At 36.3% G+C, this 57,355-nt stretch overlaps 1 protein-coding gene across 5 annotated transcripts; it reads left to right on the top strand.

Moving 5' to 3' along the window:
* Positions 1-7,417: 7,417 nt before the first annotated feature.
* On the top strand, positions 7,418-56,963 carry LOC127985774 (protein Shroom3). Of its 5 annotated transcripts, XM_052587921.1 has the most exons (11): positions 7,418-8,236; positions 17,991-18,145; positions 33,695-33,775; positions 40,617-40,751; positions 43,461-46,461; positions 48,237-48,298; positions 49,448-50,113; positions 51,037-51,312; positions 53,151-53,244; positions 54,030-54,299; positions 55,583-56,963. In XM_052587921.1, exons 1-11 carry the CDS (start codon positions 8,090-8,092, stop codon positions 55,928-55,930), a joined length of 5,235 nt encoding a protein of 1,744 aa, XP_052443881.1. In that variant the 5' UTR covers positions 7,418-8,089; the 3' UTR covers positions 55,931-56,963. The 5 variants fall into 5 exon arrangements, with proteins under 5 accessions (XP_052443881.1, XP_052443882.1, XP_052443884.1 ...); XM_052587922.1 differs by lacking the exon at positions 33,695-33,775 and having other exon boundaries at positions 7,460-8,236; XM_052587924.1 differs by lacking the exons at positions 7,418-8,236; positions 17,991-18,145 and adding an exon at positions 21,868-22,660.
* The last annotated feature ends 392 nt before the right edge of the window (positions 56,964-57,355 follow it).

Genomic DNA, 57,355 nt, shown 5'->3' with positions numbered 1-57,355 from the left:
AGACGTCAGCTTCTTATTCTCTATCACAATTATTAAGTAACATTTTATCTGTCGTCTCGTTTCGTGAGTTTAGCTCCACGTTGCATATCATCAAAATATAATAATGATTTTTGTTTGGGGGCTTTTATAAAAATAGAGAGTCTGCGCTGAGGATCATTTAAAAAAGATAACCGCTTTAACATCAGCATTGAACACTTTTTTTAAATAAGTCGAGCAAAACTCTCTTTCAGTCAGCAGTGAGTGTTTGAAATAACTTGATCCAATGTGGATTATAATCACTAAACAAGGCAGAAATATTTATAAGTGATGAAAAAGATATGCACGCTAAACACATTACCATAGTAAACATGGTAAAATAAGACCGCTTGAAGAAATCAGACATCAGCTCCTTATTCTCTATCACAATCGTGTATTTATTAAGTAACTTATATTATCTGTCACAAGCCTCGTCTCGAAAGTTTATATCACGTTGACTATCTAAAAGAATATAGCCTAATAATGTTTTTTGTTCGGGAGCTTACAAAAATAGAGATATTATCATTCATTCTAAATGTGACGGCTACTGTGGCTAATAAACAGAAACAGACTCGACTGAATAAGCAGGCTATTTTCATGAGCGTTAAAAATAAATAAATAAAATAGAAATAAGTGTATTTATGTGAATTATTTTGAGTCCTGATAAATTAAAACAATATGATCAATGTATCACTTATTCTATAGTTAAAACATCAATGCTTTTGAATTTGAATATATAACAAAGCATGCAAACAAACTGCCGCTTTTATCATCTTCGTTTTGTGATCGCGCATGTTCCAGTGACTTATTTCTTAGTTTTCTGATAACTTCTCTTTGATGGTAAAATAATGAGGTTGCATGACGTTGTTCTGAGAGGCGTGTAAAGGGCGTGTTTTAGTGACGTGCAGCGGTGCTTCAAGCTCCACTGTGGAAACCCTGCGCTATTCTGGCCTCGTGCTACTGGCCCGGGGCTATGAGCCCCACCCGACCCGCTTTAAGCCCTGGCTCGCACTGGCCCGACAGTGGAAATGCTTGGCCCAGTTTGTTCCTTCAAAAGAAAAGGTTTAAAACAGCCTGAAGTGACCTTAGGTAGCAGCCAAGTTTGTTTGCACTGCTCTGGTCTGCTTTGCAGTGTAAGACACGTGAAATAAAACATCTACCAAATGCCTGAACGTAAATACACAAAACAGCAAGAGCTATGATGCAAATTGTTATTTCCACAGCATGTCTTCATTTTTTCAGGGAGTACAATATGAATACTGATGTATTTCGCAAACATTAATTAAAATTAATTTAAAAAAAAAATGTAGTCTGCATTGACCTTTTTACAAAAACTGATACCATGGAACGGTTTGATTGCCATAGTGGAGGCAATTTAAGGTCTTACCTTTATGGAAGCATCCTAAGAAACCCCTTTTGTTCTGAACTCTGTTGTTCTGAAGGCAGTTCAGATGCTCCAGCTTGTGTTTATTTTAAAGGTGTTAAAGTGTATGTGTCAAGCAGAAAGATTTCTCTTTTACTCATTTACACGCTGCAGGCTTCACTTTATCCTGTGAGTTTCTATGACCGAAAAAATTTACAACCAACTGACACCAGAGAGGGACTCTGACATACAGCAGAGGTGGAGTTTATGTATCCTGTGACAAAGTATTACATTTTAGATATATCCAAAGGTTGCAGGGTTTGTAATGCAGTGTTTGACCTCTGACCTCTTTATCCATCTCTCATGTAGAAGTCTGAACAAGCTCATCAAGGCTGCATTTGTTTGATCAAAAATCATTAAAATTATAAAAAGTATTACAAATTCAAATAATTGTTTTCTATTTTAATATATTTTGAAATGTAATTTATTCCTGTGATGTGCAGCTGTATTTTCAGCATCATTCCTCCAGTCTTCAGTGTCACATGATCTTCAGAAATCATTCTAATATGCCGATTTGCTGCTCAAGAAACATTTCTTATTATCATTATCAATGTTGAAAATAGTTTTTGCTTTCTCATATCTGTGTGGGAACTCATTTCATGTGCATTTTTTCAGGATCCTTTGGTTTGTGTTTCAAGTCTTTTGTAACATAAATCTTTTTGGTCACTTTTGATTGATTTAATACATCCTTGCAGAATCATACTGAATTTTTTTGAATATAGTTGGATCTATCATATCATTAGCCTGGAGGTATATCAGGGGTTAAAATGTTCTCCTTGCATCCCAAAGGTCCTTATTTCTAACCCTGCTAAAGGATGATTCATGAACTGAAATGTTGCTCAGTTACCTAATCACCACTGTGTCCTTGAGCTCCAGGGAAACTGTCCCTGGCCTGCAGTAAGTGTACTAGGTGTCAATGCAATGCTAAAATTGCTTAAAGGATTAGTTCCTTTCAAAAATAATCTTCTAACATTATTTAGTGCACCACATATTGATCTAAACCAGTGTATTTCATAATTCCTCTTCTTCTCCATTCTAGCTCTCACATTTATATTTCAAGACATCCATCAACCTCATGCTCTTCCCCAATTATGAACACATGCTCTCTAAAATTTATGTGCCTCCGTATAGACCCTCAAACACTCCTGCATTACTGCTTTAATGGAAATTCGCTGCACTTGAGACTATTAATAAAACATATCTCTCTCTCATACTGCTATAGCCACATGACTGCTGTTGCCCTTCAACAAACTGTGCTATAAAAGGATTGTGTGTATGAAAGGCCAGAAAACAGAAATAGACTCCTTGGATAACAGAGCAAACCAACGGCGCCGAAGGCCTGTAGTGTCACACCTGCAAAACCTCTGTATTTATCTTTCATCCTGTCATCTTTCACCTTTTCAGACTTTGCAGTGCAGAACTTCAATGCAAAATTAAGTTTTGATAGCTTCTTTAAATATTGATGCACTAGAAGCTGGTGCAATTTCAGCGCAAAAAAGGAAGTGCAGTGATTTCATCATTTCTCTTTACACATTCATTGGGATTTTGTTGAGCGACTCATTGAACTGTCTGAGCACACTGTGATCAAGTGAACGGCGAGAACTAGGTCTTAAACAAGTGGTCAACTGACAGGGGTTTATTATTGAGTGTGTTTACAACAACTAAACACTCAGTTTATTTAATAAACCCGAAAACAGAAAACTATTAGATGTGGATTGGTCTTATTTTCTCTTGTTTTGATGTCAAAAGATAAACACAATGCACACAATGCATGCACACATTGAATAAACCAGTTACGTTGTTTACATGCAGAGTGGAATTGGGGTAAAGGCCACAAATCCACATGTGCTGATTGTTTTTCACAGATTTTATACTACCAGTCTGTTTGTAATAATTGCATTAACTTGATTAAAAAAATGCATTAAAAAATGAAATATTGTGAAATAGTATTGAAAATAAAATAAAATTTACATATTTATTTGTATATATAGTTATTAATAATGTTTATTATTATCAATATTGAAAACATTTGTGTTGCTTAATATTTGTTGGAAACCATGCTACATTTTTTTTTCCAAGATGATTTTTTCTTTTAATGAATAGAAAGTACAGAAAAAAAACTAGAAATCTAGAAAATAGAAATCTTATGATCACTTAATTTTTTTTTTTTATCCCTTACCCTGAACTTTTGAATGGTAGTTCATTATGGTTGCATCAAAAACAGTTATTTTAAATAGTAATAATATTTCACAATATTACTTTTTTGTACTGTATTTTTTGTTAAATAAATGTACACATAAGATATATTTATGATGATTAAGTGTGTGTATTTGTTTGTTACACTGTTTATTGTGGCACTGAAATGCGGCACTGTCAGAAGCTTTGAACACTGATGCTATTTTATCAGCAAACTCTCAGCACCTCTCAGCATGTGTTACATTAATACAGGAAAACAAACTGTCTTCTGTAAGCCACTGTTTATTATCTACACTCACGAACATTTTAATCGAATTAAACACCAAAACTGAATTTAATTATGCACTTCAAACATTTAGAAAAAGTGTTTCTATTAAAATTAGACAGTGTAAAGAGACCACCCAGACATTTATAGGTCAGTCCAGATTCTAAAAATTAAAGCCTGTGTTTGTAGTTTGAAAATAAGGTTTTGAAATGATAGTTTATAGCTACAAATTACATGATGTTTTCAAACTGGAGTGAATTGGCGTCCTAAATGTGTGTTTAGCGCCCTCTGTCGTTTGTTTGTAGTAATTCAAACCTCACTGTCCTCCAGATGAGACCAAGGTCTTAATGAACAGTCTAATGTTTGTGTGTCAGCTTTTAGAAAACATTTTATTCGAGTAGAGAACACTTTGGGCTCTTGTATGAATTCTTGTAAATATTCTTTTTAAAGGAATAGTTCACCCAACTGGAACATTTATTGAACTCACCCTCAGGGCATCCAAGATGTAAATTAATTTGTTTCTTCCTCAGATTTTGAGAAGTGTAGCATTTCATAACTTGCTCTCCAATCGATCGTCTGCAGTGAATGGGTGCCGTCAGAATGAGAGTCCAAACAGCTGATAAAAACATCACATTAATCCACAGCACTCCAGTCCATCAGTTAACGTCTTGAGCAGTGAAAACCTGCATGTTTGTAAGAAACGAATCCATCAACAAAGCATTTCTACTCTAAACTGTTACTTCTGCACTTCGTCCAGTGAAAATGATGTGCCCTTTGACATCACAATTCACTGACATGTTTGTTTAAAGCTTTTTTTGGACCGTTTTTCACTTGTAAACAGTGCTTGATCTGTGCATATTGCTCTCCTGCTTCAAATGAAACTACTTTTTCACTGGGTAAAGCAATATTATGCACAAAGAACTTGTATTTCAGCAGGAACCAACAGTTTGGCATTAAAAAGGACTTGATGATGAATTAGTTGCTTACAACTAAGCAGCAATTTCGGTTCACAAAATGTTAATTAATAGACTGGAGTGGTGTGGATTACTTGTGGATTACTGTAATGTTTTTATCAGCTGTTTGGACTCTCATTCTGACGGCACCCATTCACCGCAAAGAATCCATTGCCAAGTAATTAATGTAATGCTACATTTCTTTAAATCTGTTCTCATGAAAAAAAAAAATCTGGGTAAAGATTTTTTTCTCTTGCATTATGTATTCATTAGTTTCTAAAGAAAAGAAACAAAATAGAAATCTTCATTTAGGAATTAATTAAGCATTTGCTTTACATAAACTCTCACAAAATGCAATTATGTGAAAATTTAACATGCCTTTAGGTTTTACAGGCTGTCAAAACACTTTCATTGCTCCTGAAGCTCTATGGCTGATAACAAAGGGAAAAAAAGCTGTAGATGATGTTTCTTTAAGAAGATGGTCCCTGAAATGGCCAACAACTTGAATGTATAACAGAATATTTATCTAAAAACATACTGCAAAAATCTCAAATGAGCATTTCATCCATGTATGTGAAAGTGGTATGTGTGCCGCTGCTGAAGAACATCATCTACCAAGGAGTTCTTGTAAGATGTTTTTCTTTTTTTTCTGTTAATTGTTCGTTTCTGCAAGTTAGATCAGGAAATGTCCTCATATAGGTATGATGTCATTGGTAAACATGTTCAGATGTGTCTTGAGGCTGCTGAGTGCAGTGGCCACACCTGTTACACTACGCCACAGGTGTGCTATTGTGACGATGAAAGCTACCTCTGGAGCTTTCAGTGACCATAAAAGAGTAGCAGGAAAATGGTTTACCAAGAAACCAACAGAAACAGGTTCTTTCTCACTTCAAAATGAATCTTTTAGGAAGAAAAAAAATGTTTTTTTTTTTTTTTTCACAATGAGTTTCACTAATTAACTGTTCTTGATCTGGTCTTGCATTTACAGAAAGTAAAATATTTTTAAAATCGAGGATTGTGCGGCCAATAAAGGGAGTCAGACCCTGCAGCGCCCCAAAAACAAAACTGAACATGCTTTTTTCTATGATGAATACCTGGAGTAATCAAATATCTGTAATACTGTAAGGAGGCCAAAATAAAGTATGGGTAAAGCTTGCCCTGCGGGAGTGTTATTTCATTTACAGCAGAGGTCGGGTCATGCAGCAGCTGCTGGTAGACACAAGTGGAAACAGGTTAAGGTGATGATTAACAGGTCAGGGTTGGCCAGAATTAATATAAATGACATATTTACCGTGGTTCTCCAGCTGTTTCTACTTTACAGGGTCAACATCATTTTGAACAAAATTGTCAGTATATCAATTCGAAAATCTGAATCCCTTTTAATAATGATGAATTAAATAAAACTTCAACTTTTAAACTATACATTCTTACATTTCCAGATGCTTTTGCTCTAACACCCCAAAATGTGGGCAAAAGTTAGACATCTGTTTTATATTTGAAGCAAACTGATTCACTGGATCATCAGTCAACTTTAAACAACTGAAGAGCATGAACACATAACCTCACCGTGATAGGTGCAGACCCTTTCCATTGTGCAAAGTTTTATTTATATACATTTTAAATGTGCAGCAAATGATTCCAGACATTTTTGCTAAAGTCTGCCAGAACCGATGAACAGTACCCAAAAATGTCTGAGCCAAAATGTAATGAGTTTTTAGAATAACAATTTAATGTATGATTCACAAATATAACAAAACACAGTCATATTTGAGGTATTGTGCAGAGTGGTTATAGAACTAAACACAGTCTTTTGACTAATGTTAAACACAAGACTTGTTTTAAGAATTAAGGGGAAACTGCTATTCTAAAAAGGTATTGAAAAATTCCCATTGGACGCCTACAAAATGACGCCACAATTAAACAACTCCAATCCGTGCAGCCACAAGCTCTTTCTTCAAAAAAGCCTCATGTCCGCAAACCTGAACGCGCAAAATGATTGACAGGTAGAGGGCGTTCGTGATTGGGTGAAAAGGGTGTGTGTGTGTGTGTGTGTGTGTGTGTGTGTGTGTGTGTGTGTGTGTGTGTGTGTGTGTGTGTGTGTGAGAGACTCAAGTAGTTTGCAGTCTACAAAGTTTCCGACTCTCAAAGTAGCACAGCCATTTATTTGTCAGATAACAGAGAAGATTTATGATTGGTAGCTTATTTCAATACAAATCCCTTAGGCCTACAGAACATTTAAGGTCAGTTCTGGGATAGGAGAAATGTTTAACCTAAAAAAAAGCAAGAAAACCTACTATCCACTCCCTTAAGCAGTTAAGCTGCGGTTAAGAAATCAATCAAACTTATTAGTGAGTGTTACTGTATTATTTGCTACACTAAGCTTGCAAAATAAGCTTCTTCGAAATATGGATTGGATGACTTGACCAGACTTGTTATAAGAGTCGGTTTGTATGTTGTATGCATGATGTGGATGGACAAGGCGGTGATTTGACTACATCATGTCACTTTCGGTCAGAGGCACCATAGTACGTGATTTTGGGAGCTGTCGTATTATTTTACTGTGGTAGAGCGGTTTGCACGGTTCGCGCATGCGCGTCACCATTCCGATGAACTGTGGAGTTAGGTGGGTTGGTGGGGGGGTCGACAGCAGACTCTCTCATCCATGGCTGCGTAGAGTTTCAGCGCATGAGCGAGAAAAGAAAACTTGAAAACTATTTATTGTAAAAGTTGAAACGCGGGTTCGCACCGATTCGATGATTTTGGAAGCTCGCGCTGGAACTTTTCCCTTCCAGACAGGAATCTGCGCGCGCGCCCGCCGCTCGGTCTTTCTGCGGACGCAGTGAAATGAATCAAATGCTATTGTGATGTAAAAATGAAGTCGGAAGCGAGCAAGGGCTGACAAACGGAGTTTAAAAGTGAGACCACTGCCCGGAAAAGTGGTACACGATATCAGATTTGACTGCTTATTTGCAAATGTAAATTTTTGAAAGGTTGGAAAAGTTGTGGTGTCGTCCCTTCAATCTGACTGGCAGGTAGGGATGTAAGGTAGGAGCTAGAAACAAGAATCGGGATCGTTATATTACGCTGCGATTCCGAATGAAGTAAATCGAAGACATGACCCATCATATCATTAAAGTTTTGGCTGAGAAGAAACATCCTTGGACTGAGTTTATTGGCTGACTGAATAACTAACGTTAAGGGACGACCTCGTCCATTCTTTCCCCCAACATTCCAGCGATGGATAATAGTTTTCCAGGCAGCAACAGTGCCGTGATCCAAAAGGGAAAGTTGGTGTTCGTCGAGGCTCAGTTGCAGGGTGGAGCGCCCTGGGGTTTCACGCTCAAAGGTGGGCTTGAACACGACGAGCCCTTAATCATATCGAAGGTAAAGTCTCTCCTTTCTCACCTGTCTTTCAGATGATAAATGTCTGTGTGTCTGTCACCTGAAGCCCTCAGAGGGTCAGAATGTGTCCGTCAGCATGTTATCCTATATGCCTGAGAGAAATATAATGAAAGATCCATGCTTTGTGGCTGGAAGTGAAATTGAAATAGTGAACTTAAGATGCCAAAGAGTGTGTTACATGTATTTAAACACTCAAGTCGCACTTAAAATGTTGGAAATGTCATTGCATTACATAACAAAACGTCAAATTAAGTGGCAACTTATCACACAAGCACACTTTTCAAGCAAAACATTTTACATAAAGAACTTTTATACACCATTACGCTTTTTAAAATGAAGACAATCAGTATTTCAGCACTTTATGTTAGTGGGATGTGTCTATAGATGTGGTTAATGTGATGACTACATTGGTGACTAAGATTATTTTGATGTGGACACTTGTGATCTTATTGGTTGCTGGTCTTTGGATCAACATCAGTTTTATCAAACAATCATAGTCCTAAACTCTGGCCCTTTCCCAATCATTCTGATTGATTGATGTTAATCCACGGTTATGTTCCAATTAATGTTCCATTTTTGTGTCAGTTAGATTAAAACTTATTGTAAAAATGGTTCTGAAAAGTGACTTTAGTTAGTTCTGAGAAAATATATCCTGTTTGCAGATGCTGCCTAGTTTTATACTGCATTTCAAATGCAATGACATTCTGATATTTCAAATGTCAAATATGGTTTGGGATAAATCTGGTTTATTAAAGTGTAAAAGTCATATTATATAATCAAATAATGCATTCATTGAAATATATCTCATATTATGCATTCCACATATGAAGGTCACTTTAGGTGCAGTGCAGACCCTAGAGTCCGAATGTCACACACACTTCTTAATGAGAGGGAGCGTCCTTCAGGCATCTAGACTGTAATTGCTGAGTACAGGGTCAGATTCTTGGTGTGACACCAAGACCAGCGTGAGTAACAGATTTTGACCTGCTACATTCATAAAACAGTTTCACATGCTCCTGTTGAATTCTCCCACACGGCTGGAGCCCAAGCATTAAAAATAATAGGCATCAGAATTCTAGATTCTATTGTAGTTCTGTAAAGCTCAGCTTTGGTGTCCATTTGGGTAAACTTGAGTTAAACTGAATCGATTCTTGAAGGGGAATTTATTCTTTCTTGGTATATTTGGAATAATTATTTTTCTGTATAAACGTAAATGTAATTTATGCTTTTAGATTTATTTTTTTATTTTTTTGCCAATGTAGAAGTTGGTGGGGATCAATGCATCAATGTTGTTACATTTCTCAGGTTGGTTTTATAGGTGTTGCTTGGATTTTCTGGGTGGTTGCTAGGTTCTAGGTAAACTTGTGGTCACACAATTTTTCACTGGCAAAATCCAGTCATTTTAATAGGAATCCACACAATCACAAATAATGTGAGGGCAAAAGATTTCTCCACAGGTTCAGATTGGTCATGGGCATATGTCACATTGACAAATAGAGATCTGCTTAGTTTGAAAGTGATTTCTTAAATCTTGAATCTTTATGTGGGTTGCCCTTACATCAGTCACTGTTGACAATAGACAATGGGCTTTTTTGACAAAATTTTGGTAATGTGACCTAGATATTCTCTCTGATATTCTCATCGCTAGATAGCTTGGGTCCCTATTGAAATATGAGTTTATGAGACAGTTATCACCTGTTACATTGATCAAGATTTAAAGTATCATTCAAGTTTGTATCAAAAGTGGGGTGGCTACTTGTATACTTCAGTTCATTAACCATAATTATTAGCAGTAGTTATGGGGATGATTTTCTTGCTAGTGGATCATTAGGCCATTTGTATGGAGAATTAATTGGAGATTCCAGACCCATGTACTTTTTTGTCTTAGAAACATAACCAATTTCCTTCACAGCAAGGAAAAGTAAGCAATTGCAATGAAGCTTGTAATAAAGTTAGCAAGTTTCTAATGAAAAGAGGCATTCTAATGTTCTCTGGTTCTCTAATTTCTAATGAAATCTGGTGTTTTCTAATGGTGCTTGCTTGGTGACAAATTTGGAACTTCTGTCATATTTATCAGAATGGATTCATCTATTCAGGTCTGAAGTGTCGGTCCAGACTCTAGACTGGTGGTTAATCCCTGATCTTGTGACCAGAATGAGCTCTTTTGCACTGTAGTGGATCAGTACTGATCAGTCATGTCATCTAATCAGTGCACTGCAGTCAGGGAAACACATGGGAATGAATGAAAACATCCCAGAGAGTGATTAGGCCTCACAGAAGAATTCCTGTTTTATTCTCTTTTATTTAATTTCTGACTTAAATGTCAAGGAATTCTGTCATAGTTGACCCAGAGGAGGTAGGGCTATATCTTTAAAGAATAATGTAGACTGATTGTTGGCATCACAGGGGTTAAACTCATTTCCCTTGAGATTGATAAGAGTTTAATCACTCTTCAAACTTGTGTATGAGTGTGTATGTGTGAGTTTTAGCTGTACAAGAGATTACGAACCCTTGAATCATACCAGAGTCAGCATGCAGCAGGATGTCTGTGGTAGACGGCCAGTGATCATTGACGGGGAACTACATTGGTTTTCTGGGAAGGGAAAAAAAGAACATAATTAGACTTGACATGACCTTCAGCAGGTGAAGTTTCACTCCTGAAACTGAACAAAAATCTCTAAACTGGTTTTGTGACTATTCCTGGAAGATCTCATGTAGGAATATTAATTTCCCCAGGCTTAACTTTCCTGGGATTTTAAATGTGTAATTTATCTGATTTCTAGAGTCATGAGCTTTAGTGTGGTTTTCAATGGACTCCAGAACTATTGTTTTTGGCAAAAACCCAACACTTAGGCTCTGTAGTCTTCTTAAGTTGCTACCTCGTTCTTTGGGAATTGATATTTAACTTCTTCAGATCAGTGTTTTGGTTTCCAGATTGTCTGAAGCATTGATACATACATGAAACTAGAGAATTAGAGAATCTGTGGTGCTTAAAAGTTCCCCCAAATCAGTGTACAACCATTTATACCTATTTATTGGTTATGTGAACATTGTCCAAATTTGTATATAAAAATCTTGATATAAAAAGTTTATTTGATTAACATGCATTACTGAATTTGTTTAGTGGTGTTTTTTTAAACCGTGAGAAATTTCCATTGATTTTAATAACAAAATGTATCCCATTTGTACAGTGATGAGATTAAGTGTGGTTTGCATGGACTCAATAATGAATGTATTAAAAAAAATAAAAAAATAAAAATTCATTTTATACAGTGTGGTCTTCTTAATTCTTTGGAGACTGATATTAAAGTTTTTTTTTAAGATAATTGTTTTGGTTTTTAGGTTTTTGGAGCATATGCATAGGCTACATGAACTAGAAAATTCAGAATAAAAATCTTTGTGGAGATCAAAGTACTACTAAAAAATAACGTAAACCACTTTTTAAGATACCGGTGTTTTATTGGTTAAGTGAACCTTGTTCCAAATTTTCGGTTTACAGCTTGATATGAAAGGTTAATGTGATTAAAACACATGGCTCTGTTTGTTTGGAAGTGTTTTTTTTTTTTCTTAAAGAGGGAGTGATTCTTGGATGGAAACAGGCAAAAGCAGAGGAGATCCCTGTTCTGCCTTATTTGGTGCTCTGGATTTCTGATCTTGAGTAATGTCCTCTACTGCCTGACTCCAATCTCTCTAGCCTCTCAGAAAAACAACACAAATATCCAGATAGTTTGTGGATTTGCTGCTGCCATGACAGGGATCCCATAGATTGTGCTCTCCTGCGTTTGTGTATACAGTACCTGTTGTGTTCAACTGCATAAACAGGAATTGATTACAATGATGTTTTCTGCTTGCAAATAGATGTTTCCAAAGCATGAGGATCTGTGCACCGTACACCCACCATCCGACCCTAAAAGTGTAACTTGGAACCGTATACCACAGCAAATTTAGACTATCTTGAATTCAAAGATTACATCCAGATTGAATAAACCCTTTGGCTGCACCAAAGTTTACATTGTATTTGTCCTAAATAGCATGCAAGATTAAGGTTAAGTAGTCCCAAGTCAAAATACTTTGAAGACAGTACGTCAAAGGTACTGCATACTGTTTCTGTTGCATTTTGAAGTATGCATTTGTGTGAATATTTAGCCAGAGACTGAAATAGTGGCTGAGATTTGTCTGCTTTGAGATTATTGAAATGTTTATTTAAATAAGACTGATTTAGAGAGAAGTAATAATGAATTGTATCTTGATGCAAATGCAAAAAGTACAAACTATATTGTAAATAAACAATATTTTTTCAGTACCAGTACCAATCAAAAGATATGGACTGCTAATAATTTTTTAAGTCTCTTCTACTCACCAATGTGGCATTATTTTTTATTTTTTATATAAAATAAAATATTATTTATTTTATGTGATCAAAGCTGTAATTTGAGCATCATTACTCTAGTCTTCATTGTCACATGATTCTTCAGAAATTATTCTAATATGTCAATGTGATTCGCAAGAAACATTTCTTATTATAATAGCGTTGCTGCTTCATATTTTTGCGAAAATCATGATACATTTTTATTTTCAGGATTCTTTGATGAATAGAAAGATCAGAAGAGGTCCATTCATTTAATGCATCCTTGCTGAATAAAAGTATTATTTATTAACCCACAACTTTTTAACAGTATTGTCCTTTAACATCACCTACAAAGAACATACTTACTTATTATACATAGAATTAGTATTTGATTTGGAATGCAGTGGTATATTTAAGCTTCAGCCAGAATGAAGCAATCTGTACTTGTCTCCACAGGAGACGTACTTCATCTTCCTGTAGTTTGTCCCGTGAGCGTGAGCTAACAAACTGCTGTGGTTTTGGTCTGATGCAGTTCTTTTGTGCAGTAATGTGTGTTGCGCTGAATAGCGTGCTTTCTGTTGCGTGCTGTAGAGCAGTGTCTTGTTTTCAATGGTGAGTAGTGTGTTGTGTGTCATAGTGAGCTGTGAAGTGTGTTGTGCTGAATAGTGAGCAGGACACAAACAACAGCCACGGCCATTCACTCCCCCTTTAAGAGCTTGTCACCATTACCACGGCAACAATACGGCCCTGGAGCGCGGTTAAGACGCCCGGACGAAACCGGAGATAAGGAGGAAGGATGAAGAGGAGCACTAGGCCTTGAGAGCTTCTCTTATCTGGGGAGCGAGACAGAGAGACAGTGACGGACGAAAAGGGTGAGAGGGAGAGATAGAGTGAAGTCTCGAGGCTTACGGGTGGTGTAAATGTCACCGATGGGTTTCTTTCAGCACTTCACACACAGATCAGCTCTTGAGAGAGATGGGAGTGTGTGTGTGTGTGTGTCAGTGTCAACACCAGTAACTGTTGGTGGATGGATCTGCCTGGCTGTATCCCAGTTCGCATGCTATCTGTCCTAAATAGTATGCAAGATTAAAATTGTAAGTGCATTGATTGTTTCATGCTTTTTTTTAAATATGGAAGACATTTGTGATACTCTTTCAATTTTATTTGTATTTTTACTTGTAGATAATGGGGTTCTGTAGGTTCAGAGTATGAACTTTAAAGTTAATAATGGATTTTAAGCTAATGCATGCATATATATATATATATATATATATATATGTGTGTGTGTGTGTGTGTGTGTGTGTGTGTGTGTGTGCTCTAATATACATTCAAATGCAAACAATATGTATAGTAACAGTACAAGGGGTCAGAGATATCATGATGCAATTGTATCGACAACGTTTCTTGAAAAAAGTCACTGTATTTATTTAATAAAAGGCTGTATTTATTGAATAAAAAATACAGTAATATTTTTTAAATATTATTACCTTTTAAAATAACTTTTCTGTGTGAATATATTTTAAAATGTCATTTATTCCAGTGATCAGTGCTGTATTATCAGTATCATCAATATCATTAATATCCTTATGAGTCATTTTTAATATGCTGATTTCTTAGTATCACCAGTGTAGAAAATGGTTGATATTTGCTTAATGCTTAATTTTTTTTGTGAAAAAAGTGATGCATTTCTTTAGAAAGTTCAAAAGAACAGCATTCCTTTGAATGCCTTTACTGACACCTTTGAGCAACTTGACGATTGCTTGCTTAATGAAAATATTTGGTTCTTTAGAAAGAGCTGTAAAGTTTACCTGAAAAGGACATACTTGCAATACATAGTAATAATTAGTATGTGATTTAGTATTCAGCTTTAATTTTGTCTAAAAACTTAAGCTTTTTTTTTTTTTATAACTGTTTTTAAGATAGTTCACCCAAAAACGCAAATGACCCCATGACTTAATCACCCTCAAGTCATCCTAGATGTATGACTTTTTTTCTTTCAGAAGAATACAAGTGGAGTTATATAAAAAAATGTCCTGGTTCTTCAGTTTTATAATGCCAGTGGTTGAGATTTTAAAGCCCAAAAAAGTGCATTCATCCATCTTAAAAAGTACTCTGTGGGATGAATTAATGCCTTCTGAAGTGAATCAATGCATTTGTGTAAGAAGAATATGCATATGTTAAACTTTATAAACCGTAGTCTCTAGCTCTAGTCGTGTTCCAGCGGATGATGTAGGACACAGGCGTAAAATCCGGTGAGAAATGAAGGCAGAAACGCAGAGGAGAGAGCAAAACAAAACACTGTCACGAATTAGAAGTACAAACCGAAAAATGCCGTAGGATTTTGATACAAGCCAAGAGGAGACTTCTTTGCCTTTGATGTAAACAAAACTTGGTTCTCACGAGACTAACATACTCTCACCAGAGCTTATGCTAGACCTATGTCCTACTTCATCCACTGGAACGCCACTTTCTCGTGTACGTGCGAACGGCAATTAACTAGAGATTATGGCTTATAACGTTTTAAATATTAATATTTTTCATACACAAACATACTGCTTCACTTCAGAAGAATAACTTCTTCATTAACTCCCAGGAGCCATGGGGAGTACTTTTCATGATGGATGGATGCACTTTATTGTACATCAAAATCTTGCCCACGATTCTTTGCTATTAATAAAGGAAATTTATTTTTAAGAAAACTCCGATTGTATACGTCTGAAAGAAGAGAGTCATATACACCTACGATGGCTTGAGGGTGAGTAAGTCATGGGTTAATTAAAATTTCTAGGTGAACTGTGCCTTTCGATAAACAGAAAGTTCAAAACAACAGCATTTGTTTGAATTAAAAATCTTTTGTATGAATTTGGTGAATGCCTTCACCATCATCACCTTTGATCAATTTAATGCATTCTTGCTGAATAAATGTACTTCTTATGAACTAGCATAAGATAATATATTTTATGTATTAAATTTTTTTTTACTGTAGTTGAACTACAAATGCTGCTTCCCAAACCCTGATACTCATACTGCAATAAAACAACAACAAAAATCTGTTGCCACTCTGAATAATATACAGTGGTTTTATCTTCTTCCAAACATCTCTTTTCTCTCTGACCCCCCACACTGTCCGTACCCCTTCATCTTCTCCTTGAGAGCAGGCAAATACAGAGCAGGATAAAGCCCAGGCCTCTGGCAAAGACCCAACAGAGCGAGCGGAATGTCAGCAGCGGAATTCTCAAGAGCCTGGACAACAACAAAAGAAGAGAGATGATCAAAAAAAGCCCTACATAGCAATTCCAACCGTCCTGAATACTGATTCAGCCTCTTCTGTGGAGCTGCTCTTTTATTCGTCCGTTTCAGAATGCGCCGTTTTGTTTACAGTGTGGCGGCGAAAGAAGACGAGCTAAGAGTGACCTGAACCCCAGGAAGTCGGGGGTTAAAATAAGGTTAAGAGAATTAGACGCTTTGTTCAGTTACATATTAATGGATTCGTTGTCACTGGCTTGGCAGCACATCCACAATTTAACACTCCTATTGACGGCCCCGGGGCCGAGTGTTAAGTAAATCTCCACTAGCCGTCTTTTCTTTGAGACACCGGGCTTTATGCTCTATAACCAGTGAAAGGGAAGACAAGCTTGCTCGTACGATTATTCTGAATATGGCATGATCTGAATGCTGTGAGGAAGCGGCTCATGGTGGGCTTTTGAGAGCGAGTGTCGTCAGGAAAGAGCCAGACGAAAGACGGGTTTTAACAGGAAACGACAGACAATTGGGGATCATTTCCAAATGCGCGTCTTTAGAAGGAGAATGAAATGCTGGTTTGTTCTGCATGTTATCTTGAAAGGGCTTCCTGAAGGACTTATTTTGTTTGGCACTGATTGGTCTGCTGTTAGGGAATGTTAACAATAAACCAGAGGTCGAAGCTTATTCTTTGGTGGAAATCACTTGGGTGTCCACCTGTATGTTATGTTTTGTGGGTTGTTAATCATTCAGCAGGCACTTTTTGGCTAAAGGTTGTTTGGGAAGCTGAAATATAATAAGGCGATATCCAGCAGGTCATGTGTCTGGGCTAAGTTTGCATGGTCAGTCCCAAAAGTTCAGTTTTACTTTAGTATAATTTGTGTATCATTATATTATTTTATTTGGAATTAGCATTTATTTTTAGATTTTTAATTTGAATTTTGTTACATGCTTTTGTTTTTATTTAAATTTTTTTATATTTCTGTTTAGCTTTATTTTAATTCTAGCAATTTTAGTACTTCAACTAAAACAAATTTTAAACTTTTTTTTCATTTTATTAATTTTTAAACTTTATTTTTATCTTAAATTTAGTTTGTGCTTTTTTAATTGTTGTTTTTTTATTTGCTTTTTTTATTGTATAAATAATAATTTTTTTGTATTTTTTTATATTCATTATTATTATTATTATTATTTAAACTTTAATTTAAGTTATTTTAGTACTACAATATAACTTGCCAGGGAAATATTTCAAATTTCCTTTTTTTTAAGTTTAGGTTTTTTATCTAATATATTTATTTTGTTGTTTTTTCAGATTTATTTCAATTACTGAAAACAAGTAATTAATTTGTTGTTCCAGAACCATAATTTTTTTTATTTTTTTTTATCACATTCTCCAAAAAATGTCCCATTGAGATATTTAAAGCTAAGGTAAAAAATGTATCATTAAATGTATCTTAATATAGTTGCAAAGAAACTCTATTTAAACTTCTTTGACGCAATCACAAGATCACACAAATGCAGACCAATCCTCTGAACTGTTATTGTACACATATACATAAACACATAGGTTTCCACGGGGAATATTTTACTGTCACACCACAGGACTTTTCTTTAGCGTATTGGAGATCCATCATCAAAACAATTACTCCTGAATCACTCAGTACCTGCTTTCAAGAGTTCAAGAAAAGAGTCTATTAACCGATCTTATCGAACCGTTTCAGTCTTTCTTTGTACAGAGTGAGATGCTATTAGGGATTTACAGAGGTTTCTTTGTGCTTACAATATCTAAACATTACATTTCCTGCGCGTGAATGCCCTGTGCTCAGTGTATTATTTAGGAAAGTGCTCTCAGGTTCACAATGACATTATATTGTCTGGATGCTGTTGAGCTTTCTGTAACGTGGGACTCCATCCTCTGTCCGACCCGGACAAGAGATTGTGTGACCAAAATATTAGTGTCTAGAGACTCTGCGAGTGTGTAGGCGTAAAGGTCCAAAGAAAACATTCTCTGAATTCTGGGCGGTTTTCACTGGGGGCTCGGAGCGTCCATGTGGTTTTAATTTAGTTCGTGGAGCCCTCGTAACCTCTATCTGTTACCACACAGAGCGCTCACGGTCTGTTTGTGTGTGTTTTCTTAACGTCCCGCAGGTAGAGGAGGGCGGGAAGGCGTCTCAGTTACAGCACCCCCTGCAGGCCGGAGACAAGGTGCTCGTCATTAATGAGGTGGAGTTGAGCGGATGGAGGCAGGAGGCAATTTCTCTTGTTAAAGGATCGTACAAAACGCTGCGGCTCACTGTGCGAAGGTAAGACCAAAAACAGTTCACTTCAGTCCCATAATGCTCTTTGGCTGTTATTTATTTATTTTTAATTGAATGCACTTTTTTTAATTTTGGCTCTTCTGACTCTTCTGCTCACCAAGGCTGCATTTTATTGACCAAAGATACTGTAAAAATTGTGAAATATTATTACAGTTTAAAATAAGTATTTTTTATTTGAATATATTGTGAAATGCAATTAATTTTTTTTGTGATCAAAGCTGAATTTTTTTAGCATCATTTGCTGCTTAGGAAACATTTCTTGATAATGTTGAGAACGGTTGTGCTGTTCCATATTTTTGTGGAAACCAATACTTTTAGGATTTATATATACATCAAAAGAGCAGCATTTATCTGAAATGTCTTTTACTGTAAGTTGAATGTGTCCTTGATGAATAAAAAGTATTAATTTCTTTACAAAATCGTTTTGAGCTCTATAACTATTCAATGGTAGTGTATGAAAAGATCGTTTCTTGTCTGTGTAGGTTATTTATTTATTAATATTTTACTGACAGCATATCAGAGCTGTAGATCCTGAAATACCTTTTTTGGTTGATCATTTCCAAATGAGTCTTTCCTCATTCTTCTCACTCACGCTGGTGGAGCAGTAGTGTATTAAATATGTCATGCTCAACAATCAGATTGGTTGATGTTTGAACAGAACATTTAGAAGAACATCAGCTGAATTCAGTATTAATGTGGCACTACTAACCATAAAGTGAACTAGATTTCAGCATTTTCTAATGGCACTTACCAATGCAAAGTCCTGTGCAACAATGCAGTACAGTTGTACAGCGGTTTTTAAAAACACTCCTGTGGATTTTACCGGGTTTTGTGGCATTGCTAAGTGTTTTTCAACTATTTATAGAATATTTCTGTTGCAATATAAAATACAGCTTTGATCACAGATATTAATTAGATTTCATAATATAAATAAAAAAAAAAGTTCTTTAAAATTTTAATATTTCTTAATATTACTGATTTTACTGTATTATGATCAAATGAAAGCAAGCCTTGTTGAGCAGAAGAGACTCTTTCAGAAACACTACAAATCTAAATTATTCAAAACTTTTGACTGGTAGTGTATAAATGTCTATACACTATATATAATTTCTTTTCTTACTGTTTTTTGGTGCTGATGCTTAGTCATGATCATGACGAAGTGATTTAGGAATTGCAATCATAGGGCTGTTATGTAATTGTCACTTTATCTCAGCTTTATCAATCCGTCCTTTTCGCTTGGTTTGTTTAGTTTGCATGTGGTCATGCTTTACTGTGCTGGTCCTGCACAAACTAGCCAGGCTCTGCCGTTATCAGCATGACTGCAGCAGTGTGGATGTGTTTAACACCACTAAAAATAGAAAACGCTTCCCTTCTGATAAAGTCACACATACGGGTCTGATGCTGTCTTTCTGTGTGCTGCCATTAGATCCCTGGCCTGTTAACCCGTTGAAAGCATGAGTTTTGTTTTGAGAGCACACGTGAGGGACGCTGGACACATGATACGGGCCTGAGATACAGGTGAAACTGGCAGGTGTGGAGCATTGCCATGGTGGCAGGTGGATGTGTGAGGCGAGGCCTCTAGGGGGCGGGGCTGAGCAGAGTCAGTCTCCAGAGAGAAACACACACACGCACACACACACACAGTCACACACTCAGATATACGCACCGCTGAGGACACAAAGACGCCTGTGTTTTCTCACGGGAGTGAGCAATGCTGTGTGGTTGAGAGCATCACATGTGACACAATGATCTGTAGTAGTTCAGAGCTGCAGTTCTGAAGAACTCTTCAGCCGGATGATTCACATATGATTGTGAAAGATTTCCAGGGATTCTTCAAGTATGTACAGAAGGGTTAACTGATTACATTTTGATATATTTTGTTTAATTTTGGGAACAATGTTGAAGACTGTCTATACAATTAACTTTGTTCTTATATATATCTTATAAGAATATATTCTTTGTTTCACAGCAAAAAGAAAGCCATATAGTTGTGAAAGACATGAGGATGAGTAAATAATGACAGGAATTTCAATATCGAATATCCTTAAAAAGTTCTTTAATGCATTTGACTTAAAAAAAATGATATTCTGTTAAATAGTTTTTTTTTAAACAAGTAAAAAATGACAAAGAATTTAATTAAAAACTGACCTTTATTTATTTGTATTTGAGACGTGCACCACTATTTCTCTATATATTCTTCAGAAAATGTCTTAATTTTTGTGTTTTAATTGTTTTGGAATAACTGGTTATTTAAATTAAAATGTATTTATTCTGTTTTTTTTTTATTAATTTGTTTATTTACATGCTGTTAGTTCTTAAAGTACAATTAATTTAATTCAATTACAATTAATTCAATTACAATTATTTCTAGATCTCTGTACTATGCAGTTGCAATTGTTTTAAGAATTAACAGCATATAAATATTTATTTATTTATTTATTTACATTCTTTTAATTTATGCTTAATTCTTTTAATCATCCTTAAAATACAGTAAATGCAACTACATAGTAAAAAATCTGGAAAATGAAAAATGTGCAGTTACAAGTACGCTATTTTAAGGATTAACAACATGTAAATATTTATTTATTCATTTATTTTTATTCATTTATTTACATTTGTTTCTTAAAATAATTGCATCTGCATAGTAAAATAGAAAAATAGGAGAAATTTGAAATTTCATTTAATTTTAAAAACTAAGGGCATGTAAATGAATAAATAAAATTAACTGAATAAAGAAATATTTATTTGTATTTATTCTTTATTTTAATTTAAAAAGAGACAATGCACATTAATTAATATTTTTTTAATTAATATCTGGAAAAAAATAGTTCTTAAAATTCATAAATAAATAAATAAATAGGCTATGTTTCCAAAGTACAGTATTCTCCTCCTTATTTCAAGAGCGAGTGTGAGTCTTTGGCATGGGGCAACAATGACATCAGACACTGTAATTTACACAGTTAGGTGCGCGCACACACACACACACACACATACAAGGCCCCTCTCAGCCTGGATAATGTTGTAATAATGGGAGGCATTGTGTCTCACCTGGTTGTGTGAGGACGGTGTTGGTGTCACGTTCACCCAGACTGACTCCAGATCAGAGGTGAAAGAGCACACAGCCAATCCCAGGTACTGAGACGGAAAGAAGGAAACAAGATGTTGGGAGGAGATATTGAGGGCAAACTCAAAATGAAGCTACAATCTGATTGGCTGTCTTTATGGTGTTGTTCAGCATGGCGGGAAATGGCATTGCTTTCAGGGTCATTCCAGGCTTCAGCTGAAAAATGTCACATTTCTGATGTGGTTTCAAGCTTGTATGACTTTATTTCTTCTGTGGAGGATGAAAGAAGATATTTTAGATATTTTTTTCAATATTCTTGAAAATATCTTCTTTTGTGTTAAGCAGAAGAAAGAAAGTCCTACAGTTTTGGAAGGTTTTATGGCTGCTTCTGAGAAAAAACTAGTTGATGGATTCAAAAGAAATATGGTAAAAACAGTAATATTGTGAAATATTATTACCATTTCAAAGAACTGTTTTCTATTTGAATATATTTAAAATTTTAATTTATTCCTTTGATCAAACCTGTATTTTCAGCATCATTACTCCAGACTTCACATGATCCTTCAGAAATCATTCTAATATACTGATTATACTGATGTTGAAAACAGCCGTTGCGCTTAATATTTTTCTGGAAATCATGATGCATTTTTTCTTTTCAGGATAATTTGATGAATAGAAAGCTCAAAGATCGGCATTTATTGGAAATAGAACTCTTTTGTTGCAATTTCTTCCGACCAATTGAATGCATCCTTGCTGAATAGAACTACTAATATCTTAAAAAAGAAAACTTCATACAGATTACAAGAGTGCTGTCATAAAATCTTAGCAGTGAAACACTGTCTGGTGAAGGAGGATGTGGATTTAAATACAAGTCCGGAGGTCAATCATTGGTGGGAAGGAGGGAAAAGAGCACAAAAGAAAGCTACACGCACTCTTGATGACTCCAGGTTTCCCTCAGATCCCTTTCCTCGGGTCGTTTTCTGTGTTGACTCTGTTAAGCCTCGTGTGATCTCTCTTGCCTGACAGAGTCAAGTCTCAAAGACTTATCTAACACGCCCGACTTTAGTCTGAGCAACAGCTCTGAGGGACCCGGCAACGGTCGCCGTGTGGCCTATGACATCATCGCCTCACCATTCGGGAAGCGTTATTCAAGAGAAAGGACTTGGGACTGTGTGTCAAAGGCGGAAGCTGTCGGAGAAAGTCAGTTGCCGCGCATGTTAAAGTGATGTGCAATTGACACGGCACTTCATGAGCCACCCGGAGTCCAAAAAAACGTGGAGATCTTTAGTCACGTCCAGCGGAAACAAACCTAAAGCCTCTTACAGCTGATTAACAACTTTTAAGAGCGCTGATTCAAGCTCACGTGAAAGCTTGGAGGGATCAGGTCTCAGTCCAGATTAGATGAAGGATTCAGAGGCGTTTGCTGAATCAGACAGGTATGTAAAACATGAGTGACTCACAATGGCTTGTGTTCAGGTTTTGCATGCAAATATATTAGTTTTTTTAGGTATAGTCCTGTCCTAAAGGATGTTGTTGCCCAGATTTTGCTCTATCATTAAAATGAAGCATGTATTTTCAGCACCACTAGTGGCAACAATCAGAATTGACAGAATAATGACTGTTTTCGAACAGGTTTACCAGACTCACCCCTTATCTTCTATTGGTTGTACCTGAAACCCACACTATTTGTTAAACTAATGATCCTATTTATAAAAATGATGCAGGGTTTACATATTTTGGTGAGCCAACCTGCAGGTTAGTTACCTCAAACAAACAAAAAAAACGTAAAAAAAAAATAAAATAAAACATAAAAAAACCATTTGCATTTTCCTTTTGATTTATTGTGGAAAATAAGCTCTGTGACCAACAAAAGTTTACTATTCTTATACATTTTGTGATCATCCTAACTTTTTTGTAATATATTTTTCAATCCTTATTTAAATAGTTAAGAATAGATTAAGAATAATAAGAATAGTTTAGAATAGTTTGCAAGAGTGTGAATATAAAAACAGCAAGTTCATAAAAGCGGAGATGAGTTATTCTGTTCTGATGTATTTTATGTCGTAGAAAAAAACATGAAAATCTCTTGAGCTTGTGTTCACCATTACTGTGGATATCATAGAAACGTATTGCATTAATTCTGACATCTCTTCAGTTTCTGGTTCTGTCTCTTGTAGACCTCTCTTCTCCTTCGTAACCTGTTTTATGAGGACGAGAGAGAGAGAGAGAGAGACATTCTTACTGTTAAAACAGAGAGCCTGTCTCAACGTGACACTTAGGAACGCTGTAAATATTTAACATTGTATTGTTAAATGATGCTTATGTGCCAAGAGCTTAACTTCTCGCTCTTTCTCTCTCTCTATCTACTTTATTCTTTCTCATCTCATTGGAAGACTTATTACAGGCATCAGAAACACAAGATATATCAGGAATGGATACCATCTTAATTTACTGAATAGTGCACTGTATATTCTGCCAGCTAAATTTTAAAATAGCATGTGAAAGATAATGCAGTATGCGACAATAAATGCTAGTTTGCGTTCATATCAATTCAAGATCAAGTCCAATGTATTTGTTTAGTGCTTATTACAATACAGGAATTCAAGCTTTTGAGATATGCTGTATAGTATATAACTATATGATTTTTATTACGTCTTAAATGCTTTAACTCCTGGCATTCTGATCAAATCATAATGTTAAAAATCATAAATGGAAGGCAGGTCCAGTGCATTAATTACATTGTGGGAAATGTGTTGTTTTGATGGTTGCAGAGTTGTTACTATATTAGCACGCTCACAGAATGCTAAAATCCTTTTCAAGCTGTTGCATCTTTAAATTTATTCAAAGTTTTTAAAAAAAGTGTAAAACTTGAAGCCTGTATGTATAATGCATTATTTAAGTATTCATAATGTACACTGCAATGCATTATATCTTTTCAAAATTGCATGCATTTTAATATTGTTACATCTGAAATTGGTTATCATGTGTTTTAATGCATTGCATGATATTATGAATAATTGTAACTTATTCATGACATCATGCAATGCATTAAAAAAAGTGTATTACAAGGCATTATTAATGATTTAAGTAATGTGTTAACAACATATCTAGATAAACCTACTGCTAATCCTCTCTAATTGAAAATCAATAGTTGGTTGGCTATTGCAAACACAGTTACAGTATGAAAAAAATGCTACCTGACTGGTCCAGAAACTCAGCCTTCAGGTGTGTGTGTGTGTGTGTGTGTGTATAAAGGGCGGGTTGTGGTTTAATTAGACATGATGCAGTAGGTGAGGCTCTGCCTGACCACACACACACCCACACACACACACACACACACACACACACGCACACACGTGTATCTGGACATCTAAACCTTTGCACACACCTGAACCTGATCACATGCACATCTCTTTTTCACATGCACATACTGTATGGACCTGGACCTGTTTTTATTATGGGCTGGCTGGTGCATTAGATAATAGCAGATACCTTTGGTTTGTGTATATGCACACAGGGAAATGGAATCAGTATTATGATGGCGGTTATACTGCTTGTGATGTTGCATAACGCGTTTCGGTGCACTTTGCCAGACCAATACACAAATGAGACTGAGAGAGAGAGAGATTGTGCATTAAACAAACCGTGTTTGCTGTGTGGCCTCTCATTTGTCCTGTTGATGAGGTTGTCAGAAACACTGAGAAACAGAAAGAGAGATGGAGGAAAACTCTAATTGCTTTGCACAAAGCTTTAGATGTTTGTTTGTTTGTTTATGGGTTGTTTGTTGTGTGATAACTACATGAAGCTAAAGCAGAACTATGTGAAGTGCAGTTAGTGAGTCCAGACTATTGTTCTGTCTTTCTCTGCATAAATATGACTTTTATACAGTTTACTCTATAAACTGTACAGTTCGATAAAAAATGGCAAACTTTACATTTATGGCATTATTTACATTTATTTTATTGTTTATTAATCCATTCATTTATTAATTTATGCATTAATACAGTCATTTATTCATTTATTAGCTTATTAATTTATTTAATTTTTATATATGTATTCATTCATTTAAACATACCATAATTTTCATTATTTATTTAGTAATTAATTAATGTATTACCTTATTAATGTATTCATTGGTTTATTCACTGTGATTAATGTATCCTTTGTAGTCTTTTATGAGCTTATTCATTTATTTCTTAATTTGTTATTCATTCATTAATCATGTAATTAATTATTTACTAATGAATTAATTCACTATTTATTTATTTATTTAAAATGTATGTTTTCTTTTATGCTATACACTGCATAAATTAATTTTCATTTTGTTTGGTTTGCAAATAAAAATGTCTAAACAAACAAAGTATGAATGAATACTTTTTTATATACTTTTTTAATTAATAAATCTTGATTTTATTTTTTGTAGTATTTTAGCAAACAGATTTTGGATTCTTGATTTAAGAATGAAAAAAATTAAATAAGCTTTTTTATGTTATTTAGTAAATTCAGCAAGGATGTTTACACATGTTTGCTGTAAAATATATATATATATATATATATATATATATATATATATATATATATATATATATATATAATTTTTTTTTTTTTTTTTTTTTACAGTGCATGTGTCAGATATGTTCTTATTAGCTGTTGATTGACAAAGCATTTTGCTAACAAATACGTGACACTGGAAAATGTAGTTGGGACATCCAGTCAGAGTCACATTACTGCTCTTTAGTTTTAGCCCAGATGCTGTCATTACTGTACGTCTCACTCCTCACACACTAACACTGTCACAATCTGAAGCAGATTCCTCCACGATCGTCTGGACCAAATGTTTTGTGCTGGTCAAAGTTTGTATGTTTCTATGGTGACGGGTGGCTCTCACACAGATGGAGGGGTCAGGATTCAAAGCAGGTGTGGAATGGGACAGGTTTGCCTCATTCCCACCTGTTAGAGCAATCCAAGAGCCCTATACAACACCGTCCTGCTGAACGAAACCCAATACTTCTCTTTAAACTCATTTTATGCTGATGATTCCAAAAATACTGGCCGTTTTGCTCAAGCACGTCACACTTTGGCAAGAAATATGATGCATTTTGTTGCATTTTTGCTTCCGACAACCATTTTCAAGGTGATTTGAGTCTTGTTTTATCCCTTAATCAGCAAAAACTGACACAGAGACATGATTCCTGATGTTAGATTATAACTAACTGTTCAGTTGTCAGTCGATTTCCACGTGTACTGTATAAATGATTCTGTATAGATGACTTATTTCATGCCTAATCCTGATTTCCACTTTTTTTCAATCTTTTGCAGATTCTAAGTCAAATACATATTTGTTTTCATATTTATTTTTGTTTTGTCGTTAAAACCAAAATCTTTGAGATTTGACTACTTTTGATAGTTTAAATAGCATTACAGTTGAAAAATATTGAAGCCAGTTTCCAAATAAAAAAAATTAATAAATAAAAAGGCAATGTGACTTTTAATCTCACATATCCAACTTTTTTCCTTCGCAGTTCTGAGTTCTGATTATTTTTTCTCCTAATTTTGAGAAAAAAAGAATTTTGATTTATAAACTCAAAATTGAGATTCTGATAAATTCAATTAGATTCAATTCTGAGAAGAAAAGAAAAGTCAGAAACGAGAGATGTTAACTCGCAATTACCTTTAAATTTTTTATTCTTTGGCAGAAATTAAAGAGTCAGAATGGAGACATTTAAACTTAGAAGTGTGAGATGTGAATCGGAATTGCACGAAAAAGTTAGAATTCAGAATTTCTATCTCACTGTTCTTAAAATTCTGAAACTTTATCATTGAATTTAAATGTTATATCTCGTATTCATGTACTAAAAGTCACCGTTTGCTCTTTTTTTTTTAATTCAGTGGTAGATACGGGCTTAAAAATATATTTTATTTAGTTTTATTCGATTTTATTGATATTTTTGAACTCAGTGTCATCAATTGTGTAATATTAGGCTTGAAGTTGTGAAACTGGCCGAGTCACAGCAGGTAAAAATATTTAAATGTCCATTAGCATGAGACTGAATGAGGAAATGTGAGGGACTAGAAAAATGAGAAAAAACAAAGAGAGAGAGAGAGTTAGCCTGAAGCCAGGACGAGAGGAACCTGCTCGGTGACATCACTGCTGCCCTGAGGCTCTTCTGATTGGCTGAGAGATGTTGAGAGGTGATGTGTCACCAGTGTTTAAGAGAGAGAGAGAGAGAGAGAGATGTTGTTCTTCCCCTGTCAGTGTGGAGTCAGTCTGCAGTATGTTGCTCTTTTAAAACCGAATGAGTGAAGTTGGGATGTATTTCTTGTAGCTCTGGACGCTTGACTGCAGGTTTCTTTAGTTCAGTCTGAGACCTTTGCATTCAGAAGAGCAGGCACGTTGATACTCCATCGCACAGGTACAGTGATCCCATTCATCCCTGTATTTAATCCGGTTGTCATGTACTGTTCTGTTTATACAATCTTACTGCTGTTTAGTGAACAATGGGGCTTTGTTTGGGATAAAGTGCACTAGATTTTTTATTTTTTTATCATTAAATAAATGAGCACTTGGCAAGTCACAGCAGTGACTTAAATGTCAAATATTTAAAAACATTTTTCTAATTCCGTTCTAATTACTGTGTATGCAGTTTTATGAGCTTATTAATTGTGAGATTGCATGGAATATTTGTGCAGTTGCCAATTCGTTAGTAGTCACACCTCATATGACTTTTTAATTGAATTGCAAATGATAAAAAGGTAATTTAAAAAGAACTAATGACCAGTTACGACAGCTTCTAAAATATACATTTGACCTTTATAAATTGAATGTAAAATTTTGATGTTTGTATTTTGTATATGTCAACTACATGACAATTTGCTGGAATAGAGTGTAGCTTGCAGGTGCATTTGGTTGAATATTTCGAGAATATTTCTAGATGAGATCATAGTGTCTGAGATTGGTTACTTACAGATTGTTTTGCATAGAATTGCATATGACCTCCTTGTTTCCATATGCAAATGAAAGGCTCGTCTGTGTTGAGTTTTCAGCTCAGTTTGAGATTCACCTATCTATCCATCTATATATTAAATGCTGCTTTTTATTGCTGTGTTTTCAACACAGTCGTAAGAATTATTGGTTGTATTTGGTTTACATATTTATTTATTTGTATAGCACTGTATACAATACTGATCTTTTCAAAGCAGCGTCACATTAATAAATAAGAAAATAACAGTGTTAAAGTTGTAAACTTAATCATTTATGAAGCAAATTCTATTTCAGCTCTAAAGTTGTTCTGATAATAGTGTCATTTAGCTCAGCTTTGTTCAATAACACTGTCAAAGTTCATAAATTCAACTTTAATGTTGTCAGTAATTGGTCACTTTTTCAGAAACACTCCCTTATTTTGTTTTTAATAAGTACTGTTCATTAAATATGTAATATTATATATGTAAAAATTCCTAAACAAGAAAAAAGCACAGACAAAACTATAATAATATCTTCTGATCTTGTATAAAAAAAAGAACAAAAGTAATACTTATCTACCTTTATGTATATGTTTTCAGATTTCTAGCTTGCTAGCTAGTTTAAACTACTGTACATTATGAGTAGCTTGGGAAGCTAGATATTGCCTATTATCTTGTCTAATGAATTTATTTCACCTATTTAACATATGACGTGTTTTGGGGAAGTGTGTCCGCTCGAGTTATCGATGTGTAGGTTCGTTTGAGTCGCCCGAGTCGAGAGGATGGAGGTATTTTGCACCTGAATCTCCATCTAAAACTCATTAGATTCACTGTCTGCAAACTAGAGACCGCAAAACATATCATATTTATTGTGTTTATGATTGTGTTGTTTTAAGCATCTATGGTGTCACACGAGCTGGAGTCACTGTAAAGACAGAAAGACAGAGCCAATGCAGGATAAAGGAAGAGCTCATGTCTTCATCCAGAAAGCAGTGAAGTCAGGACACTGTGTTTGTTTTTAGGAGGCGTCACTAAAGGTCAGCGTGTTTGCTTGACACTTAATTTATTAGCGAGCTTTGTTGAAGTTCTTGTGTGGTGTTAAAGCACAAAGAACACTTAATCTCCGAAGTGAATATTCCATTGAAAGCAGCGTTTCTGCTGGTGTTTTTATCATTTTTCATCTGTATCCCTCTGCCAGAGAATTTAGTCTCTTCCTGTTCTCCTGTGATATCGGGTTCCTGGTTTTTTCTTTCATTCGGGGCCTGTGTTCAGTGACCGAGGGCAGGCATGCAGAGGAGATCAACCGAAACGCTGTCCTCCAGCGGCCCAGAAGATGCAAACAAGAGATTTTCTGATGAAAAATGGGTCTAAAAACCCGTTTTCATGCATAAGATAAATGAATTTACACTTCAGTTTGGGATTACAGAAATGATTACAGAATCACTCTGTGGAGATCAAAATGAGAAAACAATCTATATAATAGTTATAGCTATAATAATATTATTAATAATTATTAGTGCTGTCAAATGATTAAATGCATCTAAATACAAACACATGCATGTATATATTTAATTAAAATGCTGTTTATATATTAAATATATTAATAAATAATATCTAATAATATAAATGTGTATGCAAATATTATTAGTATAGTAGTACAGTACATTTAGTATAGTAAATATTTTGTTTTTATATATACATAATAAATATACACAGTACACACTCATATATTATGTAAACAAAAACTTTTATTTTGGATGCGATTAATCATGATAAATCATCTGACAGCACTAACAATTATATTAAAAACAGCTTATCGTTTTATTTATTATTGTTGTTTGTTGTTGGAAATGAATCCAAATTATATTACATTTCCAGAAACTGAATTACAAAGTGACTCTACACTACAGTAATTTTGTGATTATTATATTTTATTAATAATAATAATACATTTTATTCAAAAAAGTAAATAACTAAGTGACTCTGCAGTAATTCTGGGATGGTTTATATCAGTCTTAATTGTGCCTTCATAAATGCTTTCATGCGTAACTTCAGATGTGTTTTGCACATCCATCGCAGATTTTGAACACTTTTTACACAATTATTAGTGAATGCAACCCAATCTGAGTGTGTTCATGCTGTTTACTAGTCGCCACCAATACAAGTTTGTGTTATTAGCACATTTTTATGCATTTGCTTTTTACTTTTTACCTCTTTTTACCTCTTGAATTATTTACCTTTGTTTTTCTACAATAGCAAATAAAATCTGTTCTGCACTAATGTCAGATTCCTAGCTGCACATGTAAATACCAGCCCTATTAAGGTCAACAGAAGGCTTATTAAACACCTAATACTCTTTCCTGTCATTCTTTCTTCTTCACGTGATGAAATGCTGTCAAAATGAATTCTTTCTCTTTGTTCCTTTTCGCTCTCTCCAGCATTCGTTCTCTTGGCTGTTAATAGCATTCCTGCAGCGGGTCAAGCTGGTTTAGCTTTAAACACTTTCACAAAATCTCTAAATGCAGGTGAAGGGTGTGTCCAAGGAGAACGGCATGTTTTTAAGTAGAAATATGCATTTTAATTGCTAAAACCTTCAGCTTTGGATAAAAGCGTTGTATTTTGTCTCCATTTACCATGTTTAAATCTGTTCTGCAAAATTCCATGGGTTTCTCACCAACAAACAATAGATACAATTTGTGAAAAGTTGCCTGAGGTTTCATCCGAGCATTCATTTATTATTGCATGGCTGATTGATGTTACGCTTGGCTGCGTTTCACTTGAGATGCATGTAAACAAGAGAAGAGGTCAGATCAGTGAGGAAAGGGTCAAGCGTGTGGGTGGCGTGACATATTCACACACACACACACACACACACAGGATGACGATAACAACAACAGCAAACCAGAGTTTGAGTTTATAATAATTATTAAACTTTTGTAGGTGCAATACTTCTAAAAAGCAATTTGACCCTATAATTTATAAATACATTTTGCCATTTAAAGAGGTATGAGGTACTTGCAAAATACACTGCCACAGATCTAGGGAGATGCTATGCAGTTGTGGCTAAGATGCATTGTTTTTAACACAATGCAATGCAGTGCGTTCTGGAGGTTGACAAAAAAGGCACATAAGCTGTCACTAATGTGATATTGACCTATACCCTATTAATCCCTGCATTTTAGTACCTTAAAAGTATTGCATATTAGTAGTTAAAGTGTATATATTAGTACCTAAATGGTACTAATGGTAAATGGTACCAAATTTTTGAATGCTAGTGTATCTGTTGGGGGTTTGTGGTTTACAGGAAGTTGCATGCTGCTCACATCTCTATGGTGACCACCGAGGTCAGGTATGCCAGGAATGCTAGGGGCATTTGAACAGAAGAGTTCAGAGATGCACACGCTGGCTTTAAAATCATGGATTATTAATGCGCTGATCCAAGATGGTTTATCAAGCCTCCCTGCTCTAACAAACGTCCATGCATTTCACAGGCCAGTTAAAGTGATTCATAGAGATGTGATTAGAAGGTCTCATCTGAGGCAGTCGGTGCACACCTACAGCGGCGGGGCCGATCACACCCTTCTGAAGAAAGAGTGATAAATCAAGCTTTAAAAGAGAAAGAGAGGTATGCAGCATGCTGTTCACTTTTAAAGGGATAGTACTTAAAAAAATATTCTCGCGCTCATGTTAATCTGCAAATTTTCAAGCTGCTCTTTTTTACACAGTATGATATCATTTAAAGGGATAGTCCACACAGAAAAAGTGTCACTATCGACCCTGATGTTGTTCTAAACCTGTATGCATTTTTTTTCTTCCGAACACAAAATAATATATTTTGAAGAATGTTTATAATCAAATAGTTTCAGTTTCTATTGACCTTCATTGTATTTTTGTCCATACTATGGAAGCCAATGGAAAACCAAAATTGTTTTGTTACCAACATTCTTCTAAATATTTTCTTCTGTGCTCCACAGAATAAAGAAATGCATACTGGTTTAGAACTTTTAAGGGTGAGAAAACTGATTTTTAATATTTGGTTGCACCGTCCCTTTAACTAAAAGTTTGTTCGGAACGCCTTTGTGTTGTCTTTTATTAGTGGTGTATTAAAGCTTTTGAAACCCTTTAAAAAGAGTTTGATGACACCTTCTCTAATTACAGGAGTGCTGTGTCAACATTACAGGCTTTTTTAAGTGAGACTTCAGGGCTGCTGTTTTGTTGTCTAAGGTCTTGTAATTGCCGTTTGTGCAGTAGATGCTCCTCGTACACAAACAAACACACAACTCAAAACTATATGGTTTCCAAACACTTGTCACCACAAATGCTTCTATAAGAAATAAGCATTCAGTTTATGAAATAAGGGGTGAGGTTTGTGTTGTTGTTGTTGTTTTTGAAATAATTTATTTATTTTATTCAGCAGGGATGCATTAAAAGTGACATATCATGAAAATCTAACTTTTTCTGTGTTTAAGTACTATAATCGGGAACTCGGTGCATCTACCGACCCAGAAAATGTTTTTTTTTTGGTAAGCCTTTCTGTGCAAGCTTGTGAAAAAACAAGCCAATCAGATTTTGCTTCCCACTGTAACATAGAAAAGGGATCTCATTATAATATTACCGCCACTTGATCTGTATGTTTCCACTCACTGAAGTAGTGGATTTGTTGATTAATTTACTGTATATTGCTGCTGTCACACAGATCTAGTATAAACCTCCGATTTCTTTCCAAGCGGTTTTCCTTCACAGACCTTTCTTTACCTTTACCTTTGTAACCCATGTGTGTTTTTAACATAAATGTGTATTTGACAGTTTAAGCGCATTAAGACATGAAAGAGAACTTGGCTTTATTGTATCCAGTCCTTCAGGTTAAATATTCTCTTGTGTACAACATCCATATGACCATGTGGTGAATGGACTGGACGGTGCCTCCTTAGTCAAATATGGCCACAACAACAACATTTGAACTGAGTCAAACCCAAGAGTCCATATAATACAGTCATGTGAACGTGTAAAAAGAGACAGAGACTCGTCCTCTCTCTGACAAACACAGATTCTGCAAAAATACATGATCTAAAGACAAACAGACGCGTGTCATTTACACAGTAACCGATGCTCTCATACCGTCTAGACTAGGGATGTGCGAAATTACATATTTTTGCGATCGCCTCGTCAGGCCCTGTTGAATTAGGCCGCTTTAGTCATGTCCGTCAGATGCATTTCTTAGAAGGCGTTCACCTATGACTCAGATTTGTTGTTGACCTGTTTTTATCTTGATGAGATCATGGTTGTGATGTCATAACCAAGACAATCTCTGAACAAGTGCTTAAAGTTTCAGTTAAATAGTCTGAGAGAACACAACAGGACGTTTAGATTAGTTACCGACATTTGATCATGCATCATACTGGTTTTATAAAAAAAACTAAAAGCTTTTGTTTTCCAAGATACGAGTGCTTTAACTGCTTTGTGATTTCTAAAGAATGCATGTCTAATCTTAATGTTGTTTGTGTTTGTAGAGAGTTCTGTTCTGACCCGCGTCCTCTCAGTCCTTCCAGAGACTGCAGATGCAGTGGAGTCAAACTACGCATCAAAAACAGGTGTGCATGTGTGAACCCGCTGCCGATCTTTGTGTTTGCTTTAGTATTATTGAGATACTTTTATAGTTTTTATTAAAGGGATAGTTCACCCAAAAAGAAGATATTTTGACGATTCCTGGTAATCAAACAGATGGTGGTTCCCATTGACTTCCATAGTATTTTTTTTCCTACTATGGAAGTCAATGGGAACTGTTTTATTACCAGCAATCTTCAAAATATCTTCTATTATGTTCAGCATAAGAAAGCAATTCATACAGGTTTGGAACGACATGAGGGTGAGTTAATGATGACACGTTTGGGTCAACTATACCTTTAATAGTTTGAATTCATTTTTTAATTTAATACATTTTTATTTCATTTATTTATTGTCATAGTGCATCACATTAAACTAAATGAAAATTAGAAATGTTAACTTGGCAACTGGCTGAAATTAAGAAATGAATAAATACATTTTAAAGCAATACAAATGCTTTTTAGATTTAGTTGACTATAATATCCCTGATCTGCACACAAGGTCTTTCCTCTGAGCCATTTCCAAGGAAACAGAATCTTGGCTTTTATTTTTGAAACAGGAAATGAATGTGTCTCTCACAGGAAGAGGAAGTATTGAAGTGGATTTGGGTTTATGGTTCCCAGGCGGTCACATCTGTACATCCTGTCTCAGTTTACTCTAAATCCACTAGTATTGGGTTGTTTATGGGGTTTTCAGGGGGATTTTTGGAGAACTACAAGATTTTGCTGTTGAAATGAAGTTTTCCCTTTTTCTCTCTGTGTACTGTGTACAGAAACTATAAATAACGATATGGCCCGATCCTTAATCCCACTTTTATCCGAATAAGGTTTTAATGGAAAGGTCAAAGAGTTGAATTTGGACATGATGGCAGGCTAAAAGATGCACTTTCATTAAAACAGGGACCCAGTTGGCATCAAGTACCAATTTGGTACCAATTTTGTACAAGAATCAGTTCAGTACAAAAGTTCAGGGTCTGTAAGATTTTTTTTTTAAAGGAATGAATACTTTTATAGGGCAATGATGCATTAAATTGGTCAGAAGTGAAAGTCAATTTATGTTAAAGAAGAGTTCTATTTCAACTAAATGCTGTTCTTTGTAACTTTCTATACACCAAAGAATTCTGAAAATAATGTTTCCACAGAAAATATTAAGCAGCACAACAGTTTTCGACATTGATAATAATAAATGAAATGTTTCTTGAGCAGTAAATAAGAATATTAGAATGTTTTCTGAAGGATCATGTGACACTGAAGACTGGAGTAATGATGCTGAAAAATTCAGCATTGCATGACAGAAATAAAACACATTTGAAAATATATACAAATAGAAAACTGTTATTTGAATTTGTAATAATATTTCACAATTTTGCCGTAGTTTAGTAGTAGCTTATAAGTGGTGAGTTTTATGTGCATATGACAGGAATTTTCAGAAATATGTATACAAGACATAGTCAACCAGACAATGAAACTAATAACAGCAATTATAATGTGATTGCATAGTAAATATGATCTGGCAATTTAATCATAATATACAATATACTGTAATTTCAAATACATAAATATATGAGAAAGGAAATTTATTTTGCATTGGTCCGTCAGATGGCGCGCTGATCGTCCCAAACACCCAGCGCCAGATAGCGTGCACAATATTCCCGCCCTTCTCATCTAAACACAGATACTGAACATGACTTAGTCTGTGTTTAGTTGCCATCCTCAAACCCGCCAGATTTGTGAGATTACCTAGTTTGAGTGCTTGCTTTGGATGCTCCACTCACGTCTGTGCTCTGAACATGCATTCATGGATGTCGTAACGCTACACATACGTTTAGGCGATCTGTTACTGCAGCTATTGTGTTTTGATTAGACTTTTATAGAGTGATTTGACCATTTTTAGATGTTTGGTGTGTAAAAAAAATAAAATAAAACATGAATGGCATTGGAACTAAGACAGCTGTGTTCCAGGCCCACGCAACAGTTTAGAGCAGTTATTTACATGCATGTACGCATTACTGTACACATACATTAGGTATGCAGATAACGATTACAGGAAGTGAGTCTAAAGTGCCTTGGGATGAAGATTCAAAACTCTGGCATCTTAAATTCTCTTTCATCTTTCTCTTTCACTTGGTTTTCTCTGTAACACTGTAGTCAGTTCTTAGAAGAAGCTTCTTTTAGGATGTTAATAACGTCTAGGTCACCCGCAGTTCATCCGTCATATGTGTTTTGCTCCGTGTTCCTGGATTGTGAACATTCCAATGTTATTCGCACACTCCGAAGTAGGATTTCCCATAATCCCAAAGTGACATGCATTAATAACACAACCTGTCTCCCCCTGGATAGCTTCAGTCTGATGAACCATGTCAGCTTAAAGATCCCATCCAGATGTAAGGTTGCATTGCATTTAACATTGAAAACGCTGAACACATTTTTACTGGGGGAAAATAAAGAAATTAAAATAAATGCTGTTCTTTTGAACTTTCTATCCACGAAAATGAAGCAGTACAACAACCAGTATATTAAAATGATTTCTGAGGTATCATGTGACATAAAAAAATTCAGCTTTGCCATCAAAATCAAATTTGAAAGAATATCAACATGAAATTGTAATTGTAAGTTGTCTTATTTCACAGTATTAGTGTATTTTTGCTCAAATAAATACAGTTTAGGGCTGCACGATTAATCATGATTTATCGCCTTTGCAATTTAATCTTGATTAATCATGCAGCCCTAAAACAGTTATTGTGAGCATAGGAAACTTCTTTAGAAAAAACAACAATAAAAATGAACGGTGTTGTGTATATATACCTGTATACATAATGAAATTACATGCTGTTCCATCACCATCGAGGTATGTTTAGTGCATGGAAGTATGCAAATTGTGATCTCCTCCATCACCACTATATCTAACAGACACCTCTCTAGACAGACAGTATTTAGCAAGCATCTCCATCTCCTCTCGAAGCCCACCATTCCCGCCTAATCCAGTTCTCCAATTTCAGCTTCCTCTCAGATCAGACAGATTAGTGCAGTTGACGAGCCGCGTTCCCAGGGATCAGATAAGGTTTCTTCAGCAGGACACACCCTCTGCAGTCTGGCCCAGCCGGGGAGGCGACGAGAAGGCCCGAGAGAGACGGTTTTGGGATTTTTGTGTGGGTAAGACCCTTTGGATTCCCTAGGAGTCAGGTTACCATGAGAGCGCAATGTGAAGCGTCTCTCCTGGGAATGATGGGATGCCATGGAAATCAGCAGGTATTGTACTCGGGTGATGGAAAACCACAGGTTCTTCTGAGGGTGAACGGAGTCAATATGTCACCACGTCGCTCGCGTCCAGTGGCCTTGTTCTGCAGACAGGTGAAGACACCTGTGCTATTACACCTGCCCATATTCCCTGCAGGCCCGGAGACGGCTGTCAGCGACACATGAAAGCAACCCTGCAACCCACCCCAACTATGGCCTTCCTGTTCCCATAATGCCTTCTGGGCACGGATAGGCTTGTTGACTTGTCTGGGATCACGTGGATGATCACAATGATGAAGAGGGAGAAAAGAAAGGAAGAGAGGAAGATGCACACAGAGGCCAGTCTTTGTTTGATGTTATGAACGCATGCTATCATGTGTGCACATTTGCTTCTGGATGTCTCTGCGGTGCGTTATTTTACTACTTATCCCAGTGTCTTTTATATCCAACACTTTTTACACTTTCAGTCCAACAAAGGAAGCTTTTACCTCCATATCTTAGTTTTTGAAATATGTTTGTCCAGCGCTGGCGAGGACAGGATGTTTGTTCTAGTTCTTATCGTGACTTTTTAATGACGCTTAATTGCGTGTTTTAAACGTTCTTTGCGTTGAACAAACTGCGCCTTGCCATCCTTGCAGCTGCTTTGCATTTTACTCTCAGTTTATCAGAAGACAGCTAAAGACGGCATGGAGCTGTTCGGGGCATTTTACCGCAAAAAGCTGCGGAGGAAGCAGAAAACGAACCTCGGAAGATCAGACGGGGCGCTTTGCAAGGTGCCGCCGGAGACCAGCGTCAACGGTCTGGCCACGGGGTTGATCTCTAAAGTGCTGAGACTGACTGGAAGGTAACTGCTGAGCGCTGGGTAAGGGAGGATAGCGAGGGAATGATGGGTTGCAGGTCAGGTAATGCTTTAAACAAAATGCTACTGGGTTTGAGGAAAGGCATTGACTACTTGCTTTATAAACCTGTCAAGTTAAAGGAAATTTAAATTCTGTCATGATTAAGTCGCCCCAAACCCATAGAGCTGTCTTTCTTGTGTGGATCATAACCCTGCTGACATTCATTGAATGGGATTTAATTTTTAACTGTAATTCCATTTCTAATTCTAATACTAGTAGCAGTATTTACAGTCACTTTAAAAGTTTTTTGGTCACAGTTTATTTTAAGGACTCAATAAATCCTAATCATCACTTTGTAGTTCTTAAACTTAGGTAGTGGGTAGGATTAGGGATGTAGAATATGATCATGCAGAATATGTGCTTTATAAACACTAATAAATAACCAATATGCATTCTAATAAGCAACTAGTTAATAATGAAAATTGGTTCCTGTACTTAAGTGTTACCTAACTTTTTTTTATTATGTTTATTTACTTTATGATTATACAGTTATAATATTGCTTCATATTTTTATTTTATTTTTACATTTTAATTTCCAATTTTAGTTCAATTTATAGTAATTTTGTCATGTGTATTAGTGTTTTTTATTTTATATATTGCCGTATAAGTGTAATTTATTTTTAGTGCCATTTTAGTTTTTATTTATTTGTAGCTCCATTGTAAACATTTCTGTTCAATAAGTTATTCTAATATTTGTATTTTATTATTTTACTTAATTTCTTTGTATTATTTTTTATTATCTCAATTTACAAAAAAGTTATACTTCTAGTTAGCGATAATCACCCTGTCTTCAAATATTTAATATTATGACATCTAAATAACCTCTTGTTGATCAGGTCATCCAGAGCATGAATCCACAATCTGACTATGATATGATTAATCATTAAAGCAACTATTTAAAAAATGCAACATAATTATGCTCCATAGATAAAGTATCTGCGATACTGTAAATCTACTTCACAGATCAACATTTCCTGTTTACAAGAGAATTTCTGATCTAACTCCAGTGATGTGCAAAAGTGATTTCTGTTCTTTGCTCAACATTGATTGCAAATGTTGTGCTTATAGGAGTCATTATGACAGATCTTGTCCAAATCTAGCCTGGTCAGAAGGATCAGCCCTTTGGAAAAGGGTGTGTTAAAGCAGCAAGAAAGTCCCTTCCATAGCAACATGTCATAAAACCAGATGTTTTGCAGATGTAGTGTCAGATCTGTCTCCATAGAGCGAGGTCATAGTTCAAGGGAGTGGGTTGTTAAGGAAACAATCTGTGTGGAGGCTAAGACACTTCATTGTCCTGAGAAATGTGATCAGTCTGAATCATGTAGGTGCAGCTTTGTGAAGGACATTGCAGCTCCTCAAACAAAGACTTTTTATCTTTTTTTTTTTATTAGTGGTTTATTATATTAGTACCGTTTCTTATTTTGTATAATATTTTGGTTTATTATTGTCAAAATATATGTATTTCAGAAAAAAAATAACTGAAAAAGAAAATTAAAAAATGTGTGTGTGTGTGTGTGTGTATATACAAGTTATTGAAAAAATACTCATATTATCGGTGAAATGTCGCAGAATACTCATATTATCGGTGAAATGTCGCAGAATATATCGCAAAATACTCATATTATCGGTGAAATGTCACAGAATACTCATATTATCGGTGAAATGTCGCAGAATATATCGCAGAATACTCATATTATCGGTGAAATGTCGCAGAATACTCATATTATCGGTAAAATGTTGCAGAATACTCTACTCATATTATCGGTGAAATGTCATAAAGGAAAGGTTTCAAGATCTCTATTCTTTCATTTCGGACCATCTCCAAAAAAACATTTTAAAAAACTAAACAAATGATTTACAAGTTTAACATGCGTTTATCAACCTAGGAAATATAATAAGTGCTCTTGAAATACGAAATGGGGGCAGGTCCAGATTTAATTCCCCCAGAGTCCGGATTTTGAAAAGCAGTTCTCTAAAACTTTAACGCTCCATTCAAGCCCAGAGTTACAGAATGGCACAATTCTAGAAGAGCACCAACAGAGGTATGTGCTACATTTGCCCAGTCAGCTGACTGAACATGATCTTTAGTCTCATACTGGCTTTGTCTTTCTGGCTACTGATCTCACACCATCATTAAAGACCTTAGTAGGTCACTTCAGTCAGCAGACCGGTTGGGCACAAACTGGCATTGTGTGTGTGTTTGAATGTCTGGAGCAGCAGTAGGTACAGACAGTCTGCTGATCGTTATATGAAAAACATTCATTATGTTCCACGCTGTTTGAAACCAAAAATGTTTTTGTTTTAGACAATGCTGGCATTCTTGCCATGTTTCGAAAACACTTCAGCATTCTGTGCCAAAATAAAATACTTTCAACTACCCAGAATTTTATTTCCTATTCTTATCAATTAATTTATAAATAATCAATCTGTCAGTGACTAGATTAGGAAGTATCTATTTACTCATGTTTACACAGAAAGATTCTGGTAATAAGGCAGTGCCCCATTCTTCAGGGATGTTTTGATCCTCAGTTGCCTTATCTACACAAGACACTGCATGCTGTACTGTTTACATTCTCACCAAACTATGTTTTTGTATTTTAGTTTAGTTTTTTTGTGTTTAAATTTATGCATTTGAGTTGCGTTCTGCAAAAGAAGTGGATAGACTTTTATGTTTTTAAATCTCTCTTTCCCAGACGGAGTGAGCCTGGATCTCGACCTCATTCTTGGCATTCTACAAAGCTTGGCGATAGCCCTCAGGACTCAGAAAGCATGATGCAAGTCACCCAGGGTGGTGTGGGAGCCCCCTGGCACCAAAGCTACCACTCCAGGTCAGTGCAACTCGAACACAAACACACCTGAAGTCTGATGCCACTGTTTAAGAGCAAACAAAGTCTGCCTTTCTTCTATATTTCTCAATGATAGCATGTTAGATTTGAGATATAACAATGAAGATGGCTTTTTTTTTTACAGTTCCCAGCAATGCAACTGAAGTCAGCTTAGCAACAATCCACTAACAGTGAAGACATTTACTCAGAGAGAGATAATATTGTGTGCCTTTATTGCCTGATTTGACTTCATGAGGTGTTTCCTATAAATTGCAACCTCTTGGGCAATTTTACAATTTTTTTTGAATAATTTGAAATGTAATATTTTCCGCAGTTATATTTTTTTTAAATAGAGGAATCACGGTTTTGAATATAAATATCAATATATTTCCAAATGTTAGAATTAGACGAAATGCGAATGATAACGGGGTAGAGAAAAGAATGATCCAACCACAGGTTGCTGCTCATGATAAACCGCTCACGTGTGACAGGCTCTGTGAAGGACAGTAAGTAGGATATATAGTCAGGTGCTTTTGTGTTGACAAAGATGCGACACAGGCAGTGGAATAGGAAAAAATGCAAGAATACAGGAGTTGAACTTCTTTCAACTTATGCCACATTTTTAGAATGCCATTTCATGCATGAGATGAGAGTGCAACAGTCAATTATGTTTACTTAAAAAAAACAATGGAAAAGCAGACCGGTGGAATAAAAAACCCTGTAATGACCTATTACTGTATATCTGATATTTCATGTTTGCATCATGGTGACAAGGCTGAAAGCTGCTGTTCTTTGTTTTTATAGAACATTTCTTGTTAATAATAGTCTACTGGTGTTATACCTTGAGTCATTTGAGAATTTTTTAAAGCATTTTACTTGTATTATTTTTGTACATCAATATTCAATATATGACAAGTTTGTACAGGATGTAGTTGTAGTCCCCAAGTGATTTGTTTAACATATTTAAATCACGTTGACAACTTCATGTGTGGTGCACTTGGAATAATAAATATTCCAATTGGAATAACTTGGGTTAATAATTATTTTTTTTTATTTGAAACCTGTTGTAGTTACATTTTCAAGTTGACAAGTTAAAAATCGAGAATAGGTCAATCGTTCTATAAAAAATTCACTTTTTTTTGTCATATCACCCAGCCCTACTCTTAAATCATGAATTTAATCGAGCATACAACATGCATAAACTTAAATATTTAAAATATGCTCTTGACTGTTTAACTATTACTTGAAAAGTCCATGAACATTAATGTTTCTGGTAGGTCTGAAAAAAAACATCATTTTCGATTATTCCCTTGAAATTTTAATTGCGATCATTTATACCACTGTTTGATGCAACTGCATGCCGTATTTGTACATGAAAATAAACAAGCTGAAAACACTGTAACTGAGAAACTTTAAGTGATTTCCTATAGTATTAAGCCTCAAATATCAATATATGTACACCGGATTGGTCTCTTCTTTAAATTATTAAAAAGTAAAAATATGAATGCTATTATAATGTTATACTAAAACTATCATTAAAATAATGGGAAAAAGCCTTACGATAGCATATATAAATAAATAAAAATATCTTAAGCTCACAGAATAACATAAGTGGACTATGAACGATTAATTGCCGCTTTGAACTATTACTTAATTGTGGCATCCATAATTGTAATCGCAATTAGAAATTCAATTAATTGTGCAGCCCTAGTTTCTAAAAATGAATGTTATCTCAGTCCGAAGTGGCTCTACTGTCTTTCTGTTGATAGTTTTCCTGTTGTGTAGGATCATGGACATAGTTAATTTAGTTCCCCCAAACATTCAAAAACCTTGTGCGCTTGTTATCTTGGTCATTATCTTGTATTTAATCCAGAATGTTCAAGGGCCATCAATGATGACACAAAAAAAAAAATCTGGAGTGTTTGAAGGGGACCGAGCATTGACGCACGGTCTAATGAAAAAAAAAACATTCTTTGGGATGACACTCCCTCAACAACCCCTTTGAAGGTTCCTATGGCAATGGTCACCAATAGCGTTCCACTTTTTGAGACCTGGTGGTCATTTTTTGATGGACTGACTTCTGATTGGCTGATCTAGTTCTTAGAGGGGTAACTGCAGAGCTGTTGACAATGGGTCAGTGACATCATGTTAATTATGCGAGCAGAAATACCAGCAGCCTGATGCCAGCTTTCAGAGTTCGCAATCACATACCCATGAAAGGGCAGTTGCCTCAGCAGACCCAGTGCATCATTGCCATGATTCCAACCTTTACGTAGCCGATTCCCACAGTCAGTGAGCTTGGTAACAGATCTAACGGTGTAGATTTGTCACATTATCATTAGTCCAAGGAAGAGAGAAGAGGAAGTACGAAGAATATGAAGAAGAATACACCAGATATGTTATAACCAGTCCAGACATCAATAACATCAATTGCATTGTAACAGTTATTCTTATCAGGTGTAATCTAATCTTTCTTCTTTATAGTGAATAACTGAGTTGCGAGGATAGCAAACTCAAATTGTGGCTATGAATTCAAAGTAGTAAATCAATGTCTTTGTTGTCTGTCCGAGTCTGTAACAGCTACTAATTTAGCTCGGACTGACCTAAGTTATTTTGGGTCATTGATGTTATCTATTCAATCTAATGCCCCAAAATTACTTGAAAATACAGTTAATACTAAATTACTCATGTTTTTTGTTTTTTTTTCTGCAGTGCCTCAACCACAGACCTATCGGGATTTGAGACAGGATTCCTTAGGAAGAGCCCAGATCAGTACAGTTCCCGGGGCAGCATGGAGAGCCTAGACCACACTCACCCAGCGTACAGCTCCTGCTATCAACTATCAGCATCCAAATCCTCCAGTAGCATTGATCATCTGCACAGCAAGCGGGATTCTGCATACAGTTCCTTCTCGACCAGCTCCAGCATCCCAGAGTATCTTACGGCGGCACCGTCGTTTAACAAGGAGAGGTCTTATTCCATGGAGAACGTTCCACAGAGGGAGGGGATGCAGCAAGCTGATATACGCTACATACGCACTGTGTACGACCCCCAACAGGGTGTGTCTGAAGAGCATGAGATCAGCTCTGCAGCCCTTATGAGATCCAGTGACAGCAGAGCACAGTCTAGAAGTGGGAACGTCTCAGGCCAGATCTGTCATCGTGGCAGCAGTAGTAGTGGAAGCAGTGGGAGTAGCGGAAGCACCTCCAGCTCACAACGCCACAGTGTTGGGCCAGTCTGGGATTCAGTGCACAACCGGCACTCCTATGAGAACATAAAGGGGGCTCCAGCCCCTCCATTACGCAGTGACAGCTATGCAGCATATCGCAATCATGAGCGTCCCAACTCCTGGTCGAGTCTTGAACATGTTCGGTCGCAGCGGGGACTTCACAAGGGTTCCTGGCATCATTCGAGTGGTTCTGTGGCAACAGGAAAGTCCTCGTTTGGTGCTGAAGGTCAGTTGCACACAGTCATAGAAAAAAGCCCTGAAAGTAGCCCAACCACCAAACCCAAACAGAGTTTTCCTCAGGCTACACAACCCGGTCGCTTCATGTTACCCACTAGCATCTACCCTGTTCCACCTCCTGAGCCTCATTTTGCACAAATTCCAACCAGCAACCCAAACTCTGGGAGTGTATACCCAGCACTGGCCAAGGAGAGTAAGCACAACAATCACTGTGACCACTTGGGTGGACCAGTGAAAGAGGACCGTGTCATTGTTGAAAACGGATACCAAAGCAATGCTCCTATCTCAAACCCAGTCCAAGCTCATGTTTCGGCACAACCAAAGCTCCCCGACCGAGTACAAGAAGACACTCAAGTCAAACCTGTTTTTTATCGGCCTCATTCGCACCCAGAAATTCAGAAGTCACAAGTGCCATATCTACCCCAGGAAAGGAGGGACCCTTACACCCCTGTACAACCAAGAGGAGAGAGACCTAAGTTCTCTCTTGGTATGGAGGATTACGACAACTACAGGCCACCTCAAGATAAAGAACAAAACAAATGCAAAGAGCAAAGCATCCATCTAGACCAAGTTTTCACTGGGAAAGTCTCACAGGAACAAGTTGCTCAAACAAACAGAGGAAACTTCATGCAATCTCAAGGAAGTGACCACATGGTCAAACCTTCAAGGCACTACAGTGAAACTAGTGCTCTCCAACAGAGAGGTCAAGACCTGGATCACCCCCTGACCAGACTGGAGAATGCACTTGCTGAGGTTCAACGATGCACCAGTCCCGAGAGTACAACTAGCCAATCCAGTTTCCAAAGTGAGCGTAGCATGTCCGTGCTGGAGAAAGTAAGTCGTTTTGAGAGACAGCAAGTAAAACCTCGCAGTCATAGCAGCCTCTCCCACCATGGTTCTACGAATCGTCCGAGCCAAACGCCACGACCTTCCAGTGCCAAGAGCTCCTTCTCTGGTGTAGAGGATGTGCGCAACATGTTGGAGAGAAGCAACAGCTCGGTTCCTCATGGGAGGACTCAAAGTACTTCTAGCATGGCAAGTTATGATGGACACATGAATGTGCATCAAGATTTCCTACCTAGACGTGGGAGTAGTGATCATATCCAACATCGACAGCAACAACAGCCTGTTGTTGCCCATAAGACCTGTCTTCAAAGAAGTAAGAGCACCTTTCAGCTTGGTGAGGGGAATGGAAAAGACATCCATGGGAAAGGTGACATTCATGACATCTTGGGCACCATCCAAGATACATCTTTTAACAGAGCATATCGAGACAGCATTAAAGATGCCCAGTCTACTGTTCTGAGGTCAACTTCCTTCAGAAGACGTGACCTTGGTGTAAACCCTCCACCAGTGCCAGCGAAACACATGTCTTTAGAACGAAGTCCAAAACCAGCTACAACATCCCCACACACTCCAAAGGAACGTCATGTTGTTCCTGTTGAAGCACCAAACAGAACCTCTCCTCCTGACCTCCCCAGTGTCCCAGCTGCTGGACCCCCAGTTATGCGGATCTGTGGACGCAAACGATTCACAATGGAGCAAAGGAAGCGATGCTATTCTGAGCCTGAAAACATGCATGAAGTTGGAGTGTTGACTCAGGAAACCAATCAGGCTGACAGGAAGGTTCAACAACAGTTTCTGGCAAGTGAGACGAGTGTTGCGAACAGACGCAGGATGTTTGAGCAGGTGGCAAATCGTAACCCTGACCCCAGAATTTTCTCCTCCAGGCCTGATTTGAAGCAAGTGCAACAAGATGCACTTGTTGAGTATATGGAGCGCAAAACAGGTAGAAGAGTAGACGGACGTTCAAACCGCCCACATAGCGCTTATCTACACTCCGCTTCTTCCTCTTCTGCTGACTCGCGAAGCCTCATCTCCACCCCAAGTATGAGCTCTTTGCAAGAGCCAGCATATGATGGCCTCACTCGTGTTATACATAAATCCTCCACCCTTTCAGCTGGAATGCAAAGCTCCTTTTACCCCCTTAGGGGAAGCCAAACCCACACACGGTCTGAGGTTTTTGGCCAACAGTCAGAAGCCACAAATCCTGAATCTCACAAAACAGGCCCAGTCCTGACCAGACATACCCTTCCACAGCACTTGGAAGCCACTTTTGAGAGAGTCTCCTCTGCCAGAAGCTCAGGAAGGTCAGCTTCAGCTGAGGATTTGCTTGACCGTAGTGAAGAACGCCCTATTTCTCAGCACTTTCGATCCAGGTCATCTCCTGTGGAGAACTTTAGTCAGGTAACATTCATTTATTAGCTGGGTAAACTTGACTGTGTCACTGGTTAGATCATTGAAGTGACGTGACTTCATACCACACAGTTAAACAATAATGTTCATGACTGAGTAAATCTGCTTATTTTAACCCTCTTATTGGATAGTTACAACTGATTACTTACTCAGAGTAGCTAGAAAGCTAATGAAAAACCCTCAGAACTGAAGAGAATCAGCATTCACAAGCAAACTATATACATTTTCTTCCCACCAACTAAAAAAAATAAAAATGTCACATTTATGTCATTACAAACTTGTATGACTTATCATTTCTTCTGTGGAATGCAAATGAGGATATTTTGAACACTATTTGTACAATCCATACAATAAGAGTCTATGGGGTCAAACTGGATCTTGTTTTTACGCCAAAACTTGGACTCATTGTATGGACAAAAACGGTCTTCAAAATATTTTCTTTTTTATCTTCCACAGTAGAAATTACCATATTTTTCGGACTATAAGTCGCACCTGAGTATAAGTCGCATCAGTCAAAAAATACATCATGACGAGGAAAAAAACATATATAAATCGCACTGGATTATAAGTCGCATTTATTTAGAACCAAGAAACAAGAGAAAACATTACCGTCTACAGCCGCAAGAGGGCGCTCTATGTTTTCAGTGTAGACTACAGGAGCAATGAGAAGCATAGAGCGCCCTCTCACGGCTGGAGACGGTATTGTTTTCTCTTGGTTCATTTCTCTCGGTTCATGTCAAATTAATTTTGATAAATAAGTCGCACCTGACTATAAGTCGCAGGACCAGCCAAACTATGAAAAAAGTGTGACTTATAGTCCGGAAAATACGGTATGTCTTAACATGAGGGTGGGTAAATCATGGCATTTAAATTTTTGGAGCAACAGTCAAGCTGGTGTTCAGTGGTAATGAGTGCATACGTTTTCAGCCAATCATGGTACTTGGTGGTCTGTCTGGTATAGGGCAAAAGAACAGTCCCTTTCCTATTGATGGGCAGATAATCACTTTTGTACCCACTCCTGGTGCACCACAGGAAGAGGCCAGTGCTCCTCACATCCTGTTTGGTGCCACAGAGCCTGGGTTTTAGTCCGAGATCTGACAGATGTGCAACAGATAACTGCACTCCTTCTGTGCCAGAGGGGAGGAGTCGGAGATAATGGACAACCCGTCATGGTTTTGGGTTTGAAATATTTGGAATGGTTAAGAAAACCATTTATCAAGGAGAATAATTATCCTTTATGTAAACGATAATGGTTCTGGTATGACGATAATTTTGTGTACAGTAGACACACAACTATCCTGTGAAATCCCAGACTGTTCCAGCAAAGCAAAATGGAAATGGTTCAAGCAGGGGATAAAATACCAGGATGATGACATTGCTACTTGCTGATATTGTGGCTTTACATAAACCTAAACATTCTAGCCACGAAAAAAGATTAAAACCAAGCACACCATTCAGGTCTCAGTCTTTGCATCTGTTCACAGTTCATGCTAACTGAAACGACATCGTTCAGCTATGAGGATGTTGTCATGCTGTGTCTATTTTTATTAACTGATCTTAGTTTATCAGTAGTCATGGCATGCGCTTGAGTTTAAAATTAACGTTAAAGTACCAACGCTCTCTAAACTTGAGGTAACCATGAAATAATGATTAACTTCCTGTTCCTGGTATAGGAAACTTCACTATTTTCACCTCTTCTAGAAAGTGCTGCAATGTCACCTGCTCGTATAAAATATTATTTGTTCTTTTGTTCCCTTTTTGTCTAGGACTTCTTAGCCAGAGACCTTCAGTCGTTGAGAGTTTCCTCCAAGGAATCCTTTGAAAACAGGTTTGTGTATACAATAAAAAACATTCACTTCTCGTGTCTTACAAATAAAGACCTATGTACAACATGTGTAGATATTATTTTGCACAGAATTCACATACTAAAACGATTATACATACAAATATTTCATTCATTGGATGATCTATTTGCATTCTATAGGCTTTAAATTAAGATTGATTTGCATGAGTAACATTTTTGTTCCACAAGTATTGTACAGCCCTTTAAGGAGCAATAATCTTTGCAAGTTCTAAACTATTTGAAACAGAGTTTTATGGAAATATTTACCCATAAATGGTTTTAAATTGAGGACCAACCCTTAATCGGGCAGTGGCAGTGACAGTCCCGCTGCAGCTATTTTTGAGTTTGTTTTGAGCCATGCACGAATTCCCACCAGAAGGAGAAATGATTTGCATTTAATTTACTCGGAAAATGACAGCTATTGGAAACTTGACAAGCACAACATAATGATGGTACTTTCTCATTTCATATGCATTTTTTAAAGGTACAATATGTACGATTTTCGTAATCAGATATCTAAAACTTGCACAGTGCGCGGTATATTTCATGCATTTAAGTTATCCCAAACTAAAAAAAGAAATTCACATTTTAAATAATGAATCGCCCCTGGTCATTGTCCCCTTTTAATGACGAAATATCCGCACTATCCTCACTTTCTGCTTGTAGAAACTGACAACACACACAGCAGACACAAATGCTGCTGTACAGTTAATTACAGCTGTTGCGAATAAAGTTAAAATTAAAAGTACTTACCGCAGCATTAAATTTAGATCTGCTCAATGTTGCTCCATTATTTTTTACACCTTTTTACAGTTTTGCGCATTATAACCAATCACACACACGAGTCTGTTGAATGCAACGGCCAATCAGAGGCATTCAGATTAGTTTTTTGTTCACTTTGACTGAAATTCAGCTCTCACACGAATTCTCTCATCATAAAGTGCAGGTGTAAGTATGATGTAAGAGATTCATTCATCAAACCGTGTATAGACAGCTCTTCTGATTATAAGAGGAGTTTTGAGAGTGCTTAAACTCGCGCTAGACTGAAGTCAGTCACAATGTTCTTTCACAATGTAAATGTTCTTTGCTCGCATTTTGTTGTATGCAAAACTTACATATTGTGCCTTTTAATAGGGTGTTGGTAAACATGGGACACAAACAGCCGTCAAGTTCAGCACATATGGAGAGGAGTTACCAGCCAAACCAGGGTCCTGTCCAGCAAAACGCACCTGTGTTGAGGCGTGAGCGTCAGAGACATTCGGACCGGCCTAGAGCGCAGAGTGCTTCAGGTCTGGCTGCATCTGTGGGACTCCCTTGCCCTTTGACCTCTCCAGGCCTTGACTGGAATAACGGAGACAGACTGTATCAGCCCAACCTGGACTCTATTGCATTTCCCGAAACTGGCCCACATAGTCAGAGGAGTCCAGTGGGAATGCTGCGGCAAGACTCCAGCGACACCAGCACTTCTGAAGACACCCTGAAGAACTTCCCGTGTCCGGTGGCCACTTCCTCACCTCCACACCCAGAGGTCACTGGGTCACAACTTGATTCAAGGCTGCCCAAGAGCCAGGTTTCCCTAACAAAGCCACCTCTCTCTCTTCGGATCTCAGATTCTAACCTCGTAGATGTTCAGAGTGTGTCTCAAGAAGATGATGAAGTGTTTTTTGTGCCTCCACCGCCACCACCGCCTGCACTGCCCATCAGAGTGACCGAGATTACGGAGGACTTCCCGCCTCCTCCGCCAGTCGAGGAGAACGTGGAGGTGTCTTTCCAGCATCCGGGACTATTACAGCCCATCAGGTAGAAACACTTCTTGTTGGTCTTGAAATTTTGAGGGATTAATTTAAGGGCTTGAACATGATTTTATGTGCCAATCATATCCCTCATTATTTTTTTAATGTAGGTTAGATTTCGGCTTATGATTTGTGTGATAGGAATGTTGTTTCAAGAGCAACAAACAAACATGTCAATCACATTCATGTTACAATACAGTCACATTTAAAAGAATGTTCTGTTCAGTACAAGTTCATCTCAGTCTGCAGCATTTGAATACCACAAAAAACAATTAAAATTCATCCTTTTGTTTTGTTTTTTCTTAGACCAAAAAAAAAGCAAAAGTCAAGGCTATGGTGAAGTGACACCCATATGATAAATATATACACAAATACAAATGTATTTATATATACAGTATAAAAGTGTATTTATTCTTTAAAAAGCAAAAATTAAGACCATGGTGAGGTGACCCATATGACAAATGGGGAAAAAAAAACATTTTGCATTAACCCAAAAAGTATTTTTAAGGAACACATGTTAGGTAAAAAATGTCAGCCTGAATGCACTGTTAGTCGCTTTGAATAAAAGCTACTGCTACATGCATACATTTAATTTTAATTTAATTTAATTTAATTTAAAAATGTATTTTTCTGACATTTCTGAAGCATATTTTGTAATACATTTTTCCACTGTGAAATCACTTTAACACATGTATTGTGCATGTCTTGTGACTGCACTACTGAAACAGTTAACAGTTTAACAAATTGGCTCTATTTACTTTCTTTGTATATGCCTGATTTAACCCAGATTTTGCTTTTGTTTTATGTTTTTCAAAAGGAAATGAAGGAATTGGTTGTAATTCATTTCTGTCATGCCATCGATTGCACTGAGCCCCAAATATCCTTCAGTCTCATTACCGTAACATGATTTCCTATCATTTCACATTGCAGCAGCCGTGAGAGTCTGACTGACGCTGACGCCTCTCAACCCCAGTCGCCCGTCAGCGCTCCTCCAGAGCAGGACGCCTCTGAGATCCTGGGACCGGACTACCATCTTCTGTCCAGACGAGAGCGGACACAAGCCGAGCTGCTCGTGGAGACGTTAGCCCGAGAGCTGGTGAGCCACGACGAATCCCTCACCTCGCTCCTGGACACCTGGGCGAGTAAAACCACCCTGGATCTGATGGAGGACATCTTCCCATCACACAGCAGCCATCTGAGTGACAGGTGAGTGTTGAACAGATGGTGAAGGAGGAATCATGTATATAGTGTTACCCAATCATCAGCTGCATCTCATGCTCACAGGAACAATAAACACAAGAGCTCTTAGTTTAAAGCTGATTATATTAGTGCTCAAAGGTCACGGCCTAATTTTATTGCAAAAACTCTGTGTAAAGATAATGACACGCTTCTTTATGTTTCCTGTATTTAGTTCATAATTCACTCATGTTCCTTTGAAAAAAAAAAAAGTGACTGTGGCGGTACTGTGATACAGGATTGATGTATTAACTCAATGATTACTGTACTCATTTAACATATTATTTACATGGTGCACAAGGTGTTGAATGACTAATATGGGATTTTTAATGGCTGTTGATATCTAGAAACCAGGATGCAGTGTTTTTACTCTTAGCTAGAACTAAAACTATTAAGAACTGTTTTCCAGTGATTTAAATAAAGGAGAATGAAATAGAACATAAATATTAGATGAAACACTTAAACTTAAATATATTATATAAGCATAAGCAAGTGAAAAGAACAAGTTACAAAATTACTAAATCTAAAACTAAAGAAAAATTACATAAAAAATAAGTTATATAAAGCCTAATAAAAATGGTCAAAGATAAAAAATTCACAACAATAATAATGAAAAAAAACTTATTTTATAATTTAAAGTTATCATTTAGCATTAATAAATACTATAATTGCATGTAAATAATACTAAAAATACTATAATAATACTAAGAGCGCTGATATGTACGGAATGAAATTTCAAACATGAAATGAATATTAATAGCTACTGTAAAATTGTCTAATATCCCTAAATCTGTTACATAAAAAGTGTCTTTTGAGGAGATTATTGGTAGATTTATATTTATCACATAAACCAATAAATCGTCCTGGCTGATATAAATTGTTATATCTGTACTCCAAGTGAAGAATACTCTGGTCTTACATACAAAAAAAAAAAACTTCAATGTAATAAGATACCCATGTGCTCATTTAAAACAAATACACTGATCTAAGTTTGCAGAAAACATGAAAGATGTTCATTGAAAACAGGATTTATAGCTTTATATCCAACACAAACATTCCACTGGAATGCTTGGAAAGATATCAAACACATGGAACTCAGAGATAAAATGGATGATCTTGATTAGTTTTGTCAGATTATTCAAACTAGGTCTCTCATCCTCTCCGTGTGTAAAACTTTTACTCTATAGTCTGTATAATGAGAGGACACGCGCTAATGAGCGCAGAGCTACACTGACATCTAGTGGCCGATCATGGAATACACACAGTTCACCATCTACCTGCTGAATGGAGAAACTTGTCACACACTCCGATACTAGACCCAGTTTTGCAGACATGCTCATAAAATATACTGTTAAATTACAATATTCAATTTTCTTTCTTAAATAAACATTTTAGTGCAATGCATTAGGATTATGCATGCATAAATAATTAACAAAACAGTGAAAAGTATGGTACTGCTATGTATTTTATTTTGACATAATATCATATAAAAAGGTTTTTGCACATGTTTTTATATCCAAAATCAAATGCATTTTCTTTAATCGGTTTATGCATTTATTAACTGCATGTACTATAGTAACAGCACAGTAAATCGTTTTAAAACATCTATCTATCACTTATAAAACTGATTTACTCCTGGTTATATGCGGCGTGTGTTTGTTCTGTAGAGTCGTTGAACTAAACGTGAAATTACTTGTGCTCTGTTTGACACGGGGAATGTGGATTTTAGCCATTCTCTGTTCCTCTATCTGACTAAATAGGGCATTCAGGAGTAAAACTCATTGTTTGGTGTGTTTGATCTCCATTAGGGCTCAGGATGGTCCAGATACTCCCTCTGAGACTGCTCCAAGAAAAATGGAAACCAACCTGGATGACGAGGAAGAGCACTTGAATCAGAAAAAGGTCAGATACACATTTATGAATTAACATAGTAAAAATGAATAGGAATAATAATTACAAAATGTATATAACTGCAACCTATGAAATATCAATACATTTCTAATGTATGAATATTTTATACATGCATTTTATAGATTTATGTATGTTTCCGCATTTAATAATATTAAAACCTATCAAAAATATATTTGTACAACATAAATATTTTTATAGAAAGATTTTTAAATGTTAACATCTAATAATAACTAGCAAATGTATTTTGATAGGTTTAGTTATGTGTATTTGTATTTTATAAATATTTATAATTTTTTATACATATATAATTATTATTTTAGCATTTAATTATTTCATTATGATTCAGCTATTTGTAATAAAAATAACTAAATAACTAAGAAATATAAGGAACTAAAACCTATCAAAAATATATATTTGTACAATTTTTATAGATAGATTTGTCATGTTTATGCAAAAGTTTTAACATCTAATAATTAGTAAATATAAGCACTCACCAAATATAAGCAACCTACCAAAATATATTTATTTTATAATGCATAAATATTTTTTTATTTTTAATGCATATTGTATGTTCCGTTATGTATATAATATATAATATAACTAAAAGCTATAAAAATATATTTGCATGCTTGCTGTGTGGTAACAGTGACTGCATTGTTTACACTCTCATACTGGATTCATGTTGTATTCACTGAATGCAGTGGCACATAATTGAGCACAAAGCCATTCTTCAGTGTGTGTTTGTTGAGGGTGCAGTGTTGTGTCTGCTCCTGCAGGTGGAGCTGTTGCACGCGCTGCAGGTGAGCGTGCGGTCGCTGCAGGGAGAGAGAGACGGACTCTCGGAGCAGCAGAAGCGCTTCACAGCTCTAGGCGACAGCATTGAGGCTTTAGTTCAGCAGCGCTGCAAACCCAACGAGAGAGAGAAGTACCGCATGTTCGTCGGAGACCTGGAGAAGATCGTCAACCTGCTGCTGTCGCTGAGCGCTCGACTCGCCCGCGTGGAAAACGCCCTCAGCGCGCTGGACGACGACGCTGCGGAGGAGAGGGTGAGGAGCGTCGCAGGAAATAAACAAACAGATTTCCCCACTGAAATTGATTTGGAATATTCATCTAAATTTCATGCACCAAAATCTATTTAATTAAATCATTTTTTATAATTTTCATTAAACATTCTTAAATTTAGAAAAAAGGGTTATTATAGTTAACTCGTACTAAAATCATAAAGAAATTAACTTTAAAGAATAATATATTTTTAAATTATAAATATTTTAAAGATGTTATACATATATTAAATATGTATTTACATGTTTTACAAAAATTAACTAGTAAATATAAGTCACTAAAACTAATCAAAAATATATTTATATTCATAATTTTTTTGGTTATTTGTTTATACAAATATTGTATGTATTGTTTTTTTATAATTTTTTGTACATTCTGAAATATATTATAAAAAAATATATGAAACTGTAAACTATAAAAATGTAATCAAATCTCTGTAAAAAAAATTGTCTATATTAATATACATTATCATATTTTACAAAAAATTACAAAAAACAACAACAAAATGACTAAACCTATTTTAAAATATACAAAAATATAGTATTTTAATTATACTACAAAAAAAATAAATGTAAAAAAAAATGTGTGAATTGTAAATATATTATAACATTTTAATTATAGTAAAATAATGTTTAGAACTAAATGGGACATTTTTGCTACTGTAACTTTTTAGACTTGTATGTAAACACTGTTTTTGCCTGTAATTGATGGACAGTAATGAAAAATAATTAGTGATAATTTTTTATGCTAATATGGAGTTTACTTACAAGTCTTAAAAGGTACAGCAAAAAAGCAAAGCCAAAAATGTCCTGCTGCTTTCGATCCGTTATATTTAGTGCTGTCACATCCTTGCAAACAATGCTTTTGCAAATTGGTGTTACTAATGACCTGCATTACAGGTTTACAAAACGATTTGCACTGAAATCTGGTGCATAAAACTTCAGACCAAAATGATCAGGCATGTTACAAATCATTAAACGTTTCAAAAGAACAAGGAAAATGGGATTATCTGCTTTAATACACCAGTGAACATACAAGGATCTGGTTTGTAATGAAATCAGTCTCTTCTGCCCTGCACAGCCACTTTTACCCATCCTGCTTCAAATAAACATGTCCAAAACAACGATTAGAGAACATTTTAGAACATTACAGCATCATAAACACACACTGCTTTAGTACTGGGATAGTTATGATAGTTATGAAGGAATTTAATGCGTCCTCACAAAATAAAATAATTAATTTCTGATTTGTTTGTGTGTGTCTGCAGGAATCGCTGCAGCTGAAGAGGAAGCAGTTGTGCAGTCAACAGGAAGACGCTCGCGAGCTGAAGGAAAACCTGGACCGGCGCGAGCGAGTGGTTCTGGACATTCTGGCGGGTTACCTGAACGGCCCCCAGCTGCGCGACTATCAGCGTTACATCCGCATCAAACCTGCCCTTCTGATTCGCCAGCGCCACCTGGACGAGCTCATACGGCAGGGGGAGGAGCAAGTACAGAAGCTGGAGGAGACCCTCCCCCTTGAGTCCCGCCCACAGAACACTGACTCCGCCCCCCAAACTCCACATTGTTTTAACTCCACCCACTTGCCACGTCCCACCACTGTGACCTCACTCTGACTCCGCCCATCATAGAATGACGTCGCTTGCAGCCGAGGACGAATCAGAATCAATGCAATGCACACTAAGAAGTGCCTTAAATGAAGGAGACTATTTCTGACTTTTTAAAGTGTGGAAGACAAGAACTGTGTTTTATCGACACTAAACAAATGCACAGTGCATTCACACTACACACTACACATATAGCACATCACTGAAGTACAATGCTAATTCAATGGCACCGAATGCCTCGTTGTGATTGGCCGAAACACAAATCATTTCCAGCCCTGAGCACTTTGGAACACGTGAACCACTAGGACGTCACAAAGACAAGAAACTATTGAACACGCAAACACTTTCGCTCTATTTGAAATTCCTGCCGTCGATAAAAGCGACAGCTGATTATTTATGATTTTATGTGGTTTAGAAACTATTTTGTACTCTGTACGTTGCTGTATATACTGAATCCCCTCGTGATTTGAAAATCTAGATGGTTAAAAAGCAGAATAGATATTGTATTTTTGTAAGCATATGACTAGCGAGGGTGGTTTTGGCCGGCTTTAACAGGTGCTATTATACCTAAATCAGAAAAAACAATGATGGTTCATCAGCACTTGAACACAGTATCAGTACATTTGTTTCGATATTGATTAGGATGCAAAAATGATGAATATTATTCACAACTCCGCTCCATGCAGGGTGTTTTCTACTTCTTGGTTTGGATCACAATGCACATGCCCAAAATATTTTGCCAGTATATTTTATTTTATTTGAATTTGTGGTTGTTTTTTAATTTGGAGAACATCTTTCTTTACGAAATATCTACCCCCTGCACATCTGTATGAAAAGGCCGTGATAGCAGCAAACTGTAGATGCTCGTATTAGAAGCATTTATATCAGATTGTTCTTGTATAAGAGGCAGAACTGCTGTTGTGAACCGATGCACATGCTATTGTTCTGGTTTTTTGTTTTGTTGGGGCTAATCTGAAGAAACTGTTCGGCCATGCTTTACACTGTTTAAAAGCAAAAAGTCAAAATAAATTATTTTTTAAAACAACCTCATTGTTTTGTGGTTACATTCTTTGCAGTTTTGTCAATTCTAACTGATAATGCTGAAGGGACACTTAGCGTATTAGTATATTAATAGAATTATTTTAATTAAACATTAATATTTCAGCGGTTTTATTCCTAACAAAAATAAATGAATCCCACACACTGCTCTAGCGTGTAAATAATATTTTTAAAGCAATGTTTTTGTCATGCAACCTTCATCAGGCATTGTTTAAAGTTATGAGGCCTAATGAAGGACACTAGAGCCACCGCATTAAACAACCAATTTCATGAATATACTGACTCTGGATTTTAATAGTATATTTACAGAACCTTACAGAATTTTATTTTTGCTTTTTATACTTAACTCATTATAGGTATAATAATTCATGCATG

The sequence above is a fragment of the Carassius gibelio genome, chromosome B21 (genome assembly GCF_023724105.1).
Source record: "Carassius gibelio isolate Cgi1373 ecotype wild population from Czech Republic chromosome B21, carGib1.2-hapl.c, whole genome shotgun sequence".
NCBI lineage: Eukaryota > Metazoa > Chordata > Actinopteri > Cypriniformes > Cyprinidae > Carassius > Carassius gibelio.
The sequence above is the reverse complement of the archived record's forward strand: the minus strand, read 5'-3'. Positions and strand labels throughout refer to the sequence as shown.

What these genes read in the sequence shown, in the direction of transcription:
- LOC127985774 (XM_052587921.1), top strand. Translation starts at nt 8,090, where the DNA reads ATGGATAATAGTTTTCCAGGCAGCAACAGTGCCGTGATCCAAAAGGGA. An exon ending in AGCACTTGAATCAGAAAAAG is followed by an intron (nt 53,245 to 54,029) that starts GTCAGATACACA and finishes CTGCTCCTGCAG; the next exon opens with GTGGAGCTGTTGCACGCGCT. An exon ending in ACGACGCTGCGGAGGAGAGG is followed by an intron (nt 54,300 to 55,582) that starts GTGAGGAGCGTC and finishes GTGTGTCTGCAG; the next exon opens with GAATCGCTGCAGCTGAAGAG.